Source organism: Colias philodice, chromosome 32 (genome assembly GCF_061535455.1).
Source record: "Colias philodice isolate Cphi_HAF_F1 chromosome 32, ilColPhil1 Martin Lab GWU primary, whole genome shotgun sequence".
Classification (NCBI taxonomy): domain Eukaryota; kingdom Metazoa; phylum Arthropoda; class Insecta; order Lepidoptera; family Pieridae; genus Colias; species Colias philodice.
The window spans coordinates 1,867,795-1,939,883 of record NC_143117.1 but is presented as its reverse complement, the minus strand read 5'-3'; the positions used below and the strand labels follow the sequence as shown (position 1 = coordinate 1,939,883).

Sequence of the window (72,089 nt, the reverse complement as noted above, 5' to 3'; positions counted from 1 at the left end):
AAATAATATATAAATTTGGTAAAAGGATAAGCGGAAAATGCAATCTATATAATATATATATATAAAACTCAAAGGTGACTGATATAGTGATCTATCAACGCACAGCCCAAACCACTGGACGTATCGGGCTGAAATTTGGCATGCAGGTAGATGTTAGGACGTAGGCATCCGCTAAGAAAGGATTTACCGAAATTCTTGCGGGAACGGGGAAAAACGGGGATGCACGTACAAATTCGTGGGCGGAAGCTAGTAACGAATAAATATATATGGGTGATTATACAAAAATGGGGTAACTTTTGAGGATATTTTGTTTACTATATTTTTTATATCAGATTGTTACAAATTAGGGTGTATATGATAGCTAATCTAATGAATATATTGTTCCAAATCGGGCCAGCCACTTTTTTAAGTAGATTGTGAGATATTTTAAATTTTCTGGAATTGGCCTCCAGGGGACTGACGAGGCAAACATGGTACTGATAAAAAACACAATTTTGTAATATTCTTAAAGAAATTGAATGAAAATTACTACAAATCTCTCAGTTTTAATAATGGCACATGTCTTTTAAGTATTAAAATCACTTAGTTACGTTTAAAAATGATAATTAATAATATGTGATACTGGGAAAAAACAATGTCTCAAGTTTCTAAACAGCCTTCTGACATTTAACGCTACGTGAATATTCTTACTCTCTTACTTAACTTTTACTACTTTGACTTAGTTTTACTTGATATTTCAAGTAATTCACAAACAATAGAAACAAAAAAACGGCCAAGTGCGAGTTGGAGTCCTAAAAAACCTATTTTTTATTATGTTTGTAACTAAAAATTTACACTTTTAGCAATTTTTCCTTATCTGTGTTATAAGACGTTGCTATTTACCAAGTAGAAGTAAACTATATAGCAGTTTATAGTAGACTGTATACACGGGAAGCATCCTGTGTGTTTTTTTATTCCCTTGCGAATATTGAATTTTGCGGAAATTTGCAGTATTAACGGATGTAGGTATCTTTTGATTGCGTTGCGTTATAAGTTTGATTTTTTTACAGCCCCAAGGGTTCTTAATCTTGAGTATCCAATATAAATTTCAGATTGATACCTCCACGCGTTCCAAAAAAAAAACGTCTTAACAGACAAACGGACAACAAAGTGATCCTATAAGGGTTCTGTTTTTTCCTTTTGAGGTTCGGAGCCCTAAAAATCTACCAATATTTATGTTAAAAGTACTAATTATAGTAAAATTAAAAACCAAAGGCTCGAATGAAAGTCTCATCTGAGTTTTCATAAGAGCCCCTTGACATTTTTATAATGTTTTTTTTTTTTTTTTTTTTTTATGTAAGAGCAGGTAACTGAGCAGGTGGATCACCTAATGAAGTGACACCACCGCCCATGAGCACTGACAAAGTTACCTTTGTGAGGCTGTTACCGGCTGTCGAAGATGGATGTAGGCTCTCTTTTTAAAGGAATTTAAGTCATACACGTGCGGGAATACAGAAGAGGGTAGACTGTTCCACAAGGTGGTAGTGCGGGGTAAAAAGTGTCGCGAGAAGCGTACGGTACTTGTTCGCCAGCGGTCCAAATGGTGTGGATGGAAGTATGCTTTGTGACGGGCGGAGCGGTGGTGAAATTCCGCTGCAGGTATGAGCTCGAATAACTCCTCTGAACACTCCCCATGGTATATGCGATAAAAGACACACAGTGAAGCAATGTCTCGTCGCAAAGCAAGAGGGTCAAGCCGATCGCTAAGTCTTGGGTCGCCAACCATTCTGACTGCTCTACGTTGAACGCGATCAAGTGGAAGGAGTTGGTATAACGGGGCGCCGGCCCAGAGATGTGAGCAGTATTCCATGTGTGGCCGTATCTGAGCTTTATACAGTGATAGAAGATGGTCAGGCCTGAAATACTGCTTCGCTCTGTATAGGACGCCCAGTTTTTTTGAAGCTAGAGAAGCTTAATGTTATTAAGTTTAACTAACTTTTATGTTATTTTGAGGTAATTTTACTTTACAGTATTATACGTATACGTATTTACTTGATAAATATTAAAAGCTATGCCCTGAAAGCATCAAAATCAATAATTAAAATAAAATAAGATCTTTTTAATAAAATTATTAGTAGTTTGTTTCAATAGCTCTTTTCTTTGCTACTCTTTCTTAAATGTTTCTTCCCTAGTCAAATTCAGTTTCTTTTAGCGTGGCGCATGATATTTTAAACTGAAATATAAAATAGAAATGCTTATACCAATAGCAATCAAGATAAAAGTTCTCAAAAACGACAGAATCATCAGTACTATGGGGTCACGTCAGTCCTCTGGCACGATATCTGACAAAGGACTGATGCCAGCGGATTGATGAAAAGGGACTTAATATGAGGTTATAATCACAAATTATGTTTTTTTGCCTAATTTCTAATATCAACAAACTATATTTTTACAAATCATAGTTAACCATTTATAAATGAAAATAAAAATCGGATTAACAATAAAATAACGACTCACCATAGGACTGAAATGTTGACTGGCGCAGCAAGATTTTAGAGGACAAACGCAACCCTAGCGCTGGTACAGTTATGACGGCCGTCAAAATATGCGGTGCACAAGTAACTTCATTACCAACATTAATACTTAGACAGGGATTTGACCTCGACTTGGTGATATTTAGCGAGAATTTCGAATTTAAAAAACACACAACGGACTGACTAGTGAAAACGATGACAAAGTTTAATTTTATTTTTTAAATAAAATGGAAAACATTGCGTTATGAAAGTTGTAGTATATAATACTATGTACATCAAAGATTGTAGTGAATTAGTAAGTTTTCTTAAATCGATGATAATATTTAAACGATAGTCACTTGATTGTTGGTTTTCGGAGTTGTGACATGCCAAAGTACTGACGTTTGAAGTATTCATTTATTTTTTTTATTCATTTGTATTTTAAATAACGAAGTGAAATTGAGTGACCAAATAAAGGACGCTTCATTGTTTTAAAATAGATTGTTATTTGAATAAAATATAATAAGGCTTTGTTTAAATTGGTTGATGACATCGAGTTACCCCATTTTTGTATAATCACCCATATATAAAACTCAAAGGTGACTGATATAGTGATCTATCAACGCACAGCCCAAACCACTGGACGTATCGGGCTGAAATTTGGCATGCAGGTAGATGTTAGGACGTAGGCATCCGCTAAGAAAGGATTTCCCGAAATTCTTGCGGGAACGGGGAAAAACGGGGATGCACGTACAAAGTCGTGGGCGGAAGCTAGTAACGAATAAAGCTTGTATACATATTTTTTCTATAACATCGTTGTTTCAATATATTTGTTGGTTTTAACTTTTAGGATATTTATTTCAGCATCAAACTTTACTTCTAGAATCTTCGTAACTTTATAAATTTCAGTGTATACATTATTAAATGAATAGTATATGGATAGTATCAAATTCAGTGTTACATGGTTACATATTGTTATGACTGTAACGTATTGCAGCATCAAACGCTGAGTTATTGGAAGGGCATTAATTGATACGTTTGAGATGGATCTGTAGGTTTACGTAACGCTTGTTAATTAGTGGTAATATTGTAAGATGTATAGATTGCCAGTCACTAGTCAATTTCAGTCCTGTACACCAGAATATAAATAAATATATGTGTCTCTATCTTTATATGGTTGTATTGGATTTACCACTAAGTATACTTTTATGTGTATATTATTAATACATGGGATGTCGAATGTAATAGATCATAGATCTTTAGCTATAAAAATTACGGTTAAGATAAATTAATGGAATCTGGTTTTACGTATTGATTTTTAAAGTACTTTTCTTAAGACAAAATAATGTTTTTTTTTTGTTATAATATCTGTGGATTAGGTTGTATGTATTTATAAATTATAAGTCTGTAATTATGCTTTTGCCACGAAATAAAGAAATTATTGATAAGTTGTCTCGTATAATTTATTACCATACGTAATTTTAATAATGTATGTGAATTATTTTATTATATATTATATATTTTTATTTTATTTTACTCTTTCATTTATTATACTTGTATTGTTTTGTTTCATGTTGTGTTGTTTTAATTTGAATTAAGTATTGTATTCAGTGTCAATTGTGTTTGTTATTAATTATTATTGTGGAGTCAAATAAATGATCTTTCTTTCTTTCTTTCTTTCTTATTCAATGATAGACTCCGCTTCTTCGTTACATCCGTTTAAACGACACAAAACCACAAAAATCAGGTGAAAACTACTTTTGCAAAAGCGTAGACTAAACAGTGCGCGCCCAGCGGATATTGAGTATTCTCAATTACTGCTACATGTGTTTATTTACCGTCATCAAAGCGCCCTTTGATATTTAGGCTTTGTCCAGATATTACATTTGCAGTTATTACACGGGGAGCGTGGTAAAGGCTATGTTTATAGTTACAAGCTTTGAATCAATACCCTTGTGCAATATGCACGTTCGCGTATCATAGCAAATTTAAAATCGACAAATCCGTGAGCAAACTTGAATGCTTTTATGCGTTCAGGCGCACAATGAATATGCGAAATAAATGGCCTAGTCGATATGGGTACGCCCGAATCCAGGATTAAAGTGTAGCCTTTGTCACTTAAAAAAATGCTAATTGGATTGAGTACGTTTACTAGTTCAATGTTTGCCAACAATTCCATTTTACTATGTACCTACAATTCAGTTTGAAAAGCTTCCGTATTTACATATGGTAGAAAATTTGCGTTGAGAGTAGCCTATCATTACAGGAGTCATAAATTATTTTCATCATCATGAATTTATTAATGATAAAAATAAATTTTAATTAAATGAATATGATTTATTTCCGACAACCTTCCTCTCTGAAAGCTTCTTCACTGATATAATAAGTTTAAATTCTCCTTATAATAAGATGTATTTCATAAGAACTCTTTACAGCGAATTTCTCCTTAGTAGAGATATTGAGGTTACTTATATAAGCAATTTGTTCTCAGATCTCCGACTTTCTGAGAATTTTCACCGTTTCTGAGGAGACAAATAATATAAATGCAATAGTACCTACATAATATGTGTAAGCTGTGTTACAGATTTTACAATACATTTATCTTTAATACTCTATGTTATTTCTCGAGACCTAAGTATCTACTTTAAAGGAATTATTCGTCACAAAATAACATATGTTGTAACGCTAATTAAATATGTTTTAAATCGCATTGAGGCAATATGTATCAATACACAATAATATGCAAATATACATTGAAAAATGTGAATGTATGAACATTGAATAATAATGTCCTATAATATTTATTTATTGAACACGACATAATTTATCTTTCCCCCAATAAACTATTAATTGCGGTGTAGACGTAGCGAGCTTCATTAGACAAAATAACATGCAGATGCAATCAAAGCTATTTTTATTTGACTTATTAAAAAGTCCCAAACAGAATACAACAAAAAACCGATTCGTAACATGTTTGTTCACAAAGTTGGAATGCATTTGATGAATTTCGCATTAAATGAATATGGAGTTTATTAAATTCTCGTGTTGGCTGATATGGAATCCGGGGAAATAAACCCCGGCAAATGTTACGGTCAAAGTGTAGTTTATTAACTTGTTTAATATTTGTACAACAGGTAAATATTGTTTTGTTTTTAAGATTATATTGGGTATAAGGGCATTGTTTAAATGTTATTTTACAATATTGGAAGCCAATTGTTTTAGATAGATGTAACCTGATAAATTATGGTGTTTATTGTGTAAAAGTTTTACCGAAATAAATAATAATAAAACACACAAGAAGGTTCTTTTATTTATATTTTATTAAACTGAATTAATCATCTTTCTTTCTACATTAAAGGAACAAAAGTTATTTTTTGCACTTAATAATATAGTGTCATTTTCTCGCAAGACCACGCGAGTAAAACAAAAGATCAAAAAAATTCTTAATTTTCAAAGTTAAAAGAATATTCTCATAAAATACAAAGTTCAACGTATAAAGCCGGCTACTCACGTACCTGCAGCAGGGGCAAGTTTGTAATTGGACCCTTAATTGGCTCCTTAATTGTGAATGTGTATAGGCAAGCAGGGGCAACTTAGAGAACAGAAAAATTGCTCCAACCGCGCGCCGTCCAACCGAGATTGTTCCAATATTGCCCCTGAGGCAGGTACGTGAGTAGCCGGCTTAAGATATATGTTTTTGTGAAAATATTGACAACGGCGATGTCAAAGGGCTTTCAATGACGCCCTTCCGGTCGGTGTAACACAGTAAAGTTTCATTTGCGAGAATTAATTTGTTTTTCACGTGAACATGCAAGCTCATTATTGTTGAAAAGTATCTTTTAGCGGTGCTCCATGAAGGGAGCGACGTTTTATTGCAGCGGAATTTCATTTCGATTGCTGTGAAAACAAAAAATTATAAACAATGTACTTAAATATACATATTGTTAACAGTGTATAAAGGTGAATGAAATAAGGCAACATTTTATATTGGCGCCACAAATACTGAATAAATAGACAAAAAAATGATATAATGACGATATTATATCTTTAAGAGACACCAAAATTAAGATTACCTTCTCTAATACCTCTATAAATTAACACAGTCATCGTACAATAGTATAATTTAATCATTTAATTTATGTACATGAAATACAAATGTAAAACACAATACTTCACGCTACGAGTTGATTATCCCACAATTTGCAACATGCATCAAATCACTTCAATATTACACAGCTCAAATCTCTAACAATACAAACTAACTAATAGACTTCTAATAGAAAACCAATAACATTGATGTAACGTTAATCATCCGCTAATTTAATAGCCCGTGAAGTATGGAGGCAGTGCAGTGGGCGGCTTGTTATAATATTTCATTTCATTTCAAAATCCGTGTCCAGCGCTTTGTACTGAATTTCAATTTCATTACACGGTACTGTATACAAGGGAAAAGATGCACGTGACCTCTCTTTTAATAAATATTTTATCATATTTTTCCCAGCTTCGTCGCATGTAAGCTCAGAGACTATTTAATATATGATTAAATACACAGGACAAAGACGAAGCGAGATGTTAAAATGTGATTTTTTTAAACGCCCACTCGGAGTTAGAAATCTTAAGAAAATTTGTACCTAAGTATAGGTAATTCAAGGAAAATTTCTTCTTGCTTAGACACAGTAATTAGTTTACAGTATTATATTTATCTTGTAATAAGTAATTTAATCTTATAAATCTTTAACAATCTAATTATCCTTATTCTAATTGTAATAAAGTTCCTCAAACACATAGATCAAACCATTATTTTATCAACAGAAATCAAAGAATAAACACAAATGTTTAGTCTAAATCCAATACGATCATCAAACAATATCCGAGACACTAAGCGCCTCAGCGGACTAATTATTGGACTCAGAATTGCATGAAAATCGCATTAAACTCGCAAACACTTAGATCGCAAAATACATAAACACTATCCATGAACCGTTTTATAAATCCGTATCCGACAACCCTGCAATATTCGTGTTAAATTACAACCCTATTCATTCGCATTTGAATATGAAATTTCATACTACGCAGGATACTGGGAAATACAAAGATTGAGCTTCTAGAGTTCAGTAAAGCTTTACAGGGAATTTCAGTAGCAAGAAATCCTTTTTAATTGCGAATGAATATGCACGTTTATTAAAAATCTCAGAAATGGTTTTCATTAAATTCTAGGTAGAAGTGCAATAAATATTAATTCTGATATTACACGAGCTTTTTGTATTTAATTCAACTTTATGAATTTCTTCATAATCGACTTACTTCTCTGAAGCATTCCTGAATATAAATTAATGATTTCATAATAATACGCTTTCAAAGCTTTAGGTTCGACAATAATCAACCTTACATTAAGATTTTTACTGTCAAAACATATAAGTTTCCGTTACCAAATTGATAGCATTTAGGTACAGCACTGGAGAGCACTCCATTACCACGTGCGACATGCACTAAATAATTGACTTTAAAAAATCCTTTGCACATAAACACGGTACGGTAGCGTGCACGTTTTTTCCTCACCATATCCACCCAAACTTCTTCGATTGTAAAACATGATATTATCCATTTCTCCACCTGTATGAAAAATTCGGCAATGCATGTTCAAATCGCGTTCAAAACGCGCAATGTATTCGGAAGGTTCGCGAACCATCGCAGCGCACGTAATACCGTTATTAGTTGACCGTGTCGTATGTGATAGAATTTTAACATAGCTGACAAGATCAGTGCATCAGCCTGAATAAACTGATCCGGCGGAACGGTATTAACACCCACGGGCTAAATGAATAATTGGGTTTCGATCTCGGGTAATTGGAAGTAAAATATGCGATGTTTCCGCCATTAGCGCTCGAGTATTAGCGCTTTTGCTTCTGTTTTTAAAAGGGTTTCTTTGTTTCGTACCTAATCAAATATTGCACTGATGCTCACCGGCTTTGTTATATCCAATATGTGCTTTCTGAAATACAGTGATGTATTCCATTTTCCTAACGCGCAAGTTTTTTCATACATTTTCTTAGAATACCTTCACGATTCCTTTAACAATAAGTACCGCACTTGGTACGAGGTAAATGGAAGCACCAGACATATTATTAACTATAATAATTTTATTATAAAAATAAATAAAAACTTACATTAAAGAGAAACTCTTTTAAAAGTGAACGCAACAATCTCGAGGTAAAGACTAAAGGTATGCCGTATAAAGGAACATGTTTCAGTCTTGAGTCAATTCGTTCAAAAGTTTTGCCAGTGCTTTTACAAGCCAATTATATTACGAGGTAATAACACTAAAGTGCTTCTGAATGATATAGATGTCATAATAATACTGGAAGTCTAATATGCATCTGGTTCTTTATATAAATAAAAATTAAAAAGTAATTCGAAACATAGAGTACAGCTCTGTGACTTCATAAACCTAATTTAGGTCTGACTGAAACGCGTCTGAATTAAACTGACTATCGCTGATTGCGTTAGTCTTCCGCGGGATCAGCTAAAAATCGGGAGCCGATGGTCAAAATTGAATATATCACAGAGGATCAGACTAACGCCCAGTTTTCCATTAAAAAATTTTCAACGTTCTTTGTTTGATAAGAGCTAGATAAATATTGGTGACTTACAGGATAAAAATCGTAAGCCAAGACTTTATAGTTATACTTTAATTAATTATTGGTGTTCAACTCTAGAACCTTCCAAATAATTATGTAATCTCAACAAGATGCAAAATGAAAAGTTGCAACGTAATATATGAAAGCTATAAGATAAAATCTAATCTAACAGCAATTGTTATCCAATCAATTATATTGAATGTCATCCCATTGCAGGCGGTCTAAAGACGAGCTTTATTACCTCTTTATGATAAAATGAGATATAATACAGGATCAAGCTTTACACGAGTTTCCCACGAAAGGGTACACATAATTTTTGTCCATATTCGTACTATGAAAGTTTTTGCATTTAATTTTTTTTTATATTTGACGAAATAATGTAAATGTGTTCAGAGGATTTCATAACTTAGACTACGGTTTGGTTGTATATATACATGATTTTTTGTTTATTTAGAGATAATGGCAACGCTGAAAATTTTATTAGATTTATTTGAAAATATTTTGGTTAATTGTTATCTGTAAATTGTGAGATAAAAATCATCGCTTAGATTATTTTATTACAAGTTTGTTACTTTAAAAGCGATCTGAAATTTGTGATTTTTCTAGATGCGCCATATCCACATTGCAAACGGTGAATAATCTATTTACCACGTACAAATTGGAGGAATCGTGGTCTCAAATGTTATTATTGGAAAGGTCTGTCATTTGAAATATTGGTGTTTCGCATTAAAGTATCGGCAGTACACACAATCTAATAGTTCCTTGTATCATTCATTTGTAAATATTAATCTTCATTAGTTTTCTATTCATAAATATATTTTTTTTAATGTTACAACAAAACTTGAATATAGCAGAACTATAATAAATACAGTGTCACCCTAACGGATACAAGCAACAGGCGTATTAACTCACGATCTAGTTGTGTTTACTGGAACTCATTTCCATTGCTATCCCTTTGAGCTCGCTCGTACATTTTGTAAAAATATACATCGAGTACAGCCCCGCAATTGAGCGCTGAGATATTTGATTTTTCTTTAATAACTCCGCATTTGACAGTCTTCCTCTTGAAATAGAATATTGAAACTTCAAAGGCGCCACGAGAAAATATTTTAAACAACTTTATTGGAGCAAAAGTGAGAAGGGCTAAGGACAAATAGAGGTAGTCATCTGCGAGTTCGCAGTCTTTGTAATTTCAACCGGCTTGTCCTAGCTCGCTTCGGTATCAAAGGAAACTATCAAAGTAAGACCTGTCTTTTATATGGCAGCGCTTAGGGAACGCACACCAGGGTAAAACTGCGGTGCTATTAATTCAAACTGCATGAACCTTTCTTCCTGTTTCTTAGGTATACGAGAATTACGCGACAACTTCTTCAGAACTTTTGTGGCCTTAAATCCAACTAACTCATACGAATTCTTTGTAAATCCTATTTCGTAGACCACCTAGTGTCATTTTATTTTTAAATAAAGTTCGTTAGTAGGGGAACTCTTCTCTACACTTTTATTTCGTTTACAATTAAAATATGCACAAAATAACTTGGTACAAGCTAACTTAATCATCCTATCCATCCAACCTTGCTTTCAGCTCCGTCATATTTTTGCAATAAAAGAAGTACCTAATAAACCCAACAACTATCATATATACGTATTGGATAGATGGAAGACCGGACGATCAGCAATTTTGCTTGTAACTATACTTAGTATTTGCGTAGGGGTTCGTCGGTTCCGTTTCGCAAATAGAGTCTCGGTCGCACGCTGTCCATGAAATTATTATATCAATTTCATCGAGGGGCTACCATAAAACCGCAACATAAAAGCAGCTGTAAATATTGCGTCCATTTTTCAGTCGTATACGTTTTTTGTGCGGTTTCTTTATAATTGTCTCTTATAACCTTCTCTTTTATAAAACTTGGGACGAAGTTAATTAAGTTGATTTTTAAGTTAGGATTTTATGGAAGCCAAAAACGTTATGGAATATTTATTGTTTACTTTTGTAAATCTACTATTTCATCGTCTTTAGAACGCATATTATGCTCTATGCATAGTGCCTGTTTCTACCTACTTTTGAAGTAGGTACCTACAGGTAATATCAGACATACATAGCGGAATCGTTTTGTTCCCAAACAATAAGCTGGTGACACTCCAAATTGTTGTCTAATACCTACCTTCCAACTACCTACCAATACGCCCACGACTAAAAAGTAATTGGAATTTCCGAAATCAAAGAGTCAGATGTCATAGACTGCGTAGGTAATGCAATCAACTCTCGGTGTAATCGGTCAAAGGGGAAGCAATGTGCTGGCGTGTTCCCCAATTCTGGACATGTCTATATTGGGGAAAGTTTGTACGATTGCCGGTGTATTGGAGATTTGATTTTGGACACCGTATCTCTTTTATCGTCTTTTATTTAAACTCCCTTGGTTGGTTATTGCGACGTCGTGTTTTAGCAATTACCTATACTGTTATACTGTTAAGAAATTTATTGAGTTGCTATTATCGCGTCATTATAAAGTTTGAGACTATTAGGAATTCGGATGAATTAAATAGCTATGTAAAGAAATACGATATAATACTTGTTAGAAGGTTAAATTTCTTTAAGATTTGGAAATGGATATTTTATTAACAAGCAATGAGTATAAGTTTATTGCAAGCTACCACCAGAACTTCTAAATTACATACATTACATACACACATTACATAGTTTGATTTCACAAAATAGTAGGTACTAATGAGACTTACAGCATCGACATTTTGTTATGAAATAATACCTATAAACATAAAGCTCATATTTAATATTACCTATGTATTGGCAGGAATACATGCGGTTGCGGTTTGCATTGAGGGTAATTCAAACATAATTATTGATGCAGATAAATGCAAATATACGATTGATATTTTATTTACATTTACTCATAAATGTGATTCGAGATCATTCGATGCTAAGATTTAATATCTGCTTCCACAAAACCTGTTTTTATTAATAGAAAACGTGGAGGAATATTAAATTTTCAATGTAATCTGTCTGCTCATATGGACATTATTGAATATGATATTCAATAAGTTTTCCCATACAAAAATAACAGTTGTGTATACAGTCGAATGTAAAGTTTAATATTTGTCAATCGTAAATATTATAATGCGTTTAAAAGCTATAGCTAAGAAAATTCTGAGTAAGTATCGAAGATTAGGTGCCATTATTGTGTGCAATTTGCGTTTTCGCCCTCTTTGGTCGCTGTGTTCTTTTATAAAAGTATTAGAAAGGAACCTTATAAAAGCGAACAAAAGAAATAGTAAAAAATGAAAGATACTTAAACTCTCTAGCTATTTATACATGTATATTATCACCAAAACATTCTTCTTAATTGCAGTTCAAAGAGACGTTGACATTTTTTTAAGAGAACACAAAAAATATGTCTTTATACCACTGCAAATTTAATAGAGCATGAAAAATGTTAAAGAAAAGGGCAAAGAGCTTCTCTGAAGCTGATTAAAAAATGCCTTAAAGTCATATTTTCTTTATAGAATTCACGTCTTATTACCTTAGTCTGGTACCTTTTATGAGGAAAGAATGTTTTAATTATATCTAGCTGAGACTATGTCATATTGATATAATTGGAGCAGCTAGCTTTTCAAACGGAATTTTATTACATGCAGCAATTATGTTTGTCTGGATTTTAATGAGAAACAGTATTCTATTATTTCTAGCGTATTTTATTAATAAAGCAATGATATAGTTACGGACCTATATTTATGATATTCTTAATAAGGATAGGTATAACGTTCTGTTAAAAGATAATAAAAGCTTTATTGCCAATCTTTTGTCCTTACGAAGCAATATTTTATATCTTCATTTAAAACATTTCCCTTGTATAAGAGTATGAAATATAAAATGTTTTTCGCAACACACTTAATTACAATGTCTGAAGGTTTTAATTTAAAATTTTACAAAATATGTTTCCACTTTACCTCTCGTTTTGATGACAAAGTGCGGACAACTGAGTATATCGTGAAAAGAGTGTTTAAACGGCGATTACGAGGAACTTTCTGGAAACTTGTAGGGCTGCTACACGTGACAAAATAAAATTCTCTTTTGCCTACGTCTATGTACTTTAAACTTACTTTACTAGCGCCTAATTGGTGCAGTGTTTAACCTGTGAGCGTACAACCGAAGGGGCCTGGGTTCGATTCCCGGTGGAGAGGAAGAAAAAAATATCTGGCAGGATACAGAAAGCTGATCACCTACTTTTCTTTAAAGAAAATCGATCAGTGAAACAGATGTATAAATGATGCTTCTGCCTCTTACCCCACTTGTGACTACGGTTCCTAACTTATATGAAGGTACTTTATACAGCTACAAAATTCGAAATGTGGGAACCCTATTAATCACCAATAGTCAATACCGTGTTCCTGAAAGTGGCAGATCACCAAATAACCAATATCTCTTTGACAGAAATATAGTGAAGTCAACACTGAACATATTCAAAATCAGCACTCAAAATATAAATCTGCATCAAACGCGTAATTAAAGGTATGCTATACAGTTACAAACACACTCGGCTTGTTTGTAAAGCCTTAAATTGCTGGAAGCTGTTTCCGCTACGAGGTAAAATGCAATATTGATTTTGAGTATTTACTCGCTCTGAATTCCCGGGTCAGTGTGAGGTGTATAGGATTCTAGGTACATGTATATTATCATGTAGACCGCCGTTATGATAATAATTTGGACATCGTTTCATCTTTTAAGTACTGAATTATTTTATAACGTAATTTTAATTTGATTTGTGTCTATTGTCTTAAAAGGAAGGTAAAAGCGAAAAAAGTCACACACAAACATAACGCATGCAAAAGTATTATATTAAATTGCCTATAATTAAAGATAAGGATAGAGCCATTTATCCATTATATTTTTACATTAAAAGCGAACACAGATAAAACAAAGGATTAGAAAAGCTCAAAAGATTTATTCAGACGTAATCAGATTAATTATTTTATTGTTTTATGCTTTTAATCATATTGTTAATGGACTATCTTTAAATACGTAAGCTTCTGCTTATAATGTACATATTATGTGCTTAAATTAAAAATTACCTAGACTTATAATTAGATAATTAAATCGGGTATTAGTGAAAATGAGTAGAGTCTACATCAAAGCTATTTTGCGGTATTCCTTTGGCTAATAGAAATAGTTTCAGCTTGCACACTATGTAACCTGTGTTCAAGATAATGTGACGCCTACACAGTTATTGAAAGAATAGGTTCAAGGTTAAAATAACACAAACAACAAACACACAAAGTATAACAAGAATGAAATGCCTTACATAATTCTAGAAACTTAACTATGTCATATTATATTTCGAGTACAATATGCGCCCACAGTTCAAGCATATTAAAATCATATCGTGTAGAGGTTAAATAAATATATACACATTACATTTTTCTAAAGAAATATCTCAAATTGTACCCTTATTACAAGCGACAGCCAACTGGGTCAAGTTCGTCTTAGAAAAATTTTCCACGCCCGTAAAGGAAATTTCTATTACAGCGATTGATTTATTGAATTGGAATTAAAAAACATGATTTCATTCGTTAGTTAGAAAATAATACCTTAAAGCGTATTTTCTATTGCATACAAGTACAAGAAAAACTAATAATGCTTTTTTAACAAGTAGGTACATCTTAATTGTTAATCGGTTTTAATTGATACGAGGGTGAAGTTATTCATTGGTCTTGCTGCGATTTCTAAGCATCAATGTTATGTGGACAAAATAGCAAAGATATAAAGATCGCTCAAAAAGGTAAATCCATCTACTTAGAATTTTGATATGTTCACATCATGTGCGCTTTTATATTTTATCATAACATAAATCCCACCATTAAAATTAATTATAATCTTACATCGTCAATACAGACCAAATTGAAAGATAACTCACACATACACCGTCTATGTGTGTATTCCCGGAATGGAGCTCACAACAAATACAATACTGAACAATGCAAATTTTTACAAGGCAAATTCGCCCATATCCCTTGCATGTAAATGCAAGTTTCGCGTGTATAATTTGCACGTCGGATTAAGTTTGGGACGCTCGTATCCAGGGTTCCTAGAATCAGGGAGGCAGATTCGCGTGCCTGGGGTTGCTATGGCAACGCCTGGGATGCATTTTCCCGGTCACCCCGTAGCTCACCTGTCTATAATGAAATTGTAAACTACATTATCGAATATGAAAATTGTCGATATTTCGAGAGCACTCTGTTAGCTGGGATTTAAATATCCGCTATTTGATGGATGCGCTAAATAATTACTTTGGGATGGATTTAGGATTATTGTGTATGTACCTAAGTACTTTATCCATTGTTTTGTATACACTTTGACCTTTACATTGAAAGCGTATCTTGTCGTGACAATGGGTGTTATAACAAAGAACCCATCCTTGTCTTTAATAGATATTTTCAACTTAAGACTTATTAGACGTTTTTAATTTTATGATAGGTTGACAAGGCTTCTATCTAGTATCATATTAGCAATACCTTTGTGCAATTTTTCATTATTTCTTTAATAATAGGTATTATAATTGTTTATGAGATTTCAATTTGGATTTATGTTGATTAACGATAATATAAGATTTCTGTTTCTAACTCAGGTTTCAGAAAACGCATTGTTTTCTTAGTTCTTACGAACTTAGTCGGTTTTACTTTACAAACAAGTTTCCAGCCTTTGTCTATTCTATTTTAGTTTTTCCGTCGAATATTTGTTTTCTCTTTTATATTTCTATCGATATCGAATTCACTATTATTATACTAAGATAACTGGAAAGTGCAGCAAAATTTTTATATACGATATGGCTTTTTAGTATTTTAAGTATTTGTAATTATCTCGCGATAAAGATATTAAAATTTCGAGCTGACTTGAGCTGGGTGTAGCGTTGTAACACTTGAAAATGCTTTATTAAAAATATCTTGCTAAAATATTAGTGTAATCTTTATACCTAACTACCTACGTTTTGTAATAAATACTAATAAGAATATAATATTTATTCAAGAACTATATGGATTTCTTACCCTAATTGTTATAGTATTAGTTGAACTTGCCTCCGGAATGAAGCTGATCTTACAATATTATGTGATTTACTGAACTGACTTCACTTATAAAGCCAGGGATTTAACACCTTTTGATGTATATTTTTATGCATAAGGTATTTTATATTCTTGGTATTTGTTATTTTAGCTCACATATAAGCTAACAGGTTAACAGTTAGACGTTCTGATATATAGGTGTTCAAATGATCATTTTTAAGTAGATATTATATCCTGTATCTTATGTAAAAGTTCTCTTATTTTAGGACAGGTTTATTTTATTTTATTCTTAAAGCGCGTCACACACGGTGAAGATACTATAATATTTTATCTTAAGATACTGTAATATTTTATATTACAGTATCTTAAGGTATCCGGTATCAGCGTTCTGACCATCATTTTTCTTTTTGTCATTGCGTACTAAGACCCCTGTAGAACCGCCATCCTGTTACAAATGACCCGAAATTTTGTGGGCAGGGGAAATACGACCCTCCGTAAGACAGTCTGGCTGTTAATGTTTTATGACTTTAATGATTAATGGCGGTGTGTAAACGTTGTTCTGTGTGTGTGTGTGCTCTTGACATTGAGGTTTTCATAGCTTTATGACTTACAGATAATAAGAATGAAAAATAAAGGAATTTTGTTAGAAGAGAGACTGACGAAGGAATCTCATAGTATAAAGATATGAAAATAAATTATAAAAATGAAATGAAATGAAATACGTTATTCCATACTAATATTATAAATGCGAAAGTAACTCTGTCTGTCTGTCTATTACTCAATCACGCCTAAACTACTGAACCAATTTGCATGAAATTTGGTATGGAGATATTTTGATACCCGAGAAAGGACATAGGCTACCTTTTATTGCGAAATGTGTACCACGGGCGAAGCCGGGGCGGACCTCTAGTAATATATAAATTATAAGAATGGTAGTTTGGCAAAAGAAATCTGCGTGATTTAATTTAACAGATTCATTTTTCCAATCTTCAAACGGTGAGAACATGCACTCTCTTAGTGATAAGTCAAACATTTTCACGATTCAATCAACAAAAATTTGCATCTATTTGATTGGCGATCTAAAAAATGTTACAGGCTTACCTCGGCGTGGGATTACACAATTATTTGCGAAGTAGCGAGTGCAAAGCGAACCGTAGAATATTTTTTGCAATCATTTTTTGATGGTTTCACGTTGTCTGTGGCACGTGTGTACGTGCATGGAGATATTCGATATTTCAGCTATTGGTAGAAGATTTTGTAACTAAATCAGAGTGAACTGAATTGAAGTATTGTATTTTAGATAGATATTTTTTTGCAGTGTTCTTCTTCTTCTTCTTTGTTTATGGCCTTCCCAATCCCATAGAGGACGGATTCTGCCTTTACAGTGTTGACAAGTCTATTAAAAAGCTCTTCCTTTGTTTAGACTATAAATTCATTTTTAAAGTTTTAAAACGGAGATTTCGTTATTGATTTTTTGTTTTTAATCATAGATCCGAGTCAATATCGATACTTACAATTTATTTTAAAATAAATAGAATCAAATCAAATATTTGGACTTTTCACTGAACAAATATATTACTTACATCTTCGGTTTTTCCGCTTAAAGTATTTTAATAGATCCTTGTTAATATGATATGAAGAAAATTTGTTTGCTTTCCTCGAAATCTACGAGATTTGTCTATACATCTATGTATAAAATATGGGTTGTTGTCTAGCCAGACAATATTTGCGTAGCCACGCACGAAAGCTCAGTAAACATCAGTAGGAACACAATATAATACTATATAGCTATATATATACCTAGGTATATGGAAAGCCAAATCAAGGGGTTTCTCCATAGTGACATCCCTTTACAATAGTGTCTTGAAGCGTTATGGTGTCAAGCTTAAATTGAATTTAAGTGGTGACTTGTAGGAGGACACTTGGATAGTCCTAATTGAATGAAATTTGTATCATATTAAAGTTGCATAGGAGAATATTCCTTTGTTTTCGAAAATATTGTAATAGTATGCTTATTTTCGGTTTAATAGAGGCATAATATGTGTTTTTACAAGAATATAAGACTCAAGCACGGATGTGGTACATTTTTATGTGTATTGCAATTCAAATCAAATTATTATAATTGTGATTATAATTATATATTTTCTATGCACAAGGCGATAGGGCCTATAATACCATTGTATTATATACTATAGCTGTACAGCTACAGTATAGTCACAGATAGAGATTTAATTCACTAATACCATTCGATAATCCCCACCATATTAAAAACGGTATATGGAAAAGGGAATTACGAACAGAGATTTGAGTCGTCAAAACAATACCCTTAGATAATTGATAGTCTCTCCCACTGGGAGGGTGGTGGTTGCCTACCTGTTGCTACAAGTTGCTCGAGCATACTTGCAAAGTTTTTAAACAAGCTTTTACAATTTACACTAATAGATGGAAAATGAACGCAGATTTTACAAGGGATAAAGGATTAACGTTTTGTTAATTTGTTTTATATTGAATGAAATTGAATTTTTATTAAGCATATTAATAAGTTTTTTTAATACTAGTAAATGTAGTATAGTAGTGAGCACATGTTATTGTAATAACTTTTTTTAATATAAGTCATTAAAATTTTAAGTAAAAAAAAATTGTACCTATTGTATTGACTATAATTGTTATATGTGTTTGTGTAGCAAATAAAAAAAATGCGCTGTTTGTAAGGTGAGGTTGTTATGCAGAATGGCGTATTGTTTTTCAGGGTGTATGAGTGTGTTGTTTTTAATGCAGTTTAATCTCTAATTGGAGGTATAGATTTCGATAATAGAGCAGACGAATGTTTACCTTCATTATCCCGATTATTCGTTCCAATTAATTTGATTTTTAGTTTTATCGTCGTGGTATTTTTTGTCTCAATAACAAATATTATATATGCACATGTATAGTACCTAGAGCTTTTCCTATAAGTAACCTGTAACAAAAAATTTACCTACCATAAACTGAACTAAATAAACAAATTTTTACGGGTATCATTTAAGCTATCACCAATTTAATTAGTTTTGTGTTTCTTAAATAATAGGGTTTGTCCTCAAAATAGTAGATCTGTCACCAAAATGTAGTCACCAAACAATGCAAAATCAGTTCCACAATAAATCACCTAAAATCCTGAGATATAAGGTCTAGTACCAAATAAATGTTTTTGTATGTATTATAATAGGTGTGTCCTAATAAGTATTTAAGCAAACTAATTTAAAGAGATCACCAATAAATCATATTATGTTACTAGAAAATTGCATTAAGTTCAAATAAAAAATTAGGGTTGTCATCATCGTTTCAACCAAAAGATTCTGCTACTTAACTAGACTCCCAAGGTTCTAAATTTCCACTGGTAGTATAAATTATATTTAAATAAAATTTTTAGCAGAGTAGTAAATAAAACAATTAAAGTCAAAATAATCAATATTTATTGTTTAAAATAATTACCACTGAACAATCAGCGCTGGTTTAAAATAGCTGAATAGCTAGCAGAATAGTAGATAAAACACTTAATTAAAGTTAAAATAATCAATATTTATTCTTAAAAATGATTACCACTGAATAATCATTTGGTCATCATTGGTCAATTTATAAAGCGCGCCAATTTGTCTCCGCCCCTTTGATCATTTTTTCATTAAAATTATAAATTGATGTATTAAATTGGTAACGAATACTATTAATTTAATATCTGAACGAAATAAAATGTTACTACTGTATTGGTGACAAAATATCAAATAAAAAGGAGTCGCAGTCAGGGATCGATAATCGATTTATTTGGTGACAGATCTACCATTCTGAGCACAGAGCTATTATTTAAGTAACAAAACTGTTATTATAAGAACGAAGTTTATATTCATGTAATGAAATATAATTTTATTGGTTATCGATCTCTTATTTTACACATATATTAACATTAATTTGATAATTCATACCTGGGAACAATTTTTGTTTATCTGAGAACGAAAATATTTCGTGGTGATAGATCTATTTATTAGGTGATACAACTTGATGACAAATATAAATTTTGGTGATAGAAAATATATTTCCCATTTTTTACTAAGTACCTTATTTATTATGAAAGAAAAGCATCGTCTCTTTTTTAAATCCTCAAATTGGAGCTGCTGATTTTTCATTTGTTTATAGGTAGGCCGTAGGTACACCTACCATTTATTCGGTAACAATAGTAGCTTGGCCATTCAATATCTATGAAACAGGCTTGCACAACCCTGTTACGAAGCAAGGTATTGTACGTCATGTTCACTAGGATCATTTGTCAGTATACGCTACCGTATAGATAGCGTTATTGGAGAAACAATTCCATGTAACTAAATAACTTTTTTCCGAAATTCAGGTCTTATTTTGGAAAGTTACACTGAAAAGCAAGCGTTATAATTTTAAGATAATATGGGCTTTGGATAGTTTTTTAATATGATTAAAAACCTTGTTATAATGAAGAAGAATGTGAAAATGTGCTTTCACTTATAGATATTTAAGATCAATATTAATAATAGAATCGAATTTAGAAGATACCTTTTTTGTAGGCATTAAAACAAGGTGAGAATATAACTATAGGTACCTTTTAAAAAAATACACGTGTGTATACCTGTACTCTATACGTATGTGTATCTTTTTTCATGTCGTCGGTGTGTTAATTCAGTTATAGGTACCGCTTGATTGCGACCGCGGGCTCACTGGTTTTCGGGTAACAAAAACCCCAAAACCAAAACCGAATAGCCCAGTGCATTTTAAAATGGTGTGAAATATTACAAGGTTTTTATTTGTAGCTCTATAGTTACAAATTAAAATCTTGTAATATTTCACACTAACAAAAAAATACTATTATTTCTATCATCGAGATTCCAACCTTAAACTCCCAGTGCCAGGAGTCCATGATAAAAAAGCAAAAAATATTAGCTATGCTGAATACAACCAACGTTATACGTATTTAGTATTGTTAGCATGAAAACACGGATCAAATAGTTCTAGTATAATCTATTGTTCGGAGATTTGCAAATACGCAAAGCTAATTAAATGGCACTTAAATCCAATGTCTAACAGGTTACATGTAAAATGATGTTACCAATAGCATCGTGAAATGCTAGAATTACACCTAATTAGTTCTTGGAACGAATCTTACAGGCGTTCGTATTCCGCATATTTGAAAGCGAAACTAGCTTAATGTACGCGATACATTGCTGCATACATTAGTTCCTAGTAATTAACCTGAGACAGTTGTTAACAATGTACAGCGAACTGACTGACAATTATTTCGTTTAAACTTCCTTGTTACGTAGATTAGAGAGCGGGCATGCGTCAATGATCTCAATGCTATTTACAAGTTGGATGTTTCAGATTGTTATAGCTAAAGTATTTACCTAGTTTCTTAACTTATAAATGACGTATAATGGACGATGGTGTAGTCGTAATTCAACTTTGTAGGTGATATAATACGAACAAATCTTCTCTCAAGGATTAAAAAAATATAAACGTGGAAGTTACTTATATATTTTTTAATTACATATTAAAAACAAGCATAAGAGATAAAATCCAGTTAAGTTAGTTCTTTGCTTTAGATATTATAGTGCGTATTTAATATTGTTATTATATAAAAAAAACTTACTTACATGACCTAAAAGTTAGTAAAAGTAAATTTTTTGGTCTTCATTTTCACCTCAAATTTAAATCATATTATTACTACAATAAAGTTGTTCCAAACGAATAAAATAATTTTTATTTCTAACACTAAAAAGATTTACCTATAAAGACTGTATCCACCTGTTTTATTTGGAACAACAAGATGTGAACGTTTCCCTTAAATCAAACGAAAGAAACGGAAATTAGGTCTCCGGTACACTCAGCCACCGGATGCAATGCAAAATCAATAATCACGTTATTTATATATTCCCTACCTAATCTTTCAGAATATGTAGGTTCGTCGTCAAACATCGTTCAGAATAGGTTCGTTTTTTTTTTCAAATTTGAATTCAGAACGTTCCTCTATTATATTGGTGTGGTTATGGTACAAACTTTTTTATTTTCCTGGCCACTTGTAAGATGTTTAGATGTGTGTATCTATAAAGTTTTTACATTTTTTTTTAATTAGTAATGACACAGTTAACAGATATATACTACGTACATACAGTTAGGAAACTAAGCCCCCCCCATGAAATTATGACGTATAGCTATAGGGCTGTTACTTTTTGATATTTAACCGACTTGAAAAATAAAGGAGAAGGTTATCAATTCGGCCTGTATATTTCTGTTTGCTTTTTTTCACAGTTGATTTTGTGGTAATTTGGAGATTAAAACCCGTTAAAATATAAAAATGGTGTAGCCTAAATATGAATTTACAAGAAGAAACAATCCGAATAAATACAGCTTGTAAAAGTAAATACGTTTTTATCAGTGCTATATTTCGAAATCTAGTTTTGTTATGGACGCCGAAGGCTATTTAATGTACCTAAATTATTTACAATGCTTGATATTTGTATTATACATATATTCAATAATTATTTTAAACCAGAATTTACAATACTTGTATGTAGGTATACCTACTAAATTATTTTTAAAACGATAAATTAAATTAAATTAAAAAACACAAAATATGCAAAAATAAATTAAAATTATTATTATACGAGCATAGAACCTCTACCTTTTTGTTTTAGGAAGAAAAAGAAAATAGTTTGACAGGCTTAGTGCTTGACAAAGTGGAGACACCACGTATCGATAAAAATACAATAATTATAATATCTATCTTTTTCTTCCCTAATATTTACGTAATTATGCACATAAATTTAAACAAGATTTTTTTAAGGTTTCCTTTTTTTATATTTTCGTGCTCTTCTAGATTGCGTAAAAAATAGATGCGATCTTTAAACAGACTGGACTCCTAATAGGTACTATTTGTAGCTATCATTTTGATAGAAAATATGTCAACATAATATAAAACTCATACTGCCATATCCATAGAAATTAAAAAATAGTCTCTTTTTAACTTGTAGTCAGATATGGTATTTACAAATATATTTATTGAAAGGGCTACAAACTGAAACAATCGATATTTATTTAATGTGAATTGACATCACTTTAAACTTTTTTCCATACTATATTCAAAATCTGTGGATGTGTCACCCGCTACTATCGATCCCCCTCAATACCCTTGTAAACACGCTTGATGGGGGGGGAGCCATTTCGAACATTTTGTATGAAGTTTCCTTACTGTATGTATCTGTATATTGTGGTAATGATGTGGTAATGGTAATGAGCAGTCTTTGCGTTGGTTTCAGCTGAAAATAGTTCGAAATGGTTTTCATAGATATAGATTTAATTAAATAAAGTAAGTGAAAAATTATTATTTTAGGGCTTATCACGTACGTAACGATCGTATAATATAATTAATACCTAATTGCTCTTGGTGTGAAAATACAAATTGACTCTGACTTTTCTTGGCGGTTATATTAAATGTGATTTTATTTCATAGTCGTTTTGACTGAAATAAAAGGTTTTCAGACAGAGCGAGTGGATTGAAAATTTACAAAGTTTAAAAGCATATAATTATTATATTGATGTGTAGGAAGATTGTTAGTTTTTATTTTGCTCTACAAAATAGAAAAAATCGTGATTGAATTTCCCTATAGCTTATTGTTCGAAGCAGGGTATTTTCGGTCAAAACACTACACAGCTACGAACCAAAATGTAGACGTACCTTTTGTTCTACGCTATACTAACTAAATCCCTCTCAGGGCTTTGAAAGCAATGCATTCAAAATTGCATTCTACGTGTATTTTGTTTAGGTTTAAAATGCAACAGTATCCAAGCATTGTTCCCTTGTAATAGGATCCACCATTATTCAGATAGTATTACCTTTTTTGTTACAATATAAATACCGCGCTATTCAATATTTGTTTGATAGACTGGCCGGTCGAACTTTATACAATATTGTGCGATTGAATGAGATCACCTAGTACTAGAAGGCAAATAAAAACATGACATGCGAGGCTTTATAAGTTTGCTTTACTTACGTTCACGTTATAGATGATAGATTAAAAATGGTATCGAAATATACATTTTTCTTTAATTAATAGTAAGAGCAATTTTAGGAAATTGATTAATGTAGGTACCTAAGAAACCTAAGATATAGAAATCTATGACTTACAGCAATGAATCTCTAGTAAAATATCAATACAATAAACACTAATTTATCTCTGTATCATTTATAAGCTTTCTATAATTCTTAGAAAAATATATACTTACCTAATTTATTTGCAATATCTAGCTTCTGCGAAGCGGCTCCCACGCTCTTAGTAGCTTAAAGACTTACAGACATAATATTGTATTGAAATTAATTATTTCTTTATCCAAACATAAAATATAAGTCTCATAAGTAGCTATCAGTAGGAGAAGGTGGGTGTATTAGGGAAAAATACTGGACACAAGCTGAACTTAAATTCCTTGAATCTATCTTTTATTTTTGTCATTAATTTATTTCTGCACTCCTGAATGTGCGGCAAAGCCCGAAGATGTTAAAATCTACGTGTAAATTTTAATTTCAAGTCAAATACTTATTTTTCTTTAAAATGTAGGTATGCAATTAAAACTTGTTTAAATTTACGGATGACGTAATAAAAAAGAGGAGGGACGCAGTGGGGATGAGGTAGGTAGAATCAGCTATGGCCGCTAGTTATTTACAAACATTTCCCACCTCAATTCGAGGAAAACTTATACAAACAAAATTCATATTAAATATTTTCAACGAACATGAAATTTTAAATTAATATTTCCCTTTGTGAACCGTTTTCCAATAGCTACGTTCCGCGTATCGTTAATAAGTATGCATCCTACATACGGGTTTGCATTATTTGTAAATTCCATGGAATTCCATCAATACCAATGTAATGTACCCGGTATTAATTCGACTATCATTCGGCGAAACTCGCCGGCAATATTATTATAGCTCGGATTTTAAATCAATTCGATTCCAATCAAACATCCTTTGAAGCAGCGAACGCACTAATATTATGATGTTAATTTCTTTGCATGGAATGTTGTGATTCAAAGCGTATTATTCGTATTAATTCGGCGTATTGGAAAATTCCAGAACACAGCTAATAAAGCTTAGAATGGACCTGTATTGTGTTGGTGTAATTAAATGAACGTCGGGATCACAGACAATTGTGCACGCGAAATGGGAGACAAACCGGTGCAATCAAAATAAGAAGAATCTCTCTGTCCTTTTATTACCTATACTTGCATGGCAGACATTCAATTTAATTAGAATATTGTATTAATAGCTCTATGTGGTGATAGTTGTGTAAACATACCTCGGTATATTATGCGTTGTGATAATTAAGTTGTCACTAAAAGGGGGGAAATTGGGGGTTAAAATAATTTAATTTTCATAATTCAATTCAAGGAAATTTAATCAATTCTGTACCTCACAAATTATTTCATAATTGTTACTGGAAGTAATATAAATTTTAATTTTTTGAACATTCTAGGAAAATTTTGTTCTATCCGCGGCCATGCATGCAGATTTAATTACGAGCAATTTAATTATTTTATATAATGAAATGTGTCAAACGAATAAAGCAAAGTCCACACGATTTTTTTTCAATATAATCAAATTGTTTTTTTTTCCGTATATTAATATGGTATTAAAATAACTCTTATGTAAGTTATCCCATAAAGTTAGGACGTCCAGATCGAAATTCGTTAATAAACCTAAAGTTCTTCAACTTAGCCCTGAATTTTCCCTTTTTCTTCAAGCGCCCCATCCTCTGAAGTGTTCTTATTGCTGGTAGAAACCTGTACAGAGCATTCATCTCATCTCCCATACAAAAAAGGAACGAAGATTCTATGTAAGCTGGAATATAAGAAATTGTTCATATTAAATAATGCAATGTTATTAACAATACTATAATAGAATACGGTTTGTAGGGTAAAAGTTTCAGATAGATATTGGAACACAAAAATATATTATGGTACTAATTACTACAAGTTCACTTATCAATATCAAGCATTTTTATTAAGTCGTTATTACTCATAATGTACCATCTATCCTCATATTATAATAATCCCACTCAATGCATTTCGCATGCATTTGCAAGATTAGAAAAAATCTCCATTTTATGAATGAATGAATGAATGAAAAATTCTTTATTGTACACCATATAGGACAATTTAAATAACTTATTTAACAATGTACAGAGGGCGGCCTTATCGTTGACAGCGATCTCTGCCAGGCAACCCAAACGACTAGGACAAATGTTGAGTATGGTGGACAGTGGTGCATAAAAAATTAAAAAAGTGAAAGAAATTTTATCATGAAATACATTGTGAAAGCTACTTTAGTCCGTACCGGGAACCATCTCCACCCTTTGAAACGCGCTTTTTCAATGATTTCTCAGAATCGTTGAAAAATAATTATTGCATATAATGGACACATGACTGAAACTATTGAGGTTTATGTATAATCAAAATACGGAATAAACGTTATATAATGTAGTGTGGTATTATATTATTTAGAAAAGGTTATAACTTTTATATGGCAAGATAAGACAGATTTTGTTTAGATTCTTGTCTATAAATGTTCTACCTAAAAGTTAAGTTTTAAGAATTGCTCTAGTAAATGTTTATGATTATTTAAGACCTATGACTGTCGCTAAGAAGCAACTTTGTATACCTCCAATCGAATAACTAGGTACGTGAATCGAATGCAATCAGTTTGAAAATTCAACATTGTATTATTTCCACTGCCCAATCGGATATACCTGGCTTAATATGACCTCAGACGCATTGTGTACACAACCGTATCTCAATAGCAGGTAATATAGCATTGATATCCGATATCCAGCGCTGACGTCGACAGCTACGAACGTGTGTCAACGCAGCCGTCGCGCCTCGGGCTAGCTGTGCAGCCAACCTGCCCTGTGTTTGACTACAAACATGATGCCAATCACAATATTGATACGGTCATTTTTTAGCGCACTACCCTCAAAGGGTATGAAGCGAGGTTAATCAATAGCCGTCCACGTGTTCTTTGAGAACAATTTTTTAAAATCGCGTTCATTGTGCTATTTTTGTCACAAAGCGATTCCGTTGGCACCGGGATGGCAGGCGTAAATTCGGTTATGACGGTGCTCAAATCAAAGGATATATTCTTATGTGTGCTTTTTCACGCCTTTCAATATTGTTGAAGGCTGAAGGCATGACGTCGTTGCTGAAGGCTTTTGAGTTGAAAGCTCGGTTGTTAATGTATTGTTAGTATCGTATCGAGTAGGTAAATCTCAATTAAGTTATATAGTATAAAGGCATAAAGACTTTAGATAAAATAAACTACCCTCAAAAAGACCATTTAACATTTGAGTTTAATCGAAGAATAAATAAAGAGTAGAAAAAAGAATAAAATTAGCAAAAAACTTCAGTGAATGTGTTTCAGTATCATCACTACATAGTATAAAACAAAGTCGCATTCTCTGTCCCTATTTCCCTATGTCCCTATGTCCCTATGTCCCTTTGTACGCTTAAATCTTTGAAACTACGCAACGGATTTTGATGCGGTTTTTTTTAATAGATAGAGTGATTCAAGAGGAAGGTTTATATATGTATAATAACATCCATTAAATAGTGGAGAAGTACTGTTATTTTTGAGGTTTCTAATGTGATGTCGTAAATAATTACATTTTTTCCGCTTACATTGCAAACGCAGGCTGAACCCTACGAGTTTTATCAAAATAATGTACTAAGTATTGTACACATTGAAAAGGTCTACAGAAAAGTCCGCGATGGCATATGTCTATCTCTTATGGATAACCCACAATAACTTTTTTTTGTCATTTACTTTTTACGACAAATAATGGCTAATTTTCGAAGCGATTTTAACCAATACAGCATTAATCCTTAACCAATTAAATACCTTAAATACATTGTTCATTTAATATAGATCTATATGGCCCTTTACACCGTATGATTTAAGTGAATATTTTCGAAGATATTACAGATTTAAAAATTGCGGGACGTACCGTTTGCGGCGGTACCGGCCGGCGGCCGGCCGGGCCGCTATGTTTTTATATACAACGTTAAAAGTTTTTCTGTAGTGTATTTAGTATCAGCATTGCACCCGTGCGAAGCCGGGGCGGGTCGCTAGTCATTTCATAATTTCTAATTATCATTACGAAAAACGTATGCAATGCGATAAACAATCAACAACAGACTCAACAGACAACTCATCCAATAATAATTATAAGCCCAAAATAATTGAGGCACAAATATCGGATACAAGTGGGCCCCGTGAGCTCTTGACATTGAACTTGAGGGGGACTTCGCGTGGGCTGCGAGACGACCCCTCACAAATATACCTGTGATGGTCTCTCTTCACAATGGCCAGCGTTGGGCCAACAAATGATCGTCTATGTATGCCACTGTTATGGCGATGATGGGCCGTCTTTACAATGGGCAGCGTTGGCCCAACAAAATAACGTCGATGTTTGCCGCCATTAAATAAATAAATAAAATAAATAGAAAATAATTTGGAAAATCCAAAAGTGCACGCCTCATAATTTTTTTTAAATAAATATTTATTAATTATTATTTTTGTTTATTTAATAACAATTAAACCACATCGAATCAGACCCTGAAAAATGAAAGGGTTCTATTCGTGAGCATACTCAAGCGTAAGAGAAAAAAAAAGACTCGATTAGTAAAGTATTTCGGTCGCTATCGTGTTAACAAGAAAAAGGATCCGCACATACAGACACACGGACGTCCAAGACAGAACTTTTTTAAACTGTTTTTTAACTAGTTTAAATAACAAAAATGACATCAAAAATATCATGAACGTTAAAAATAGTATTTTTTCTTAATATGTGTGTGTATGTATTATCTTACAAGTGCAATGTATGATACATAAAGACATTTTAAGTTTGAAAAATCAGATGTTTTGCGCGAAGTGACAGTAGTACCCACCTCAACGCTTCGCTTATGAGGCGTGCAATAATTACGGTGATTACATAAACATCTATAATAACGGCCGATCATAGACATTTAAGCTGCGATTCCATCAGAGAAGTGCGAGGAAAATGTCTCGCGTAAGGCAAGCTGTGCGAGGATGTGTAGCTAAGCTGTGAAATGTCTTCTGTAGAACTAATAAACATACCTCGTACGCATTCCTCGCAGACATTTCTCGAACACATCTCACGCTTGTTTTGTATGCGCAGAAAACCTAGCACCGGTGAGCAGTTTTCACCAGAGCTGTGCTGAGCGAGGCGAGGTGAATGAAGCGATATGATTGGTTTATTAAAAACACATCCCTCACCACGCATCCTCACACATCTTTGGTGGAAAAGCGGGTGATTTTCATAAGTCGTCTTCAAAATGGTCAGCGTTGGAAAAACAAATGATCGTCGATGTTTACGTATGACGTCCGATCATATAGAAATTACGGCCCTCTACGTTATCCTGATTGCCTCTACTCGCCCAACGCTGCCCATTGTGAAGAGGGCCCATTATATCTCTACTTTGCTTCGTTTGATAAGGATACACCTTTAAGATCCGTTGCTTAGCAACGTTGTTGAGAAGCATTGATAACATTGTCTTTTGTTTGTTGAAAAATATTTTGTTATGGCTACGCTGTGTAAGTGCGTAGGAATTTTCTGTTAATTAAAAAGCTTTCTGTAATGTTTGATTTTTAAGAATTAATTAACTCAATTATCAATCTTTAGAAACTAAAAACAAAATAATTGTCTGCGTCGTTTTTTAAATTATGTCCATAGCAACAGATAGCAACTTATCCTATAGGTTGCTACGCACATAATTTAAATAATTAGCCTGACCAAACTAGCATAACTATAATATTACCTGGATAAGCCTTACCACCCACAACTTTTTCAAAGTTTTTTGTTTTAATTTTTATTTGTTTCTAGTTAAAATGGAGATTTAAAGGCGCTATAACTAGTCTTAATTTAAAAAGCAAAAATAGTAGTCATGAAAATTGATTTTACTCCAAAATTATTCTATTTTGCATACGAATGAGATAATTCTGATAAGCAAAAAGAAGAGCCGTACTAAATTTATAAATGGAAATTAACCCTGTCTATCTTCTATATTTAAAGCCTGCAATTTTAAAAAGATTATAATGTATTTTTAGATAGAACCCGGTTGAAGGACTTTTTTTGCCAGGAAATACCTTGAATGAAGTGAAAAAGGTATTAGGAAATAAATTTGTATCTCGCAATTATCTAAGAGAAGCCGAGATAGAAAAACACGTAGGTACTTATTTGAGAAAAATATGAGCCTGTTGTTATGATAAGCGTTTTGTCATTGATATGGTTTAAAATATTATTAATTTAAACTAAAGTTTTACACGCTATGTTTTTTAATATTATGACACTTTTTATGGAACTTTATTTCAGTTTGAATTGAGTTGAGCTTTTCAAATAATATGGTATTTATATTTCGCGACGTGGGTAAATTATTCGATTATTTTACAATATCAAATTCACAAAGCTAAGAAGCAAACAATACCGTTACGATAATTATTATATTACCTTAAAAATATGATACACAAAAATATATTTCCATACAAAATCTACAGCAAAAATATACAAACTTCGAAAATAAACTTGTAAGTAGTTATACATCACTATTCTTTCATCTACCTATCTTATATTCCATTACCTAAATTACTTACCTAATTAACGTAAAAACGGTTAATCACTGCTAAGAAAATAAAAAAGATTGTTAATAAAACCTATTTCGTCAAAATGAATCTGATCGATACGAGCATGTGAACGCTGACTGACTGACCTACTGTAAAGTATGTTATGGTGCCATGAATCTCTTCCCGTATTTTGTGGGGATAATTTTGCTATTTCAATTATTACGTAAATGATAGGCATGTATAATATTGCATTGATATTTGATTGATATAATATTAGAATGCTCTTTTGTGTGTAGTTGTGTGAGTAGCTACATTTTAATGATACTTCAGTTTATTAAAGAAACAACGACGTGCAAAAATTAATTAAGACGTTGGACTAAATATTTTTTAATCCATTGGTAGTCTTTCAACGTCATCACCTCTTTCACAAATATTATTAAATGTAGATTAATCTACTATAATAATATAATTAAAACAAAAAAGTATCATTATAAAAGACATGAATAATACAGTATATAATAGTTTTAAATCATGTTCAAAATCTATACAAACATTATTTCAAACTCTACATACGTAATTAATAAAAAATACGAGTCTTATATTGATACAAAAAAAAACTGGATTTCAAAATAAACGAAGTTCATACTAACACGAGCTATGTGAAGTACTGCTCTTATTTTCCCAAAACATCTTACATTGAGCTACGTCCATAAAACAATGGTTTTTGAACATTAAAGCCGGTTCCCGGGCCACTATTCCGGGAACACCACAAACCGGGGCGTAAGTGTCCGGACATTTCTGTAAATTAATTAAATATCTATTTATAAATAAATAATGAAGAAAGAAAGAGCTTTAGTTCAATAAAAAACAGACAAGACATAATTTTACTGAAAACAATAAAAAAATACTTAAAATAATTATTTTTCATTCAATAAAATACATTAAACAATATCTCAGAGAGTTGTTCATTTAATTTAAATAGAAATAAGAACGATATTTGCCTTTTAAATCTATATTCAGAGAGATTGATGATGCGCTCTATGTAACTTTACATGTTCCGTCGCGCCGTCGGCATAAATTGGCCTACAAATTGTAAATGCAATTATTTTCAGATGTATGTACAGAAATATTCTAAAACATATATTGTTAAGATGCTGGCAATTTACTTGATCAGATATTAACCGACCGCACCAAAAATAAACAGATTTTAAGGATTTTTAGAGAATTTTTAGTTCCAATATTTTTATCGACTCTTTTACTCAAATTGAGAATACTAGAAGGTCCACCAAGTAATGTTCGAAATATCTTTAAGAATCTTGAAAGAAAAATCTTATAAAATATTTTATCATACCTAGAAATCGTACTTCAAAGTCCAGCCATTCGTAAGCAAAGTGAATACTGTTATAATACACGAACGGGACAATAAAATAATATTATCTGTTATCTATTGAGAAAACAGACTTAAATTCAACGGAAAGTTTTAACTATGTTGGTTGGTTTTTCCTTTCACTGAATTGATGCGAACCCAGGGCAGTCGCTAGTATAAGATAAACTATTATTTTACTGATGTCGATCGTCGTGCACCCAAGTGGAATTAATTTAATTTCAATTGTTTCTATTTTCATAGAGATCTAAGATATTTGGATAGCCATTATTTTATAAAATATTACTCTATATCGTAGATAGATAGGTACCATGGATGAGTTATTTCAAAAAGAATTTGAAATGCATGTATTTATATTTTCAAGCAAAATTATTTTTTTAACTATCGATTCTGTTTAAATCGAGGTTGAATTGAAAATTTTTTAATCAGTTTTATTTCATAGAGTTGCAATAAAAATCCTTACTCTAAATACTCAATAATTTCACTAACCCTCATCCAAATTTCCACCAGTAATTAAATCTTTTCTCTTTTGTATGAATACTACACGTTTTACAAAACTTTATTCTTTATTCATTTCTATTAGAAGCGAACATCAAAACCTGTCAATAACACCTCTATTAAAAAATCATGTACATGCGAAACAAAAACCTTTTTTGCCACAATCCATAGCAGAACAAAAAACATTCACGACTGTACTTGACCGCTATGACGGCTAGAGATGGAAATAATAATTTCAATTTTATGAATGATTTTAAAATATTTTGGAAGAACTAGCATTTTTAATTATTGTGACTAACTTCTGTTGTAACTTTCTGTACGTATCCTACATATAGGTATATCGTATCGTATATAGGTTTACAATACATATTATACACGTACTTTAATCAGAAAATCGAATGTTCAACCCAAATTGAACTTGTACGTGAATCGAAATAAAATGAAAAATATATCGTCATAATAAAAGTTCTGGAAGTTTAAAGTTTGATGACACCATCATGTGACTACCATTGTGGGCCATTACCTTAAACCCACATGGAACGTCTTTGTCCCCGTAGTAGAGATAAAATTAGTATGATTAAGTTAAATATTAAAGTACCTAAAGTAATATTGTATTCATGTTGGAAAAACCTTAAAAATTACGCGCTTTTTCCCTATTGAAATAACATTAATTGGTAAGCTTACCTCCTACCTCATTTTTTACATCTTAAAGATCACATCACAAATATCATATTTATATTAATAGATTTCTGTGGTATCTGGGAGACACCTGTTAACTCCAAAAAGTAAAATTTTCAGGGGAAGCAATTTAACATATTATTGGCTGCTAAAAATCGGATATAAGATATAAATGAATTATGTCATATTATAATGAAATATCATATATTAACCCTTTTTTTGCTTGTACAGTTTACAAAATTGACGCAGTAGTTTAGCGAATAATGTGACTTATCAGATTATAACCAAAAAAAAAATATTGCAGTGGAATGGACTTATCTCAAAATGAGCAAAATAAAAATAATTTGGAAAATCCAAAAGTGCACGCCTCATAATTTTTTTTTAATAAATATTTATTAATTATTATTTTTGTTTATTTAATAACAATTAAACCACATCGAATCAGACCCTGAAAAATGAAAGGGTTCTATTCCTGAGCATACTCAAGCGTAAGAGAAAAAAAAAGACTCGATTAGTAAAGTATTTCGGTCGCTATCGTGTTAACAAGAAAAAGGATCCGCACATACAGACACACGGACGTCCAAGACAGAACTTTTTTAAACTGTTTTTTAACTAGTTTAAATAACAAAAATGACATCAAAAATATCATTAACGTTAAAAATAGTGTTTTTTCTTAATATGTGTGTGTATGTATTATCTTACAAGTGCAATGTATGATACATAAAGACATTTTAAGTTTGAAAAATCAGATGTTTTGCGCGAAGTGACAGTAGTACCCACCTCAACGCTTCGCTTATGAGGCGTGCAATAATGATTATTTCATTGCTATTCATTTAATTAAAACAATTTTACGTTATTTTTGTTATATTTCTTTATTTATAAGTTAATTTCACAATGGAATTTTAGTGTACAGAGGCTGGGGTCTTCAAATTAAATACTGTATGTTCTGAACTGCTTTATTATATTTATACATTTATACCTTATTAACGTTAGCTTAGTTAGGCGAGTGGCAGACGACTGGCTCTCGCAGGGGTGTCGTCATTCGCCGCGCTACAAACCGCTGAATTTACGATATTTGATTACTGTGAATACACACATTACTATGACGCACACTACATACACCCCCTTCTAAAAAAAAAAATGATTTACATAACTGACAAATAAAAATAAAAAAAAAAATATATTAGCAAACATTAACATTTGGGAGTCTATGTTGTGAGATAACACTTAAATCTGTGCCTTGACTACAATTTAATTCCTTCCTTAACATTTTCCTTGCCCGTATAACACAAACTTTGTATATTAGTATAGCGCACAATACAAAAAGGATGACCGCCATAACCGTCACCGTGACGCTCAACACTTCCAATTTAAAATCAGTATTAGATGCTGTGGCGTGATTCGCTCCGTTTTGAGCGATAACAATTTCTTCATCTTTCTTTTCAACCGAATATGTTTTTCCCATTTTGTTAAATATTGTTTAATGCTGATAACTTTAAAGTTTAACTTTGTGAAATGAGCCGACACTCAAATTTATATATTATTAATTATTATATATAATTAACTGGTTGAGCCGAGATTTGAAATAAAATGAATACAAATATTCCTAACAACTACTTATAACATTAATATGTGCTGAGATGACATTACGCAACCTTCGCGTGCCTACTTGCTTACAAAAATGCCAATTTATTTATTTATTTATTTATTCAAATTAAATACACACAACAGGCTACGATCTTGCCGGGTCCATAGGCGCCACATCAATTTTACGAGCAGATCGCAACCCAACAAAATGTGTACAATTACAATACTACAATGGGATACAGCTTAAAGTTATCTAAAGCGTATTACAATAAATTCATATTTAAAAATTCGATAATTCAATATTACATATAAAAGAAAGACAATAAAAATAATGGTTACATTACACAATACATTAACAACAAAACTAGGACATCATTTCAAGATTCGACAGACATGTTCTTTGAATATGTTTATTCGATGATCAAATATATCAAAATCGGGGAATCTTGTGGATAAATCATTGTACAAACGGCAGAAACGAGATATGGGGTTATAAAAGGAGGTATTATTCCTGGTTAAAGGTAAAGAGAAAGTTTTGTTAGTCCGGAAGCGAAATGAAGCATTAAAATTAACAGTTGACAGTAGTGACGGAGAGTGAATAGATGAGTGAACGATTTTATGGAGTGTTATGAGTTCTAGCCTCTGTCGACGCTTTTCCAACGAGACAAGATTAAATTTCTCAAGAAGACTTTCGTAGCTAGATCCACTTCGACCGATGTGGTAACGAAGAGAAACCAGCCTTAAGCAACGCTTCTGAAGTCGTTCAATGCGTTTGATGTGAATTGTATAGTGCGGTGACCATATGACACAGTTAAATTCTAGGATTGAACGAATCAGGGTTTCAAATAAATGTAAAAGACTAGATGGTGTTTTAAAACCCTTCGTGATCCTTGAGATAAACCCAAGGAGACGAGAGCTTCTATTGATAATATCATCGAAATGACTTCTAAAAGACAATTTATCGTCAAAGTAAACACCGAGATCTTTAATGACGGAAACACGAGGAAGAACCTGACTGTTAAAACTGTAATTAAAATTTAATTTGTTAAACTTTCGCGTAAAGCTTATAACAGCACATTTATTAACGTTCAGGGTCATTTGGTTAAGTTCACACCATTTCGCTATAGAATCTAGGTCATTTTGTAGTATATAAGCATCTTGAATATTGGCCACAGTGGAGAATACCTTTAAGTCGTCAGCATACATAAGAGATGGGCATTTTAAGTTGTCGATGAGGTCATTGATAAATACGATAAAGAGTAAGGGTCCGAGATGGGACCCTTGCGGGACGCCAGAAGGTATTAGAACAGGTGAGGATAATGAGCCATTAAGAGCAACAAGCTGACTACGGTTGGACAGGTAGGAAGTAATCCATCGGAGTAAATTACCATGTATTCCCCAAGCACTTAGTTTATTACAAAGTATAATGTGGTTTACTCTATCGAAAGCCTTGGAAAAATCGGTATAGATGGCGTCCACTTGTTGTCTTTTTTCAAAAGCAGAGCATAAATATGAGTGGTAAGTCAGGAGATTTGCAGTTGTCGAGCGTTGTCTTATAAATCCGTGTTGATTCGGAGAAATCAAGGGAAGGAGATGAAAATACAGTGTATCGTAGACTACTGCTTCAAATAATTTAGCCAGGCAAGATAGTATGCTAATCGGTCGGTAATTCTCACAGCTCGATTTGTCACCAGACTTCAAAATGGGTATTATGTGAGCCGTTTTCCATACCCTAGGAAATGTACCAGTCTTCAGGGATTGATTAAACATGATCGTTAATGGAATCGCCAATTCCTTGCAACAATTTTTTATAAAGAGGGGTGGTATTCCATCTGGTCCAGCTCCCTTACGCACATCAAGTTTTCGAATTGTCGTAATAATCTTCTGCTTACTGACTGCGATGTTGTTGAGTACAGAGTTGCTTAAAGATGCAGAGAATGTATTATCGGTAAATGATGAAGTGGAGGATTGCGCGCCTTGATAAACAGAATTAAAATAATTAGAAAACAACTCACATATCCCCCTACTATCAGAACATGCTAGATCACCATACTTCATCGTCTTAGGAATTGAGGACTTGGAAGATTTCTTATCATTAACGTACCGCCAAAAACATTTAATATTATCCTGCAAGGCACTTTCAGTTGAGGAGATAAAGTTATTATAAGATTTAGAAATAAGCAATTTACTGCGACGACGTAATAGAGAGTATGTATCGTAATCGCGTGGATTTTTAAACTTTTTAAATTTTTTGTGAAACTTTAATTTTTCACGAACACACCGTTTCAATGCAGGCGTAAACCATAAGGGAAATTCATCGGTTCTTTTGGATGTTAAAGGGCATGTATCGTGAATGATTTTATTTATTATGCCGTAAAATATATCGACGTTGACGTCAATATCGTTGGAACAAAGCACGTTGTTCCATTCAATTTGAGAAACTTCATACCGAGCACGCAAGAAATTACACTTATTAAAATTGGGACGCTTAGGTTGTTTGAAGCGGGGTGATGGGCAGTGATTAACTGTATAATTTACAGTAACTGACAATGCGGGATGGTGGCGGTCAACTCGGCTTATGGGGTCTGCATCATTTACTGAAACACTAGTTATTGTTGATAAGACTAAGTCAAGATAACGATTATTAATGTTCTTAATATGATTAAATTGGTAAAAATTGCAAAGATTAATAGATTCTAAGAGAAGGTTAGCTTTTTGATCCCGTGGATTAGAAGGTAATAGTGAGAAATTATCGGAGCTTTTCAGCCAATCAATATTAGTAGTATTAAAGTCACCAAGGCATATAAATTCGTCAGTATTATCAGATTGAAGAACTATATTATGAATAGATTGATAAAAACTTTTGATATAGGGTAAAGTTAAATCTGGTGGTAAGTAACATAAACATAAATGTATACGCCTATTATTTGATTGGGATGGGATAATCGTCACCCAAAGATCTTCAATCACACTTTCCCATTGATACTTACGAACTACATTAAGCCTTTTATTTATAGCAATTAAAATTCCTCCACCCTCTTTCTTTGTAATATTCGTTGTGTATCTATCTCTTCGATAAATGATATAGCGATCATCGAACAATTCGTTGTCATTTATAGAGTCGTTTAAATTTGTTTCGGTTAAACAGATGATGTCGTAGTCGTTACTTAAGATATTAAGATAAATGTCCTTAGTTTTAGATCTTATCCTATTTACATTTTGATAAAATACGTCCATAAAATAGAAAAAATAAAATGACAACATGTACATAAGTCCGTGTGAGTTAGATTAAAACTAAAGCTAAAGTGCACTGAGAGTGTCAATGTTTTTTATTAAAATAGCGTTAGATGACTCATTTCGACGTACGTAAATCTTTCCAAAGCGAACCCAAACAAATTTAAAAGATTTTATTTTCGCTGTCCGTCTAGTTTCGTAGTAAAGGTATTTCATTTCAGGTGATAAATGCTCTGCAACATAAATTTTGGCAGGTGAACCTTCTATACCCAGGTGGGATGAGTTTATGTGGTCATTAGGGTGATTTTTGTTGTGACGGTGAATAGCAGAAATGATTTCATCTCGCTGACGCGAAGATCCAAGCGTAACTAGAATATTACGAGGTCGTGGAGAAGATTGCGTCCTAGTAACACGACGGCAGGCGCGAATTGATGGGTCATCGCATTGTATTTTACACACCTCACAGAGTTTTTTGAATAGGGCAACAGTGTTCTCGTCTTTTCGCTCGGGTACAGAGTGAATCTCAAGATTACAAGATCTGGAAATGTTATCTATGGTCTCTATTTTCGAGTTTAATTTTATGACGGATTCCCGTAAACGCGCGTTCTCAGTCTGGACCTCTTTTAAAGTTTTAGAGACAGACGTCAGTTTAGACTTTAATTCTCTTTGCTCGTCAGCCAGGAAATCGGTTGTTTGTGTGAATTCTGATCGAAGTTTATCTAAGGCTGTGTTTATTTCTGACTTTATGGCGATTAATACTTTTTCAGAAATTGTCTCGACTATATTCTGCAGTTTTATATCGAGCAGTTGACCGAATTCACTGTATGGAATAGAATGCGGGTCAAGATGTTGAGGTTTGGCTAATGTTTCATCGTCGCAGGACATTACTGAAATGTCATGGGTTGAATCCCGGACGCGGCGTACTGGTGTATTATCGTTTCGGCGAGGGCGCGCTGCGATATTCTCGCAACCAGGGCATTTCCAATACTTTTTAAGTTCCGAAACCTTTTCACGATAATACACAGAAGAAATATTCACGCATTGATAATGATATGTACCCTTACAAGCCACGCATATAATAAGTTCATGGCGGTCAATTAGTTGTGGACATGCTAAACACTGCATTATAAATTGTATTTAGTAATTAGCATGGACTCATTAAAACAAAATAGCAAAGTTCTGTTTAGTTTCACAGACCGTAAGCATTCAAACAGTGAGACGGCGTCGAAAAGGTCTTAAGCGCCATGCATATCGCGGCGCTTACGCGTTTTTTCGTGAAGCTGCTTTGTCGATGATCGAACGGTAGATTTATATTCAAGTAGGAATATTTTTTCACGGATTGTACCTTTATTGTTTATTGGGGATCACTTATGGTGCACTTTTAACGTCAATAAGCACTACACACATTAACTCACAAATTTTTAAGAAAAAATAACACTTTTAACTATTTTTAACGACATAAAATACTTGAGTAATCACAATAACTTGTTAACTGTACGGTACGGTGAATAATGAATGCCAATGCACCATTAACCTAGTTACAGTCCAAAAATCTTACAGGTCTTTTAATTATTCTGCCACTACGTGATTTCTGTAAAGGCGTGCACACATTAGCCTCACTATGCTGATCTAATCTACTGTCATGTCTAACTTCATTTTCTTCTAAAATATACGCAGGCTTAAGTCTATCAATCGACACATTACACTCTCTATTATCACTATCACTACATAGTATAAAACAAAGTCGCTTTCCCTGTCCCTATGTCCCTATGTCCCTTTGTACGCTTAAATCTTTGAAACTACGCAACGGATTTTGATGCGGTTTTTTTTAATAGATAGAGTGATTCAAGAGAAAGGTTTATATGTATAATAAGATCCATTAAGTAGTGGAGAAGTACTGTTATTTTTGAGGTTTCTAATGTGATGTCGTAAAAAATTACATTTATTCCGCTTACATTGCAAACGCAGGCTGAACCCTACGAGTTTTATCAAAATAATGTACTAAGTATTATACACATTGAAAAGGTCTACAGAAAAGTCCGCGATGGTATATGTCTATCTCTTATGGATAACCCACAATAACTTTTTTTTGTCATTTACTTTTTACGACAAATAATGGCTAATTTTCGAAGCGATTTTAACCAATACAGCATTAATCCTTAACCAATTAAATACCATGGATACATTGTTCATTTAATATAGATCTATATGGCCCTTTACACCGTATGATTTAAGTGAATATTTTCGAAGATATTACAGATTTAAAAAAAAATTGCGGGACGTAGCGTTTGCGGCCGCCCGGCTATGTATTTTATACCCGTGCGATGCCGGAGCGGGCCGCTATATTTTTATACCTATACAACGTTCACAATTTTTCTGTAGTGTATTTAGTATCAGCATTGCACCCGTGCGAAGCCGGGGCGGGTCGCTAGTCAATTAATATTTTAAAAACTTTACTATTTCTTTCTAAAACTTTATATGGTCCGCTGTACGGAGGCGTTAGCGGTCTCCGTACCGCGTCCACTCTTAGAAAAACATGTGAACAGGAATTTAGATCAGCATGCTCAAAAGTACTATTACTATTTTTACATGCCCTTTTTATGGGCTTAATTTTGTTCAAAGTGTCTCTTAATTTAGTTATAAATGAATGTGGATTATCACTTTTCGTACTTTTATCCGAACAAAATTCTCCCGGCAACCTTAAACAATGACCCAGAGCAAATTCCGCCGCGCTGATATTATCAGTGTCCGCTTGACAAGCTGCTCTCAATCCTAACATGACCGTAGGTAGTTCTACTAACCATGATAGATTATTGTTCAATCTAGCCACCAGAGCCGACTTCAAGGACCTATGCCACCTTTCTATCTTACCGTTACACTGCGGGTGGTACGGGGTAGTTCTCGTTTTTTGAATACCTAATAATTTCATTAAATCTGTAAACAATTCGCTTTCAAACTGTCTACCTTGATCGGTGGTAATAACTTTAGGACAACCGAAGCGACAAATCCATCCTTCATAAACTGCTCTAGCTACCGACTCCGCAGTCATGTCCTTCACAGGGCAAACCTCAGGCCACCGCGTTAATCTGTCGATCATAGTGACGCAATAACGGAAACCGTGCTCGGTTTCCGGTAAAGGTCCTATCAGATCCACGTGCAAATGTTCAAAACGCTCGCTATTGTTAAAATCGCTAAGTTTTGAAACAGTGTGCCTAAAAACCTTACTTCTCTGACACCTAACGCACGTCCTGGTCCAGGTCCCCACGTCTTTATTCATGCCTGGCCAAAAAACTTTTTTACTAACTAACGCACGCGATGCTCTAACTCCGGGATGAGAAACGTCATGAAATTTATTAAAAATACTTTTCCTAAACTGTGCTGGTATATACGGCCTAATATTCTGAGCTGATGTTTCACAATATATTTTAATATCGTCATTATTATCGAGCGCTAACTGTTTCCATTGCAATTTATCATTTGTTTTCATCAAATCCGCGAGCTCAGCGTCTGTCGCCTGTGCTCTCGCAACCTCCACGTATTCACTCGAACTAGGACATACGATACTCTCGATTCTCGATAAAGCGTCGGCCACTTGATTTTCAGTGCCTTGAATATGTTGTATGTCGCTTGTAAATTCGCTAATATACAACAATTGACGCGCTCGCCTAGGTAACTCTTTATTAGAACTTAATTTACTTAAAGCAAAAGTGAGAGGTTTATGGTCCGTGTAAACTGTTAAATTTCTACCTTCGATTAAATCCCTAAAGTAAACTATTCCTGAATAAATCGCTAAAAGCTCTTTGTCATATGTGGAGTACTTCTTTTGCGGTTCCGATAATCTTTTTGAAAAATATCCTAAAGGTTTCCAAGAATTTCCTTCCCACTGATTTAACACTGCCCCTATACTAAAATCTGACGCGTCGGTCATTAACCCTAATTTGGCACTAGATATTGGATGCGAAATAGTAACGGCATTTTTTAAATTTTCTTTACACACTTCAAATGCACTATTCGCCTCGTCTGTCCAATCTATACGCGTCTTATCTCGTTTTTTAGCCCCGTGTAAATACCTATCTAAAACTCCCTGAACTCGAGCAGCGTTAGGAATATGATTTCTGTAGAAATTTAACATGCCCAAAAATCTACGTAATTGTTCTACTGTCTCCGGTTTCGGATATGACTCGATAGCTTTAACTTTTTCCGGCATCGGACTTATGCCTTTTTCTGAAACTAAATAGCCTAAAAATTCTATAGAGGACTGTCCAAAAACACATTTACTTAAATTAATAGACATTTTATATTTACTCAACCTCTCAAATATTAATCGTAAATGTTCTCTGTGTATATCGGGGTTATCCGATCCTATGATGACGTCATCTATGTAACCGAACACGACCGACTGACCTTTGCCCCCTGTATAGTCGCTGCCATAATTCAATTGTTCTATGCCTGATAAAACTGTATTATTAATAAATCTTTGAAATGTTTGTGCCGCGTTACGCAGGCCAAACGTCATTCTTGGGAATTCAAAAAGCCCAAATGGCGTAATAATGGCTGTTTTTTTAATGTCGTCTGGATTAATACCTATAAAATGATACGCTCTACAAATATCTAACTTTGAAAAAAAATTCTTATTATGTAACCCATACGTAAAATCTTGTACCCTAGGTATCGGATAACGATCTGGCTTTGTAATTGCGTTTAACATCCTGTAGTCCCCGCAGGGTCGGATACCACCATCCTTTTTAGGTACAATATGTAAAGGACTGGCCCACTCACTATTTGAAGGTCTACATATGCCTAGCTCTTGCATCAATTGGAATTCCTTTTTGACCCTATCGTACCTGTCGGCCGGTAACCTCCTGGCACGCGCGTGCACAGGTGGTCCAGTAGTCTCGATGTGATGATACACAGAATGCTCTGGGACATCCTTGAAGGCTGGCGGGCGCGTGATGTCCTGACCTTGAGTACATCCGTCCACCGTGCCCGCATGTACTCCGTCTAGTTTCCCGACTGCTTGGCTCGCCACGCGCAGGGTTGCTCGCAGCGGTTAGCTCTCGATCTGTACCGAAAGTGAAAACGGCACAGCCAGTCCGGGTCTCCAGGTGCTCTTCTCGGCCGCGATGTCGATCTTCTCCTGAAGTCGGTCCGTCTGTCGTTGCCCCTAGAGCGCCCGCGACCCCTCAGTTCGGCGCGGAGCGCTGCAACCTCCAGCTCCAATCTGCTCATCTTCTCGTCCGGCTGCTCATCTGTTTCCTTCTTGCATGACACGGCTGCCACATCACCGACGTTGGTGCATTCGGTAATCTTGTCTGCCATGGCCGCCAGTTTGTCCAGAGACTGATCTTCACAAACCGCCATGACTGCTCGAACTGATGACGGCATTTTCGACAACCACAGGCTCTTGAGTGTGTTGTCTGCAATTTGTGCGCTTCGACCCAGATCCTTCATGCGCCTTAAAAACTGGGAGGGTCTTTGCGAACCCAACTCCAGCTCCGACACCAACTTATGCATATGTCTTTCGGCACTCTCTTCATAAACCTGCAGCAGCCTCTCCTTAAGCGCCGTATACCTGTCCTGGGCGGGTGGTGACATCACGAGGTCACTGACCTGCTGAATGGCCTCTTTTCCGAGTTTCGATATGACCAGGTTGAATTTGGTCTCTTCCCCCTGCTTCTGTGGGGCCATCACAGACTCGAACTGTGCGAACCATAACCTTGGCAAGTCTGTCCAAAATTCCGGCAGCTTGGTGGACACGCTTATCGATGCCAACGCCGCGCCTGACGCCCCTTCCTTGATCTCCGTGTCTGATGCTGCTGCTTTATTCATTTTGATTGCCGATGAGCTGATGAGCCGCCTGCCGCTGTAGTCGCCACGTGTCACGCGTGCTCTTCGATTGCGTCACGCTAACTTCCTGTCGCCGTGCCGCGTGGAATTTTATCTCGAACAAAAACTTGCCCCACAGCCAATGTCACTATTTACGCCGATTTTTGATCACGTCGGGGTCACCAGTTTAGTGTACAGAGGCTGGGGTCTTCAAATTAAATACTGTATGTTCTGAACTGCTTTATTATATTTATACATTTATACCTTATTAACGTTAGCTTAGTTAGGCGAGTGGCAGACGACTGGCTCTCGCAGGGGTGTCGTCATTCGCCGCGCTACAAACCGCTGAATTTACGATATTTGATTACTGTGAATACACACATTACTATGACGCACACTACAGAATCACTCTTATGGCTAATTTTAATAAAAGTATGGACATAACAGGAGTGTACATGCAACGAAAAATTTAAATAAAGGCACATATCAAATAAATACCAAAACAAAAGAATCACTCATTTGGATACTAATCATAATCTTCTTCGCTAACTGAGTAGTTTTCCAAAACAGAAGCTGATTGGTTTAAATTAGAATAGAAATCGCGATATACTGGATCAATGAATTGCATAAGATCCATTAAATCTTTAAACTTTTTGGTTAAAGATTTAATGGATCAATCGCCAATCCTCCGACATATGCCTGTTCAGGGAGTAATGTTTCTAAACAAAATATACTTTGCCTTCCTCTTCTTTTCATTGAAAATGTCCTAAAAGGCTCTGATTTCTCCAATGAATACTTAAAACTTACTTCCGCTGATTTTTTTTCAAATTTTAGCCAGAAAATACTTTTCCAAGCAAAAGATTGTTTTGAAATGTCAATATTTTTTTTGACAAAATTCTTAGTAGTTTCGAAAAACCGTAAAATTCGGTTTGTGTCATAAATTTCACCGAGAAATTTTTGCTTGTCATTTTTATAACATTCAACTGCAATATTCGGGTTGTACTCTTTAACAAATCTTTCTATCAACGCATGATCACCGTCACACTCTAATAAAATGAGTGTGACCTGGCACGAGAAACTTGTGGTGGATTTCGGTAGATTTTTGAGCTAATGCAATACAATACATAACAGGTAATATACAGGGTGGTTCTAAATTACGTTGACAAATTTGAAAATAATAAATTTAAAAAATGGTACATGCTGCGTTGCTTTTGTTTTTTAATTATTATTTTCACATGATTTGGCGCCAACTTAAAGTTATTTGTGAAGAGAATAAATTAAAAATTAGTAATTTTTTGCAATAATATCCTTATATGGTAAGCGGCATTGCGAGGTACTGCGACTTTAATACGATGTGCTTGGCCATCTTGGTGATCGTCCGGGAAGAGGCAGAAAAAGAACTCTGAGGACGCCTAGGCTTCGACATATCGTCAAACAAAGATTGACCCGCAATCCACAAGCCAAGGTAAGAAAAATGGCTCGAGATTTAGGTGTAAGTCATTCAACGTTGCAACGAGTTGTTAAAAATGAGCTCAAGTTAACAGCATACAAGCTGCGAAAAGCGCAGCGGTTGGGTGATAAAGATTAAAAAAATACTCCTTGAAATAATATGTCGCTTACTGAAAGCGCGCTCCGCTGGTGAAGCGTGGAAAAATATTTTTTTCACAGATGAAGAAATTTTTCCGATTGAACAGTCTCATAACCGCCATAACGATAGAGTTTACTCTCCTAGTCGCCCCGGAGCCACATCAATTATCCCCCATCGGCAAAATGGTGGTTATTTTGAAAATAAATAGATATTTACATTAAAATAACACTGTATTTTAATTATTTAGAAGTCACCGTTATATATCCCAAATTGGAAATATAAATCCAAATCTGATAAGTTGCAATAATTAACATGTAGGTATCTCATGTTTTTGGTACATACGCGGTAACTGGGACTTAACAAGTTTTAGTCCATAGGCATAAAGCTTGGAATTAACATTTATGTACTTGTTATATTAGTTATCAGGTTTGGCATCAAAAGTTACTATGATATATTAATGATAATTATAATATATCTTGATTGTAGCAAAAAATCTTGGATTTAACAGGAGTGTACATTTTTTTTTCATTTACTTCCCGTGGACGTAGAGATATCACGCCTGGATCAAAAAAATCTGCGCTTTCTGTACTTATCAAACATGTATCTAACAAAATTTTGCCAAAAATGGAGTTAACAGGTGTCTCCCAGATGCCACAGATTTATAATGAGCAACATACCGTTGGGCACTTGTGGTAGCATGACGATAGCGTAGGCTGGTGATAAGTATCATTTTTCTTTTCTTTGGGTATATCAATCAAAGGTACAAATATCTTGATTGGCCCAGCGTTCTTTATCAACCTACGCCTTGTGTTGAGAGGATTCATTTCTTTCATCGGTAAATTAAAAACATGAGTCGCGGCAAAGAAATTATCAATCGTATCATTAATATCAGTATTTTTCCCAAGCATAGCGCCATTTATAATAACCAAATTTCTAATAGCATTAATTTTATCTTTGATGTTTCTATTAATATCATTTAATTTTTGTACTTGAGTGGTTTCACTATAATTTAGTGCAGACTTACAAATAAATAAATCTATTTGAAAGAAATCTGTGCGTTCTTTACAATTTACTTCGTATAATTCACATTTGTTGCGAAATAATCTTATTCTATATCCTGGTCCGTCTTGTCGTATACCACATACTTCTTTGTCTTCAGTATTATTACAACCAGGAATTACACAATTATTTTCAAGTCCATCCTTTATACTGCCGCCATTTAATTTTTTAACATTAATTGGTCCTGTTTTCATTTGGAAAAGCTTCATTACAGTACTCCATATTGATTATTCCGTAAGCTGAAATATTATTTCGAAAAGCGGATGTAATTTAAAAGGAATCGAAAATGTAATATTATTTTAACTGAAAATTAATCCCAAAAACGTAGCGGTAACAAAAGCGCTGATATTTCAATGAAACTTGCAGTATTCGACGCAGAATATTTACCAGACATGAACATTTTCCAATTTTCATATAAAATATGAAAGGAGATTATTTTACGTGGGACGGGACATCAAAAGAATGATTAAAACTGTATTAAATGTAATAAATTTGTTTTAAAGGTTCATGTTACGGACAGAAGTTGTCTATAGTCAAATTTAATTATCTACTTTGAAACAAAATGAATATTATAACACTGACGGTTACTTTAACAAACATTTTATCTATAATTACTATAACTACTAAAACGACTCTACGTCATTATTGAAACCTTACAGACTACAGTCTTTGTGTTTAGTTTTTTAAAGATTTTTTATCTTTATCTAGATGGAAATGGATCTTTGAAAGTTGAAAAAAAAAATGTTTTTGCAAAGAAAATCAACAATTATATTATTTAAGTACCTAAATCACCTTACAAGTTTACAATTTAATTTATTTTTAATCAGAATCAAATCAGTGTTTTCATTATCTCTTTGTAAAACATAATACCTATTCATGTTGTTTTTTCTAGTGTTTGATTTTACGCGAGTATTATACATATATATATATATATATATATATATATATATATATATATATATATATATATATATATATATATATATATATATATATATGTATGTATATATATATATATATATGTATAATACTGTGCAAAGTGTGCGAAACGTCGGGATAATAATATAACTAATGAATAAATCGCATTTAAAATCCGTTAAAATCTTTAATTTCTAAAGGTCTAGGTCGTGGTATCTGTATTAGATATAGATGGTATTCGTATAATAATTTTATCTTATTCAATATCAGTGTGTTTCCTTCTGAGTATATATTTATTTATGTATATTATATAATATGTAATTGGTATGTATATCTGTTTATTTTATTTATGTATATGTATATTTATATATTGTGTATGTATATGTATATTGTATATGGACTTGTATTATTTAAGGTAGATATATATTATTATTTTTTTGTTTTCTTGCTATTAATTATTCTTTTTCTGTTCTCGTCCCGCCAATTAGTGATAATTTTGCTTGTTTACCTTTTACCGTGGTTGCCTGGAAGAGATCACTATTAAGTGATAAGGCCGCCAAAATAGTTGTACTCTGATTATGTGTAAGTAGTTCTAAAGCTTCTGTACAACTGTTCTGTACAACTATTAAAGAGTTAAATAAATAAAATAAATAAAATATGTTTTTCATCATAGCTCTATTTAGTATGCTATATGCTCCATGCGTTTCAATCTGTCATAGCTAATTTAATTTCGATATTTGGTGTAGATTTAATCCGTCTGGTGATTGCTTTAATAAATCCTAATGGACACTAAAAGGTTTTTGTTTTACGTTGTTTTGCATGGACAAAGGTCTTAATTCGTGTTATGACTTTTTTCTTATTGTGTTTTGCAGTTTTGGAAAAGCGTTTTACTCGAATGAAAAACAGTTATTATTTGAACAATAGCACCTGGTTATGTCTGATCCTTTTTGCTCAATATGGTTGACTTTTTGTTGAAACATATACATAACTAGATTTCCGCCCGCGGCTTCGCCCGCGTTTTCAAAGGAAAACCCGCATAGTTCCCGTTCCCGTGGGATTTCCGGGATAAAACCTATCCTATGTGTTAATCCAAGTTACCCTCTATATGTGTGCTAAATTTCATTGTAATCGGTTCAGTAGTTTTTACGTGAAAGAGTAACAAACATCCATACATCCATACATCCATACATCCATACATCCATACATCCTTACAAACTTTCGCCTTTATAATAGTATTAAGATTAAGATAAGATTAAGATTAAGATTAAGATTAAGATTAAGATATTAAGATTAAGATAAGACTAGGTAAATCGCAATGCTATATTAATATAGTTTAAATGTTAGGTTATATTATTTATAGTCTAAGTATAGGTAATATTATATTTTATAGTACACTGTAGTATTATTTACCGTCAAATATTTCACAGAACAATATGTGAAATCGATATATTTCGTCTATTAATACGAAATAGGCTTTATACTTTATTGAGTTGGTACATCGAATTTACGCTCCATCGGAATGTGATTTATTTGAACAATGCTTTTAGTTGTTATTCAAATGTTTGAATAGATCGAACATTAGCAATCAAATGAAATACTAATGTAAATTGTGATATCTCTACTTAATTAAATTTAGGTACTTTATCAGCGTAGTTTTATCAATAAAATAGCTATCCGCAATAATGTCCAAGGTTTGTTTAACCTACCTAATTTCTAAAAATCAATAATCTACTGAAAGGAAAATCTAGCGTAGAATTATTTTTACCGATTTAAACCCACATTACCTACTTATGTATTTTAGATTCACCACATATTAAAATAATAGCGCAATAACATAATTCATCCACTCACATATTTTATGAGCTTTTAAACGCATTAAAATTCAGTTTTGCTAAAATATATTACGAGTTAACTTGTTGCTGGGAAAGCGGCTTATTCTACGCGAATGACGTAAGCTGATAAAAGCCACTTGAATACATTATACTGTACGTAGATTTCTTAGAAATAAACTATAAAGTTATAACATCTTATAACGGGTGATTTTTTAAGAGGTATAGGATTTGATTTTCAAAAAAAACACAAAAAATTTCAAAAATTTGATGTAATCTATAATGGAATCGATAGAACGATCAATATAATATTTTAATGTTTGAAGATGATTTCATGCAAATGCTGGCCGCGGCTCCGGTTTAGATGGCCCATTCGCAAGGCCCAATTTCGGCACACTCTCTACAACACATCGGCCGGTATATCACAAATAAATGCTTCAATATTGGCTCCCAGTGCGTCAATCGTTGCTGGTTTATCCCTGTAGGCATAAGAAATAGTCCAAAGGCGTTAGATCACACGATCTAGGCGGCCAATCGACGGGCCCAAAAGGTGAGATAAACTGTTCGCCGAAGGCGGCTCTCAATTGGGCTATTGTTTCGCGTGCCGTGTGGTATGTGGGACCGTCTTTTTGAAACCACATGTGCCCAATTCTTCCATTTTGGGCAAAAAAAAAAATCGCCAATCGAAGAAGTGCATCGCGCACTTCTTAACCGACTTCACACTCTCTTAACCGAGCATGCATTTTGATAGTAAAATTCAATAATTTGCAAGCGTTGTTCGTTCGTAAGTCGATTCATGGTTAAATTATAGACCAAACTGAACAAGTTTGATAAAGACACAAGACATGATTCACGCGTGATCTATCAAAAACAGTATCGCCAAAAAGATACCAGCAAAAAAAAAAATGGTTGCCTGTAAAGTCGGTTTTACGGGCGAAGATTTTACGTGACAACGTCTTTTTCTCGGTAGAATATTTATGTGCTGCGCGCGCGGCAGACCGCGGGCCTCTCTCTCGTTCGGTGACTCATCGTAACGTTACCGAGCGTTACACTTTTTCATAAGTGACTCCCAGTCGCAACCTAATTTAAGACGTTGTCACGTCAAAAATCACCCTTTACAATGAATCTTCGCACATCAGTGAGTTACAATCGTTGACATGTGTAAGCTTACAGAATTAAAAAGAAAGTACCTAGTTTAAAGTCCCGTCTAATACTGGAAAGTTGAAGAAAGAATACAAGAATATTGTAACACGTTTTACATGTTTTCTCGTGTATTTTTTAAGATTTCTATTGTCTGCATTGCATTGTGAAAATTTCTAACAGTTACCAGTAGTAGGTACATATTTTGTTATTTGTATATAAAGTACCTAATTAATTATTATCCTTTATAATAAATTCGTGAATTTACGCGCTCGCTCATCCTTACGAGCGTTATATTGGTAATATTCACAATACCGCCTAATATTTAAATATAGAACTCACTCCAGTTTTGTGTATCGATTGGCAGAAACTATGCCAGTGGTAATTTTATGTATCAAGCAAAAAGGCGGCTTACACAGGTCAAACACGACGAGACGAGAGAGAGAACACTTTAGAGCTTTTTATTGTGTTATGGGTCTGCAGCCGCGGGCTCCCTGACTAAATAGTACCTACATTCCGCGGCCAGACCAATATTGCGAAAAATGGAAGCTATATGGATATGTATAAGAGATTAGTCCGTGCCGTCTGTCCTAATTTATTAGCATAAGGGGAATCTCAATCAAATCAAATCAAGCTTTGTAACTCGAACACTTAATTGAATTAGACTTTAGAAGGGCTTATGCATCGTCATAAAAAATTGATATACCACCGATTTGGAAAGCAATTTACCTACCTATAATTTTACATATTGAAAAATATTTATGAGAAATAACTATTAGGTATAGGTATTATTATGCAACCACCGTTTTACATTATCCTTAAATTAATTAATGCTATTGCTAAATCTGTTTAACTCTTTTGATATTGTTTTACTATCATCTACTTCATAATAATGGAATAATATTTTTTCTTATTACCTAATTTTTCGTCAACGTTACAACCATAACGTAACAACTGACACTCGTTCTCAAATAATTTCAATCGGAACCCATCACCTTCCTCACGAATGCCGCAGACTTCATCCTTTACTTCATCGCATTTTATATTGGCACAAAATTGCATTTTCTCCCAGTCTTCAGTATTCACATAAGTTATTGTAAGTACAAGGAAATAGTGCTTCATGGCATGAGATTAAATTTTCCGCTTGAATGCTCGTGTTTGTATGATTTGTTTTATCTTTCAAGAGTTATGAGGAAGGCATAATGTACTTACCTATGGTCCTTCTGTTTGTTGTTCTACGTAAATGGAGATATTTTAGGTACTTCTAGTAATATCCTTGTTATAATATCAAATATTATCATAAGATTTTACATTTAAAATAGGAATGCATTTTTAATATTAACTGTACAAATATTTAGATTTACGAGAGATGTCATTGCAATTGCACGCCTCATAAGCGAAGCGTTGAGGTGGGTACTACTGTCGCTTCGCGCAAAACATCTGATTTTTCAAACTTAAAATGTCTTTATGTATCATACATTGCACTTGTAAGATAATACATACACACACATATTAAGAAAAAACACTATTTTTAACGTTCATGATATTTTTGATGTCATTTTTGTTATTTAAACTAGTTAAAAAACAGTTTAAAAAAGTTCTGTCTTGGACGTCCGTGTGTCTGTATGTGCGGATCCTTTTTCTTGTTAACACGATAGCGACCGAAATACTTTACTAATCGAGTCTTTTTTTGCACGCCTCATAAGCGAAGCGTTGAGGTGGGTACTACTGTCGCTTCGCGCAAAACATCTGATTTTTCAAACTTAAAATGTCTTTATATATCATACATTGCACTTGTAAGATAATACATACACACACATATTAAGAAAAAACACTATTTTTAACGTTCATGATATTTTTGATGTCATTTTTGTTATTTAAACTAGTTAAAAAACAGTTTAAAAAAGTTCTGTCTTGGACGTCCGTGTGTCTGTATGTGCGGATCCTTTTTCTTGTTAACACGATAGCGACCAAAATACTTTACTAATCGAGTCTTTTTTTTTCTCTTACGCTTGAGTATGCTCAGGAATAGAACCCTTTCATTTTTCAGGGTCTGATTCGATGTGGTTTAATTGTTATTAAATAAACAAAAATAATAATTAATAAATAATTATTAAAAAAAAATTATGAGGCGTGCACTTTTGGATTTTCCAAATTTATTTTCTCTTACGCTTGAGTATGCTCAGGAATAGAACCCTTTCATTTTTCAGGGTCTGATTCGATGTGGTTTAATTGTTATTAAATAAACAAAAAAAAACTCGGATGTTTTTTTTTTTTTTTTTGAAGTGAATTTTTATATTTTTATTGAAATTGATTCCAGAAGATTACTGGGAACTTTAAAAATTCATTTTGTTACTTTTATTAGTAGGTACGATCCTTATAAGTATTTTAGTGTATTCAACCAACTTAAAAAAGTGTGACTATTTTACAACAATTTGAATATGAATTGTATTATTGTATACAATATCGAAGCTTTTTAAGAAATGTATAAAATACTTTTTTAAGAATTATTATCATACATAATATTATGTTACCGGCAATATATTAAAACCGGCATTGTATGCAATTCTTAGTAAATGCATGTTATTCCGAGAAACAGTCGGAATGAAATAAATTAAATTCGTCACATTACCTACTTATATCTTTAAATCTGAACTTTTCCTAAGTAGCAAACACATTTGCAAATGTGGGTGGTTTTTGGGGTAGCTATTAACCAATATGAGGTCAAAACTAAAATCCAAGATGGCGCCGACGAAAATTTGAAATCTTTTCGTCATGGGTGTCATTTTCATGGTTTTTGGGGTAGCTATTAACGAATATGAGGTCAAAACTATAATCCAAGATGGCGCTGATGAAAATTTGACTTTTTTTCGTGATGGGTGTCATTTTCATGGTTTTTGGGGTAGCTATTAACGAATATGAGGTCAAAACTAAAATCCAAGATGGCGCCGACAAAAAATTTACATCTTTTCGTCATGGGTGTCATTTTCATGGTTTTTGGGGTAGCTATTAAACAATATGAGGTCAAAATTAAAATTCAAGATGGCGCCGACGAAAATTTTACACATTTTCGTCATGGGTGTCATTTTCATGGTTATTGGGGTAGCTATTAACCAATATGAGGTCAAAACTAAAATCCAAGATGGCGCCGACGAAAATTTTACATATTTTCGTCATGGGTGTCATTTTCATGGTTATTGGGGTATCTATTAACCAATATGAGGTCAAAACTAAAATTCAATATGGCGCCGACGAAAATTTTACATCTTTTCGACACGGGTGTCATTTTCATGGTTTTTGGGGTAGCTATTAACCAATATGAGGTCAAAACTAAAATCGAAGATGGCGCCGACGAAAATTTTACATCTTTTCATCATGGGTGTCATTTTCAAGGTTTTTGAGACAGCTATTACCAAATCCCCAATGTAACCGTCGATAATTAGGTATATTTTTCTTACTCCTTTAAAGTAAACTTAAATAAAATAACAAAAACGTTAACAACTACAGTTTTGTAGAAAGTCTTAAAAAAACAATTTTAAAGAACACTATTTTAAAGAACATTGAAATACATAATTATTTAGAAATGTAATATAAAACTCAACTCTGTGGCAATCATGTTAATATTCTGACAGATATTATTAACTTTGAATATATTCGCTAAACTTTATTTAAAATAAGTTAAGTAATAATTAGTCATCAGTAATAATTCAGATTAGTTTATTGATATCATATTAGAAACTTACTTATTATTACTTAATTTAAAAACTGCTATGAAAAATGTGAATTTACTATTAAAATTAAGACTAATAATAAAGAACGAAATAACAACGAGTGGATTAATAGGAAGGTTATACAAGCTTGTGAAATTAGAGACAAACTATTTATATAGTGGACTAAAAACACAAATAATTTTATTATTAAACAAAAATATAATAAATATAGAAATTATGTAAATTCATTAATTAATACTTGCCTTTTTTCAAACACTGCGTCAGAGGTTTTGTGATACGAGCGAAATCGGGTACAAATTTTCTATAGTAGCCTAATAAACCGAGAAATTGCTTAATTTGCTTAGGCGTTTTAGGTATAGGATACTTTTCTATTGCTGAAATTTTGTCCGGATTAGGCTTAATTCCGTCCTTAGAAATAACATGGCCTAAATACGATGTCTCTAATTTTAAAAATTCTGACTTGTCCATTTAGATTTTAAAATTTGATTCTCTCAATTTTGCAAAAACCTTTTCCAAATTATTCATGTGCTCTTGCAATGACGTACTAAAAACAATGATATCATCGAGATAAACTAGGCAAATCGTGTTCTGCAGGTCTTTGAGAACATTGTCCATCACTCTCTGAAAAGTTGATGGAGAATTTTTTAAGCCCATGGGCATACGTAAAAATTCGTAGTGCCCATGCTCGACATTGAACCCTGTCTTGTGGACGTCATCAGGGTGCATTTCCACCTGATAGAATCCACTAGCTAAATCTAAGGTGGTAAAATATTGGCAATTTCCTAGCTTATGGAGGACGTCATTTATATTGGGGATGGGATATTTATCATCTACTGTCTTTTCATTAACTTTTCTGAAGTCTACAACAAGCCGCCACTTAGTTTTACCTGAAGCGTCTGCTTTTTTTGGGACCACCCATATAGGTGAGCTCCATGCAGATGCAGAAGGTCTAATTATACCTTGTTCTAACATATTTTTAATTTGGCTTTTGACTTCCTCTCTATGAATAAATGGATATCTGTAGCTACGAGTGTGAACGGGTACCTCATCCGTTGTCCTAATTCTATGCTTAATCTTATTAGTGAACGTGAGAGGCTCTCCCTCAATGTAAAATACGTCCGCGTACCTAGCACATAATTTCTCTAAATTGATACGTTCTTCCGGATTTAAATGATCGGTTCTAAGTTTGGATAAAACTTTATCTGCACGAGATGTAACTCTATTATTGCTAAAAACTTCTGCATTAAAAATTTCGCAGTTAATTGGTCTATCTAATGAAAAAATTACGTCATGCGGAGATGGGTTGTACACGGTTGTCCTCGAATTCTATCTTGAACGTTATTGACTTTAAATTTATCTGATTCCAGGATACAATTTTCAGGAACGGTTATGAGGAAGCTGCCATTAACAGTCATGAAATCGTCCTGTTTGCATTTTAGGTGTATTTTCGTCTGGTGTGGCATAGATAGGATGTAGTGTCTGTCATCCAGTCCTAGTATCATTTCTTGAGAAAGGATTACTTCCGTCATCCTGCATCCTTGGCCCAAGACTTGACTTTGAATAAAATCCTGTATGCAGTCTGCTTTCGTCTGGATCTGATTGGTTTTTATCTCACAAAGATACCCGTTACCGTACTTCGGGCATTCAGCCTCCATGTACAAGAAAGACTGTGTACTTGTGGCAATGAAAGGATAAGGAGGGATGAGAGCCTGCATGTACTTATTAGGAAAAACAGCTAATTTATAAAAAGTAAATGAATCCTTAGACACTATCGGAAATTTAAGAACAATTATAATCTTTTTTCCATTAAAATAATATCCTGGTTTTATTATATCGTAATATTGTCTTAATTCTAACTCTAAAATTCTATCCTTACCATATATAGTATTTAATTTTATTAATATATCCTTTAACACATTTGAACTTAACATAGAATGATGTGTTGAGGACGTACGAATGAAAGCTAATGTATTTTCAATTCTAACCAATTCTTGCAATATATCATCTACATTTTCTGTCATTATGCTAAGGATTTGGGCAAATTTAGCATATTTTATCAAACGGGATATTTTATAGTCTTGTTGCGTCATAAAAAATAATAAAGTAGAATTTATTTTTACCTGATTTTCGACAATTTTGGATATAAGTTCAGAATGACGTTTCATCCATTCTTTGCTTATACTAATATGACTATTGAATTCATTAACTATTTGATCCTGATTGTGTTCTAAATTTTTGATAACACTATCGTATCTTATTGCGTCTGTATAATCTAAATTACCAGTTATGCCTTTTATTACCGATCCTAGCCCATCAATGAGACCTCTTTTTACACGACTTGGCTCAAGCGATTTAAGCTGTTCTAAAACTTGCACTAATTTAGAAGAAAGGTGCTCAATTTGATTTTCGTACAAACTTAAAGCTTCACTGTCTAGAGTCTTTTTATAGTGTATAAGTTGGTCCTGTAATGTCCTTAATTTAATGTCAATGTCATTAAGTTCTATGTATTCTAAAAACGTATGATAGTGCGTCAAAAGTCTCGCTTGTCCAAGTTTAAACGGCAGTAGTCCTGGTCCATTTCCTAAGTCGTCAAGTTTTATCTCCTGTGTCATTACTACGGGGATCGTGAGAAGCATCAGTATCCTGTAACAATTTGGCGGTCTTAGGCACACGTTTAAGTCTGTGTTTTGCAACGGGGTCCTTTTTACGAGAGGTATATATATGTATAGGCAAGTTAGTTAAAACCTTATCTTTAGTATAACGGGGTGCTAATTTCTTACGGGCAGCTAATGGGTTATTGACAAATACTATATGTTATAGCTAATTACTGCTGGGCGCTGCAGCTGGCTGCGATTTCGTCCATGTATCTACTGAAAGGTTTCATGACATAATATGAGCACAGGGGAATAAAATAAAAAGACCAGTATGTACATCCAAAAATATTTATTTCAATTATTACAAATTATCCTTAATCTAATTTTGAAAATCTAACACTGAATTAGATTCCTTACAATATTATTCAAATTAATAACAAAATAACGTATTTTACGACAAATTAATATTGAACTAATTATGTAGTTAAAACACGAAAGCGCATTACCTTGTTATACCAGCTGCATTAACCAAAAATTGTATATGATAATATAATATTTTCAACTGATATCAAAATGTACGAAAAATAGTACTTAATAAGTAATTGAACTGAGAACATAATTTAATATTCACACAAAGCTGTATTGTTTCGATATACGTTGTTTTTATTGTAAACTGCATTACATATTTTGATAAAAAAATACTGTAAAACAACAGATGATGAAATTTTCAAAATGAAAAAAAAAATACAAATTTGCCGCGCAATCGACATTTGACAGCTCTACGACTGAATGAGGCGGTTAAAAAAGTTTGTATAATATTAATAGAAATAATTATCGAGATTTAAATTGCTCTACAATTAACTCGTACTCGTAATACGATACCTTGGAGTTGGAGCGAAAATATTGTTTGTAATAATTTGGCTAGGAAACTAATTGAAATTAAAATAATAATAATTAGAAAAATGTATTGTGAAACTGTTTAAAGCAAAAAACGTTTCGTTACACCAATTATGTTTATGAATGAAATACAAATGATTGCATGCTTTCAAAATACAAGACTTATGTACTAATGAAACTTTTCATGAATTTTGTTCGAAACTGTTGAAAATATATCTCAATAATCTAAATTTTGATACTGGTAGCACCATCTGTTGGCATTAATACTTACTAGAGTTCATTGATATGTTTAGTCTGTAGTTATCTGTGCAATAAATTCAGTTCCTTGTTGAAGCTAAAAACGTTGTTTCATTATAGAAACACGGTAGTAGGTCCGCCGTGTTTTGTTAGTTTTTAAAGTGACATTCGAAAATGAAACAACGATTTACGGAAAAGCACATAAAAATATAACATCACAGGGAGATAGAAACGCGTTTCATCGAGATTGGGTATCTAGTACCTATAAAGATAATTGGATGATTGGAATACTTAATGAAAATAGGAATTGTAGAGTCAGTATGTAATAATTCAGATTAGTAATTTATTGATATGATATTAGATACTTAGGTCGAGTGAACGCGTTTTTACAATAATTATTCGTTCTATTATACAAAGTATGTTTTAAACTAAATTTTCGAATTTCATCGTGTATTTTACAATAATTTGTTTTGAATGATATATAGATATATATATATATATATATATATATATATATATATATATATATATATATATATATATATAGTTAACTAATTATAATACTAACATAGTTTTAAGGTACACACCTAACAATTATAAGGATGAATAGATTATTCAGATAGAAATAAACGAAAATAAATAAATAGTTCCCGTTCCCGTGGGATTTACGGGATATAACCTATCCTATTTGTTAATCCAAGTTACCTGTTGAGTATGAATATCATCGTTTACGCATGAAAATAAGTGGACGCGATCTCCACTTATGTTCATACAAATACAGACTTTACAGGGTGCTCCAAAATTACAACATTTCAAAATTTTTTGCTACTTGTTTTTATTTTTATTTTAATTAAAACTAGATAAAAACTAACAGTAATTTTTACTTTTTGAAAATATTTAGGTTTTTATTAATGTTTAAAAATCGTCTTATTCCTAAATGACGTCATTCTTATGGTGGACTTTGTTCTAACGTCTGTATGTATAACGTCTATTTCTGTGTAGTTTTAAAAAACACGAACCTAACCTAACCCACCCCCTTATCCAAACCAAAAATTTCTGATTACGAATTATCGGCATAGTTACTACAAAATGCCGACCGTTTGTAAACGGCCAGATTATATACAACTTGCCTGCGACATATCAATATCTTAAATATTTTACTTTTCCGATAGATATTTAGGAAATGTATAGATTTCCTAGGAAATGTGTATAAAATAATTTATTTCACACATTTCCGTACGATTTTAGGAATTATATACATTTCCTAGGAATTGTATACAATGACGGATTACATACATTTCCGGTAACATATATATTAGAATATTAGAATTAGATATTAGATTGGCATTGTCATTTTTTTTCCGCCATTTGTAATTTTACTTCTATATTTTGTACAATAAAGTTTAATTAAATAAAAATATATATATTAATATTATTTTTATCGATAAACATAGTAATGTTTATCGATATATGACAGACCTAAATCTAAATAAAAAGATCAAAAGTAAATTGGAAGACATCACAATATGTCGACTGATAAAAACCTCACCCTGTGTGAATGCAGCGGCAGACATACTGGTACAGCATCATCGTGCAGACGAATCACATGCATTGTTCTATTGAAAGCACTTTCGGGGAAATGTAGGGAACATAATATGATATATCCTTTACATTTGGCTTGACATTTTCAGTTCCAATTGCTTCTAACCATTTTCTTTTTCTATATTCACTTCTTGGTAACCTTAAAAAAATGAAGAACTGCTTCAATAATGGGAATAAATAACCAGTCATGTGAATTTAAATAACGATTATAAATATTTAAATAACGATTTTAAGTGTATCAATTAACTAATTACTTTTATTTTTAGTTTAATAAGTGACTGTTACTATAATTTTTTGGATCACAGCCGTTAATTCATTCTAACGCATTAACAGAATTGGGGAATTCATTTTATTAGAGCATGGCAACACCAGTGTTTACATTTTGACGTTGATAGCTGATCACAGTTCACACATCAAACTTTGACGGGGGCTCAGGAAAAAAGCGCGGGAAACTTCGAACGAGGCGGGAGCGTGTTTTTAAATTTTAATATTAATTTAAACTTAATTTATGATCAGAGGAGTATTTTGTTGTAAATATTGTAGTATTTAGTGTAAATAGTAAAAGTTTTATATATTATTGGTAAGTTTTATATTCATTATTAGTAGTTATGTAAATTTTATATTGGAATTGGGTACCCTTCATAGAAATCTATGAAGGATCCTCCTGATCCTTTAAATGAGGGATCAGGTCTGGGACCTGGTCCCTCTGTCGCGAGCTATGTAACACTCTATAGCAATGATGACAATTTTGATAAAGATCTTCTTGAGTGGGAACAAGAAGGTAACAGAAAAAGGAAGCGCGGGAAAAATTTTAATACAAATAGCCTAGAAAATTCAGAGAGTGGTCGCCAAAGTGTCAATTCTAATACAAACTCTGTATCGGTTAAGGAAAATATTTCAGTTGGTTTGCAATCTAATTCTTTAATCAGTTTATACACTGAACAGGATGCTTTCCCATTTATTGTTCATGTCCAAAGAATAGAATCATCTCCTGGTGATGGTTCCGTTTTACATCCTATAACATTTGGAAATTTTTTGAAAAATAATTGTTTTAAAAATATTGTAGCAGGCAGTGTCAAAAGAATAGGCAGAAATAGATGTGTTGTCGCTTTTTCAACTGCACAAGATGCTAATTCATTCATTAATAATAAATCCTTAGAGACATTTAATTTACGAGCAAAAATCCCAAGCTTTCATGTTTCTAGGATAGGGCTAGTAAGAGGCATTCCATCAGAATGGTCTCCTGAAGAAATTAAAGATAATATAGTTGTTCCTAATGGATGTGGCTCTATAATTAAAGTGCGCAGAATCAATTATAAAGTTACTGTTGATGGTGCAGTTACATGGAAGCCTTCACAGTCAGTTATATTAACTTTTGATGGGCAAACACTACCATCTAGAATATTCATATGCTTTAATTCCTTACCTGTGGAGCTATACATATTTCCAACCATTCAATGTTATAATTGCTGTAGGTATGGTCACACAAAATCGATTTGTAGATCCAAGCCCCGTTGCTACAAATGTGGGCAGGATCATAGTGGTGAAACTTGCTCTGTTGAAGAGGATGGTGCATCGTGTATAATGTGCTCTGGTTTCCATTTTGCAAATAATAAAAACTGTCCTGAATATAATCGCCAAAAACAAATTAAACATACTATGGCTCAAAAGAACTTGTCATATGGAGAGGCACTGAAATTACACCCACAATCAAAAAAACCTTATGCTGAAGTGCTCACCACTTCAACATTGCAAGTCTCACCAAAACATCCATTACAGAATGCTAATAATTTAAATACCTCTTATAAAAAGACTGTTTTTAAAAAACAACGCTCTCCTCCTAAAAGTAGTCAAGGCTATGATAGAGCTGCTCATGAGGCTTTGCTTAAGGCGTTACCCGGCAATTTCGACTATGTTCAACCTCTATAAAGTCTGGTACAACATAAAGCACAATACCGAAAAAAATATATAAAATAGGATGGTCTTTGATCTTTAATTGCTCGCGAGGACTTTTTTCCAAAGTTAATAGATTTCTAGAAAAAAAATGTGCCGTGGTCATCGATTTTTCCGCAAATACTCTATAAACTTCGTAACCTGCTGACTTAGAGCTCTGAAAATTTTATGTTTAATAAATTATCAGTTACACAACAGTCCCTGACGAGGATTTTTTGTTTCACTGATTGGTATCTTTTTAAATACAAAATGCGAGGAAAAAAGAAGGTGCAGCGGGAGAGGTTTGAGATCCGTCAAGTATGGTCAAGGTTATTAGCGCATGTATAAGCCTTAAAGCTTCACGCGTCCTACGTACATTATTTGCTCGTAACTAAATCAGTATGTTATAGTAGGACGCGTGAGAGATTATTAAAGAGTGCCAAATGCCTACACCTGACAATGGTTGTGCATACCTACAAATCTCAGTCTAGTGATACACAAAATTGTGAATTAATGGAAATTATAGTTGCATTAATAAATTTATTAAAACAGAGTAAAACATTAAGACCGTCCAACGTTGCATTACTTAATAAAATGATTAGTAACACAATTCATAACAATGGCTTCGAACATAATACACTGGAATTGCAGGAGCATTCTTCCTAAAAAATCAGAGTTGTTCCATATCATTAATACCTAAATATAATCCAATAGTAATCTCACTAAACGAGACTTGGTTAAAACCACAGTTAAAACCATATTTAAATTTTCGTAATTTCGTATCCCTATTCCCTGGTTACCTTGACATTTGTTTGAGGGATGATAGAACTGACGGATACGGCGGTGTTGTTGTTTTAGTTAAAAATACTCTTATTTTTAAAAAACTACATTTTTTTTTCAACAGATCGACAAAAGTTACAATATTGTCGGAACTATATATATATAATTCTTATCTCGTCTAAATATCTATAAATAATTATATAAATGTATATATACATAAAAATGTATGTCCTTTTTATAGAAGTTGTGCTAGTTTTTGATTACCTATAATTTTTTATTTACATATGTAGATTAGTGTTGTAAATATCTGTGTGTAAATGTTGTATAATATTATATTGCTGCTTCTCTGATTATACGCGTGCGTAAGTCTGTAAATATGTATAGAAATTTATGTTTCCCTACCTTTTAAAGAAAAATAAGGTCATAAAGAAGTTTCACTTCTTACGTGTGTACTCTAGTACACGCACACGTTTTTTTTTAATTTCGTCATCAATTAAATTTTTCAATTTCATACAATATAAAATGTACATATGTTTTGTTTATCGTATTGTATCGTTTTTGTGGTATTTATTGTCCTCAGGTTTAAAACGATATAATCAACTATAAAAATTATAGTCCGTAACCTCTCTGGAATTCTTTTAATTTTAGTATATTATGGTTAAAAGTGTATATATGCTGGAAAAATAGTAAAAAAACCTACATCGGGAACAATGGTTTTAACTATGACCTATATATAGGACAATGTGACTATGTTATTATGTAATTTGTGAAGGACAAACTGGAAAAGAAATTTAACACATTAATTGTATTACATATTTTTAGTGAATTTTTCTTTATCTGTGCTGTAATACCTTGCTTTTAACCAAGTCCACTTAACTCTTGACCCGTGGTTTTGATTCCCTTGCTAGTAGTTGCGGTTTTCAGAATATGCCGCATATGAATATTATTTTAATTATAGCTTAAATGTATTATAAATCTGAGTCTTTAATGTGAATATCAAGTTAATAAAATATGTAGCCGTTCATTAGTTGTAAGTTGAAATTATTATTTTTTTTATAAAGTGTAATTAAAAAATCATGTTATTTGCGATTATTCTTATATCCGTTTTATAAAACATTGCTTTTTACCAAATTTAAAGATTTTATGTACTTGGGATGTACCCTGTTGGTTTTGATTCCCTTGCAAATGTCAAAATTTGTTTAAAATTGCAGCATTAACGGCTGCATCCCAAAGGGTTTGGTTTTTAAGGGTCCAGAACCCTAATAAAATCACGTCTGTCCATCCCATCTGCATCTGTCTGTCAAGACCCATTTTCACAGGAACGCGTGATGTGACATAAAACTAAAATTTATGTTGAATACTTGAATCGATTGAAGCTGTGAAAAAATCAAACTGATAAACCAACGCAATCAAAAGATAAAGCCGTTTATTAACTCAGGCCCCGGAATCACAGACACAATAGAAAATCTATTGTATCGTGGACCGATTGGGCCGTTCGGGGCTCAATGGGTTATGCTGCAAATTTCGACATTCGCAAGGGAATTGACACCTACAGGGTACTTTCCGTGTACGTAGAGTTTTGAAATCGGGGTAAAATAAGGTCTTATAGCGCAGATTGAGGAATAATTTCGAAAAACATAAAATTTTGGAGTTACAACATAATGAAAAAATGGTTTGTTTGGAGCCCTCGGTGTGCGAGTCCGACTCTCACTTGGCCGGTTTTTTATTCTTATGTACTATATGTAGTACATTCGTAGGCAGAATGTTAAAGATGTAGATCGCTGTTTGAAGATTATTTTTATTTGCATTCATGACTTAAAATTGCCTTGGAACATTACTTATTTAATAAAACGAATTAAATGCATCATTTGCAGTACGCCTGCAAATATAAATCTACCCTCTCATTTTGTAAATGACTAGCGATAACAATTATTGTATTTTTGCCTTTTGGTGTCAAAACTGCTTCTATTACCCAGAAGAATAATGCAATTTTTCTATTTGAAGATATCACATTGCTGTCTAAAACTTCATAATCAATAATAACTTATTTGTTAGGTAACCCTAAAATAAACTTCCGTCTTGATATTTTAATTTTCTTTCGAAAATAAAAATTTGTATTTGATAGAATAACCTTTTCTGATTCGTAAGCATTTGAGTATCAATAAAAGAGAATTCAAATGGATCCAAACAACGATCCTTGTGGCAATGGAAGACAAGACACTCCAAGGCTTACTTTAACAATAGGACGTAACAGTATTTGAAATCAAGAAATATAACTCTGTATATTTTGTCAAATGAACAGATAATAATGCTAACACGATCAGTGTTTGGGGATTTACAGCTTTTAATTCCTGATACCAGGATTCTTCATGAAATTCTACACATAACACGTCTTACTTTATTCCAATCAAAATATTTTTAAGTTTCATGCTGTTTGTGTACTATGGACTCCTTAAACTACTGAACCGATTTTAATACAATTTTACCGATTAGTTTATATCTTAATTACAATATGTTTGGAAATACTGCATGTATTGAAGTAAAACTAGATTGGATAGCGTTCATCACTTTCCTGGTCGAATTCAAGTGGAACCTCGTGGTAATAAATCGTCGTCTCGAGGCGGTCGTTGTGTCCGATGTATTATAAGAAAAAATGAACAGAAGTTAACGTTATTTATGCTAAGTTGCAAATATTCCTATTTATTGGCCAATGTTGGCGTCAACACCACACATTACAACCACATGAGTATATAAATAGTACAGACACAAAGCTTCATAAGAATTTTTTTTGCTGTCAGTTAAATAAAATTTATTTAAGTAAATAAAACATTTAGATGTGAGTTACGCCAACGGATCCCCAAGACATTGCTGCGTCGACGTTTCTCACGGGAACGTATTGTACGGACGTAGCAGATTCCATTGGCGCAACGTAATTTTAAGTTTTCATTTTATATTCAATTAGCTTTATAGTTATTAATTGTTAAGACTTGCATCGAGCAAGACGTATTGTAATAAGTTTATATTAAAGTATTTCTAAGTGAATTCGTAGTTTTTTTTGGGGCCTCCGGCTGTCTGAAACATAATTGGCGCAGTCGGTAGGATCCTCAAAAATAAGTGGCATAGGTAGTGACCTTCGCTATCGCTACGAGGATCCTGAATCTACGGTTTCTACGGCCTGGAGGCGACATCCAAACATTGATCCCGAAAGAAGCCGAATTATGTTAATGTAAGTACATAGAATAGATCTGTGTTACTTATCCTTTTAGTTTTAATCCTTTTTGATATTTTTTATATTTCCAAAATTTTCCATCCGAGAGAATTGTTTTCCCGGGAGCCTGCATCGAGTACGTTATCTCGTAGGTCGTATCTAGATAATAATCGTAGGAATTTAGGTAGCTTAGAAAGTATTTTTGAAGAGATGGCTGTACATGACCCTGACGTTATATATAAGGCCTTACGCCCGGTTCCCGAATTCGACGGGAACCCGAATGTTTTAACTACGTGGATAGACGACAGTTGGTGATACCGAAGCATAACACCTCAGGCTTTAAAGGTAGCTTTAAGTACGCCGCGTCCAAAATCTGGAATGACTTACCGCCACCTCTAAAATTGAAACAGGATATATCCTTCTTGACATTCAAAAGAAAATTAAAAGACAAAAGCAAATTGAAGACTGGCGCGCCGTAACCCAATAGCTTCCTTTCTATTGATCTTGGGGTGATGATATACCTATGGCCTATGAGAACGGTATTCAATGTACTGTTTTGACTTTCCTGCGATGTATATGTATTATTGTATATATGTATATATATTATATGTATGACATATTATACGCTTTCTAATATACGTATATTATTGCACGCCTCATAAGCGAAGCGTTGAGGTGGGTACTACTGTCGCTTCGCGCAAAACATCTGATTTTTCAAACTTAAAATGTCTTTATGTATCATACATTGCACTTGTAAGATAATACATACACACACATATTAAGAAAAAACACTATTTTTAACGTTCATGATATTTTTGATGTCATTTTTGTTATTTAAACTAGTTAAAAAACAGTTTAAAAAAGTTCTGTCTTGGACGTCCGTGTGTCTGTATGTGCGGATCCTTTTTCTTGTTAACACGATAGCGACCGAAATACTTTACTAATCGAGTCTTTTTTTTTCTCTTACGCTTGAGTATGCTCAGGAATAGAACCCTTTCATTTTTCAGGGTCTGATTCGATGTGGTTTAATTGTTATTAAATAAACAAAAAAAAACTCGGATGTTTTTTTTTTTTTTTTTGAAGTGAATTTTTATATTTTTATTGAAATTGATTCCAGAAGATTACTGGGAACTTTAAAAATTCATTTTGTTACTTTTATTAGTAGGTACGATCCTTATAAGTATTTTAGTGTATTCAACCAACTTAAAAAAGTGTGACTATTTTACAACAATTTGAATATGAATTGTATTATTGTATACAATATCGAAGCTTTTTAAGAAATGTATAAAATACTTTTTTAAGAATTATTATCATACATAATATTATGTTACCGGCAATATATTAAAACCGGCATTGTATGCAATTCTTAGTAAATGCATGTTATTCCGAGAAACAGTCGGAATGAAATAAATTAAATTCGTCACATTACCTACTTATATCTTTAAATCTGAACTTTTCCTAAGTAGCAAACACATTTGCAAATGTGGGTGGTTTTTGGGGTAGCTATTAACCAATATGAGGTCAAAACTAAAATCCAAGATGGCGCCGACGAAAATTTGAAATCTTTTCGTCATGGGTGTCATTTTCATGGTTTTTGGGGTAGCTATTAACGAATATGAGGTCAAAACTATAATCCAAGATGGCGCTGATGAAAATTTGACTTTTTTTCGTGATGGGTGTCATTTTCATGGTTTTTGGGGTAGCTATTAACGAATATGAGGTCAAAACTAAAATCCAAGATGGCGCCGACAAAAAATTTACATCTTTTCGTCATGGGTGTCATTTTCATGGTTTTTGGGGTAGCTATTAAACAATATGAGGTCAAAATTAAAATTCAAGATGGCGCCGACGAAAATTTTACACATTTTCGTCATGGGTGTCATTTTCATGGTTATTGGGGTAGCTATTAACCAATATGAGGTCAAAACTAAAATCCAAGATGGCGCCGACGAAAATTTTACATATTTTCGTCATGGGTGTCATTTTCATGGTTATTGGGGTATCTATTAACCAATATGAGGTCAAAACTAAAATTCAATATGGCGCCGACGAAAATTTTACATCTTTTCGACACGGGTGTCATTTTCATGGTTTTTGGGGTAGCTATTAACCAATATGAGGTCAAAACTAAAATCGAAGATGGCGCCGACGAAAATTTTACATCTTTTCATCATGGGTGTCATTTTCAAGGTTTTTGAGACAGCTATTACCAAATCCCCAATGTAACCGTCGATAATTAGGTATATTTTTCTTACTCCTTTAAAGTAAACTTAAATAAAATAACAAAAACGTTAACAACTACAGTTTTGTAGAAAGTCTTAAAAAAAACAATTTTAAAGAACACTATTTTAAAGAACATTGAAATACATAATTATTTAGAAATGTAATATAAAACGCAACTCTGTGGCAATCATGTTAACCCTAGAGTGCTCGCGCTATGAGCATTTTGCCGCCCGCGGCACAATTTTCGTCTTATTTTGTACACTATGCAATTGTCAAGGTCAAGCGTCCGTGTAGCTGCCCCCCCGTCCCTCGCCTTCTTGTTTTAGAAATAAGAATTAAATCAGTGCGCGGATGACCGCAGGAGACAAAGGTTATTGGGGCTGTGTCGCGTTTGGCGGCAAATTGCTCACCGCGCGACTACTCACGTAGGTAAAGTTTGTGGATCTTAGTTTTTACTAATGTTGAAATATTATTTGTTTTCATTGCGTATAGTATTATTTTAATGGTAATATGGTATGTTATTAATTTTACTTTGTTTTAATTAATTATTGGGCCTTGTGTTTTTGTTTTTTAAGAAATTGCCATGGCTATGATTAGACCACATATCGTTAGACGATCCGGCGTGATTACTTTACAGAAGGATCTGAGGAACCAAATCGCTCGATTTGTGCCACCGGAACATCAAAATATACCCTCAGTTCGAGAAGGAATATGCGCAGTATGTCCATCGAAGAAAAAAAGAAGGACAAAAAAAGGGTGCAATAGATGTGCAAAATTACTGTGCAATGAGCATTGCATATATATGTGCCAGCATTGTTTTGATGAAATACATGCTGAAAATGAGGAAAACGAATGATTTAGATCTTAAGTTCTATTTTTATATTTTTTATTTAAATAATAATGAGGAAGTTCCAAAAATACTAAAATAATTACCTAAGATTTTCCAAAGCATTGTTTTCTAATTTCTAATTAAAAAGGTTTAATAAATGATTCTTGTTCTTATAGTTGGTGTTTTATTTTATCTTTAAAACATAATTACAAATGCATATGATTCATATTAACAAAAAAAAAACGTATTAAGTACGGGCGGCAAAATGCTCCCTACGCGATCACTCGCGATTCACGAGAAGGCGCGACTACTCTAGGGTTAATATTCTGACAGATATTATTAACTTTGAATATATTCGCTAAACTTTATTTAAAATAAAGTTTATCTAAAACATTTAAACGAAGAGAATAAAATAAAAAAGAACGTGTGTGCCGAGAAAACGTGTCAGGAGTGAAACTTCTTTGGCGAGATTCATAGATACCAAAATCGCCGCCTTGCTCCATAACGCGACAGTATTACCATGACGCGATCTTGAAATTCGACGACAATCTTGGATTTTAATTTTGACCTCATATTGTGCCGGCACTCCCGGAGTGCAACCCGTCTTTTTTTTTGTAAGAAATACTATTTTTGTGCTTGAAAACCTGCGTCGAATGCCGTCAAGCGCGTCAAAATCGAACTATGCGTTCCAAAGATATCGCGGTTCCAAAATTTCCTAAATAACCTTTTCTTTGAATAAGTGAATAAGTCTCAGAGGTCTCAGATTTCATCAACTTGACCGAAACTACTGATTGTCAGATTTTTGTCGAGAATGTCTGGCTATCGGAGTATATTACTTATTTTACCAACTTACCGGAAGTAATTTATCGGATAATTAACCAAAGTAGTAGTTCTCAACAATAGCATTTAGCGGATTTCTAACAAATTAACTTGTTTGAAAACAACCAGTGCAAATTAGACAAAATAAATTTATTGACTCATAAAAAAACGATTTTCGATTTAATTATTAAGAAATTTGATTTGACTTAAAAAACCCATGAGCGTCGAAAAATAATCAATGAATCAAACAAATGTCAAGAACTGCGTTTTTATGATAATGAAATTATTTTGCACGCCTCATAATTTTTTTTTTTTCAAATTTTTGCACGTCTCATAATTTAGTTTTACACGCCTTATAAATATAGTAGAGAATAAAAATTACATTTATTTATTGAACTTTTTTTAAATTGTCATTATGCAAGTTATAACCTCGGCTTGTGTTTACTAGCTGTCACAACATTACACTACTAACCATTATAAATATATTTATCTTCAGCATGGCCAAGTCCACGCTTTATTCCGGTCCAGTTTTGCCAATACAAAATTTTGCCCTGAACTTCATATTTTTGTAGAGTAGATAAGAGTAAGAAAAAAAAAATTTTAAACCCAGGTATTAATGCTCACGTGTGTACACCTCGATTTGTATATCCAAATCATAAGTGGTGACATCTGAAGGCAACTGAGGTCATCAAAATCAGATTGTAGATAGTCGTATTGTGTTATGATTTATTTCGTTTTCATATAAGCTGGATATTTATGTCGATAACGATTACAATTCGGGTGCGTTCGATAAATTCCCGTCATTTCTTTCTTCAAGAAGAATTGTCTTAATAGAAAGATTTATTCGCATCTTATCTTACTTTTTTAACATTTAATTGTTATCTTTCTATCTTATGATTTTTTTTTTCAATGTTGAATAAGAGTATTTAACAAATTTTGCACGCCTCATAAGCGAAGCGTTGAGGTGGGTACTACTGTCACTTCGCGCAAAACATCTGATTTTTCAAACTTAAAATGTCTTTATGTATCATACATTGCACTTGTAAGATAATACATACACACACATATTAAGAAAAAACACTATTTTTAACATTCATGATATTTTTGATGTCATTTTTGTTATTTAAACTAGTTAAAAAACAGTTTAAAAAAGTTCTGTCTTGGACGTCCGTGTGTCTGTATGTGCGGAGGATTTTCTTGTTAACACGATAGCGACCGAAATACTTTACTAATCGAGTCTTTTTTTTTCTCTTACGCTTGAGTATGCTCAGGAATAGAACCCTTTCATTTTTCAGGGTCTGATTCGATGTGGTTTAATTGTTATTAAATAAACAAAAATTATAATTAATAAATAATTATTAAAAAAAAATTATGAGGCGTGCACTTTTGGATTTTCCAAACTATTTTCATATTGCGAAAGCTCTTGGAAAGAGCTTTCGCAATATTCTTGAATTCGCATATTATAATTTCGCATATGGCTTCGTTCGGACTTCACAACATTACAATATTATGATAAAATGCTTCACACTCTATAGGTACCACCACATCTCATTCGCCAAAGTATCTCTTTTTTAACTGAACTAAAAACTGAATTACACTTATTTCTACAGTATTTATAAATAATTTTATTTTACTTCAATCTAACTTATTAAGCTATTTAAATAAATCCCTAGTACATATTATGGTGTAAGTATCTTGTATGTATTTTATATTTTGTGTATAAAACGTGTAGTTAGATAACTAGCAATAATCTGGCCAATCTGAAGCTGACGCTTGTATTATCTATTTTATTAAATTTCATACTAATAATAATTTTAACCTAAACAAGTAAGCGTATATTTTCAATATGTATTGTATTTTATTTATCTAATTACGAATACTTTTCATAATATTTTTTAAGGATAATAAACTATGTAGGTATTCTAATCTTGTTGTTATTGTCATTTAATATGATTTTAGGGAGCCCCTGTCGGTTGTCAGAGTAATTACCCAGTACTCTAGTTATAATATACTTATTTAGAACTATAACTTGATAAAAGAAATAAATGATACGAAGAATTATCGACAAAATATTCATAAATTCATAATTCTTAATATATAGCGCATAATTCTTATCCCAAAATGTAAAACATGACTATTTAGATTTTATTTACCGGTAGCAGATTAAAAAAAACCGCAAATTCAATTGCTTTGAATTATTGTAGATACAAACTAAGTATCTGTTTTAAATAAAAGTACAAAGAAAAAACAAATATGTCACGGATGTCAACTCGTTGTACTACAAAGGCGGGAAATATTTACATACATTCATTTAATATCGTATTCCAATAAAAAAGAAGAGAATGAACTTAACAGGTTGTAAAAGATTAAATATCCCATATTTTAGGATAAAACTCATTAAGAAATACAATGTCATTATCAAATAATGTGATCAAAAATCATTGAGTTGTTTACAAATATATATTTGCCACCAATTGTTGCGAGTCGTATGAAGGTATAAAGTGAATATTTTACTAAAAGTCGAGTGCGTCGAAATCGTAAATAATAATATGTTTTTCACCTTCCTGGTTATTTTCCCATAGTAAATAGTGTTTTAGGTTTGTTGTTGTAGGTAG

The 72,089-nt window shown here is 32.9% G+C and overlaps 2 protein-coding genes and 1 pseudogene across 2 annotated transcripts; 1 reads left to right on the top strand and 2 right to left on the bottom strand.

The window, feature by feature from the left end:
* Positions 1-25,899: 25,899 nt before the first annotated feature.
* LOC149474941 (uncharacterized) lies at positions 25,900-51,744 on the bottom strand (annotated as a pseudogene).
* Positions 43,248-44,471, bottom strand: LOC149474942 (uncharacterized). Its single transcript, XM_089714052.1, has one exon. The coding sequence runs from the start codon at positions 44,089-44,091 to the stop codon at positions 43,264-43,266; it is 828 nt and encodes a 275-aa protein (XP_089570178.1). The 5' UTR covers positions 44,092-44,471; the 3' UTR covers positions 43,248-43,263.
* An 8,590-nt stretch (positions 51,745-60,334) lies between the features above and the next one.
* LOC149474940 (uncharacterized) lies at positions 60,335-61,612 on the top strand. The gene has a single exon (XM_089714027.1). It carries the CDS (start codon positions 60,335-60,337, stop codon positions 61,610-61,612), a length of 1,278 nt encoding a protein of 425 aa, XP_089570153.1.
* Positions 61,613-72,089: the final 10,477 nt, after the last annotated feature.

Coding starts and splice junctions, on each gene's coding strand:
- LOC149474942 (XM_089714052.1), bottom strand. CDS start 44,091: ATGAATAAAGCAGCAGCATCAGACACGGAGATCAAGGAAGGGGCGTCA.
- LOC149474940 (XM_089714027.1), top strand. CDS start 60,335: ATGAAGGATCCTCCTGATCCTTTAAATGAGGGATCAGGTCTGGGACCT.